The 72,089-nt window shown below is 37.9% G+C and overlaps 4 protein-coding genes across 8 annotated transcripts; 2 read left to right on the top strand and 2 right to left on the bottom strand.

Moving 5' to 3' along the window:
- Positions 1-245: 245 nt before the first annotated feature.
- On the top strand, positions 246-10,885 carry LOC104587384 (protein DETOXIFICATION 33). Of its 5 annotated transcripts, XM_088892609.1 has the most exons (9): positions 886-1,019; positions 6,501-6,864; positions 8,471-9,012; positions 9,123-9,209; positions 9,353-9,409; positions 9,542-9,780; positions 9,893-10,011; positions 10,124-10,210; positions 10,571-10,885. In XM_088892609.1, the coding sequence occupies exons 2-9, from the start codon at positions 6,610-6,612 to the stop codon at positions 10,703-10,705; spliced, it is 1,521 nt and encodes a 506-aa protein (XP_088748735.1). In that variant the 5' UTR covers positions 886-1,019; positions 6,501-6,609; the 3' UTR covers positions 10,706-10,885. The 5 variants fall into 5 exon arrangements, with proteins under 5 accessions (XP_010243275.1, XP_010243274.1, XP_088748735.1 ...); XM_010244973.3 differs by lacking the exon at positions 6,501-6,864 and having other exon boundaries at positions 246-1,019; positions 8,630-9,012; XM_010244972.3 differs by lacking the exon at positions 6,501-6,864 and having other exon boundaries at positions 250-1,019.
- An 18,122-nt stretch (positions 10,886-29,007) lies between these two features.
- LOC104587385 (putative calcium-binding protein CML41) lies at positions 29,008-30,235 on the top strand. Its single transcript, XM_010244974.3, has one exon. The coding sequence runs from the start codon at positions 29,309-29,311 to the stop codon at positions 29,882-29,884; it is 576 nt and encodes a 191-aa protein (XP_010243276.1). The 5' UTR covers positions 29,008-29,308; the 3' UTR covers positions 29,885-30,235.
- A 4,828-nt stretch (positions 30,236-35,063) lies between these two features.
- LOC104587388 (protein DA1-related 1-like) lies at positions 35,064-61,844 on the bottom strand. The gene is made up of 12 exons (XM_010244979.3): positions 60,634-61,844; positions 59,749-59,873; positions 59,146-59,236; positions 58,168-58,303; positions 45,439-45,559; positions 45,191-45,274; positions 36,698-36,817; positions 36,362-36,574; positions 36,193-36,255; positions 35,970-36,088; positions 35,800-35,858; positions 35,064-35,714 (listed from the first exon to the last, which is right to left on the bottom strand). The coding sequence occupies exons 1-12, from the start codon at positions 60,638-60,640 to the stop codon at positions 35,398-35,400; spliced, it is 1,455 nt and encodes a 484-aa protein (XP_010243281.2). The 5' UTR covers positions 60,641-61,844; the 3' UTR covers positions 35,064-35,397.
- On the bottom strand, positions 50,236-56,923 carry LOC104587386 (uncharacterized). The gene is made up of 2 exons (XM_088892604.1): positions 55,941-56,923; positions 50,236-55,676 (listed from the first exon to the last, which is right to left on the bottom strand). Exons 1-2 carry the CDS (start codon positions 56,554-56,556, stop codon positions 55,639-55,641), a joined length of 654 nt encoding a protein of 217 aa, XP_088748730.1. The 5' UTR covers positions 56,557-56,923; the 3' UTR covers positions 50,236-55,638.
- Positions 61,845-72,089: the final 10,245 nt, after the last annotated feature.

Below are 72,089 nucleotides of genomic sequence, written 5' to 3'. Positions count from 1 at the left end.
CTTGTATATCGATTTTCCTCGGTTGTCGTGTTCCCTCTATACCTTATCTTTATTCTTACCTACCTCCTTCCTGCTCTCATCATGTCAGTGACCCCAGTTTAATACTGATTCAATCAAATGCCGCCACCCGTGAACTACCACCTCCCTTTCTATGATCAAGATAGGGTACACCTGACGTTTATGTACCCTCTCTTGTATGTGAGATTTGGACATGGACAAGGACACCCATTGGCCATGGGAGATTCGGAATAGGACGCAGGTAGGCACCAGAGTTACTCTGTATAAACTCGTACCTTTCTCGGCCTGTTTGGCTAAGATCAAAGCATATACTCGCGTTCTGCTGTTCCTCTTCATTACCCTTCTTTGTAAATTGTAATCCCTCAAAAAATTCAAGTAGTCTATACGCAATTTCATGCAAAATGTCCTTTTCCCTGCTTAACCAACCTCTTTTCCATCAACCCTCCCCCATGTCATGTCATCCTGTACACCAACCCTTCCTAAAACCACCTAGAACCTCAAGCTACAGGAGGCCAGGCCTTCAGCATGTTCTGATGTGCCCCCACCAATATTTTGTTTTTTCACAAACATCCACTACTCTACTACACCTGACCTTATAGATTCTTTGATATTTTGACATTTACTACGTCCCCTCACTGTATTATATTGGACTTATTTTGACTTGGTTGCTCTATAAACTCTTCCAATATCTCTTGAGTCACAGAGGTTCTGGGCTGGAGAAGTGGAGAGGGAGAGAGAGAGAGGCCTTTGGAATGGAGGGACAGAGGTGCTGGACTGGAAAATTGGCGTTTGAAGTTATGGGTAAGGAAAGGTTGGCTAATAAAAGCTGGGATGAATCGAAGAAGATGTGGCATATTGCAGCGCCGGCAATACTTACTGCAGTTGCTCAATTCTCTATTGGACTTGTTACTGTTGCCTTCGTTGGACATCTGGGAGAGGTTGAGCTTGCTGCTGTCTCTGTTGTTGAAAATGTTATTGAAGGTTTCGTCTACGGAATCATGGTGAGTGCTAATACCAACGTTTTTGCATTAAATTTAAGACTGTTAGTTTCAGCTTCCACTTTCTCTTATATTGCTCTGTTTTTTCATTAATATTTGGTTATCGGCCTCTATTGGGAATACGATCTTTGAAGAACAGAAAGCCGAAATAAAATAAAAAAAGAAAGTTCTCCAAGAGCTTGCTCTTCCCATATATTTGCTTCTCCATGCCCCCTCCCCTCCCCTCCCCTCCCCTGGAAGTGGTTTAGTATTGCTTCTTGTTTGCTTTTTCAAATTAATCTCACTGGCTGAGCTAGGGTCAGGCAGTAATAGGAATAGGAATTCGGTAGTATGGGGTTACTACTACATCTCCATTAGCTCGTTATGGGATCTCAGAGACTTTGGCTCTGGTTTCTCTTACCGAAAGGAAGGAAACTTCTTACGAAGCAAAGGTAATTTGCACCTGCACCTGCTGAAGTTCATACTATGGCTTATTATTAGTGTTGGTGGTGGGGGTGTCGTTAGGGTACATATCAGGTAAAAGGAAGGGTTATGATTATTGTTTGTAATCAATTATGTGCAAATTGAAAATAGGCACAGAATTTAAAGAGGCTATAATTTTCAGGTGGATAAGGTAAGGTGAGGTATGAGACCATACTGTCGGGGTTCGGGGGTTAGTTAATGAGGCCCGTGTGGCACTTGATTGGGTTGAGTAAGTCTACAATGCAATTAACAATATATAAAACGTAATAAGAAGGCAGGTATCACTCAACTATTTATTTACCTTTAAAAAGTAAATTAAGCTTTTGGGAAAATGATATAGAAAGCATTAAAATAATAAAAAATCATATTATAATTATAATATTATCATTGACATTTCCCCAAACAAGATGCATGCATTGCCCCGGCGAAATAGACACTTGTAGCAATAAGGATAGGGCAGGTGAGTTTGCAACCTGGAAAAAGCAAGAAGCCAAGAACACGGCTTTAAACAATAGGCACGGAATTTCAAAATAGCAAACTTTGTGGAGATTTTTAAGGGTTAAAGTGGGTATGCGTTTGGCAATTCATATTGATATGGGTGATGGCAGTAGCCCAGTCCAACAACCATATAAGACATATCAGTTGAAATGATTTTAGTAAAGTTGGTGAGAATGATTGACTTTGGGTTGGCCGTTGGCATTGGACTTAAAAAGGGTGAGGTTGTGGTGATTGGTGAACAACTTTATACATAAATAAATTTGGTGGGGGGTGGGAGGGGAAGAGGATACATCATACATGCTTTCAAGTTTCACATTGACATAACCCATTTCACATTCATATGGTATTCTATTTTCATGATGTTGAATTTTATAAAATGTACTTTTGTAAAAATTTTTTATAAAAGTATTTTTATACAGTGTTTTCATGAAAGTATTTTTATTAAAGTATTTTTATGAAAATATTTTTGTGAAAGTATTTTTATAAAAATATTTTTATAAAAGCATTTTTAAGAAAGTATTTGTATAAAATTACTTTTATAAAAATGTTTTCATAAAAATACTTTCATAAAAGTGCTTTTTTAAAAGAATTTTTATAAAAGTAATTAATTTAATAAAAATGCTTTTAAAGGGTATGTTTTAAAAATTTAAAAGAAAATAAAAGACAAAATAGTCACAATTACATATTATTTAAGTGTGTATTAGAGAAAAAAAAAACTACCAAACGCTTACTATAAAATAAGTACTTATTTTAAAAAACAAGCACTTGAAAAAATTAGGTGCCAAATATAAATAAATACTTATTCAAATAAGCATTTATTTTTAAGTACTTATTTAATAAATACTTATTTTTAACTTAAGTAATCCTAAATATGGCCTACTTTAAATACAAGCTGCTTATATATATATATATATATATATATATATATATATATATATATATATATATAGGATGTTATGATCCGTGCCACCATCCCAATCAGCTCCTTGATAACCTAAAAACTCGATGCCTTGGATTTCTATGCGGTGTCCTGACCAAGCCATGTCGAGCCACCATTGATGCCCTACCATATCTTCACATGACTCCGGATCACCTGCCCACAAGAACTCTGCCCACGTCTACTCACAACACACTACCCTAGTAAATTGGGAATATCTCCCCTTTTGGCTACCATTTTGGTCAATTTCTACTCTAAATAATTACCATTTGGGGGCACTTGTTGTACAATTTCAATGTCACATATTCATTTTTTATAGAGTTTGGAATATTGTTTGATTAAATCATTTATTAAATAAATATTTATTTCTATTTATGTAATAATTATCTCGATAATGCTTCTTGTCAATGTTTCTCTCAACACCAAATATCTTTTTATGTTTTACTATTCAGCTTTATGTGACCTCTAATGACATTAAATTGTCAGAAGATAAAATATCAAAAAATATTGTTCAACCATTTTTTTGGTTTTTTCAAAATAAATGACAGACTATAATATATAATATATAGATAGAGCTATTATAAATAGATAAGATTAATTTTGAGTGAAAAGTTATTCATCTTTTACACTAAAATTTTGAACCAAAAAAGACTGGGGATTGAAGATCATTGCCACCACAGTACAGCAGTAGTCCCATCTGCCTTCTTGTCACGGTCTGATACATGCTTAGCCTTGTCTATGCTTGGTGGGCTTACGTTAAGGGACACCACCGTCACTTTCGCCTGTAAGATTTTTGGGAAAAGTGATGTTATCTTCAAGCAGACCTCCAAAAGCTAAACGTACTCTTTGAGGAGGGGTGGTCGACCTCCTTGGGTGCCTAACCTTGGCACTCCCAAACCATCATCCCTTGCGAGGCGGCCCTAGTTAATGGCTAAAATGGCTACTAGGGTTCCTCATGGGCGCACACATGCTCATGGGAGCAGTGCATGGACTGGCACTACGCTGCCAACACTTAAGGGAGGCTTGGCATGCGGGCCTAGCTCAAGCATGACCCTTCACCACGCCAGCCCCTTGCCCAAGCTGAGTGAGCTACCCCGTTGCCCATAGCGCACGGGTGTGTTTTGGCCCAACGGTTGCCTTTCATCATGGCACATAAGTGCCCATCATCATCGGCATACAGGAGTCCCTTCACATCGGCGCCAAGTCGCCTCTCATCATGGCCTTCCCCCTTTAACACGTAAGAGGCGCCTCCCATGGATTGGCAAGAGCCACCTAAGAGCCCCAACCATGCGACTTGAGGTCATGATCTAGTGCTACTGACCTTGGTGGAGCCATCTCATCGGGTAACTCCTAGCCTCGCATCACACAAAAGCTTGTCTTGGCTTGCCTTGGCTTGGACGTCACACGGGTTTCTTCCTCTGCAAAATTACCCCCGTGACAGTTGGTATCAGAGCAAGCTAGCTAACTACTGCCACAGTTGGTATCAAAGTAAATTAGTACAGAGCCAGTTGAAGCGGTCATGTCGACAAGCAACACATTGTAGGGTGCGGTCCCTAGGCACTTCCACCTTGGTTTAAGCAAGCAATGCACATTAAGCCTGGCAAGTAGCCATTCATTCGTGTCCCCATTCCAATGACCCCAAAAACAGCACCCTTGTGGGGGCAGACGCATTGATTGCTGTGCTCATGCGGGGGCAGATACATGAGCCTTTTCATGGAAGGCATTTTGTGACGGTTTGAGTGGGGGAGTGCCATGCTTCCTCATAGACATTAGTTGTTGTTCATTTTGGTGAGGTGTTGGGCAGTGCGCCTACATCTTGGTTTCATGACGGATTAGCCATTGTTCTGTAGCTTTGTTTGAGACACTACTAAGGTAGGGGCAATAGTCCGAAATTGGTTGGTGTTGACGGTTGGTCAAGGAATATTACTAAAGTGGTAGTTTTGTATAAAATGGGTCCTTGGTTGAAGCCACAATATTGGAATGATAGGAATGTGGGTACACTGGCCGTTGGAGCATGGCGGCCCTGCATCGGCAAGGTATCAGGAGGACATGCTCAGCTCAACAGGCGAAACATTTGCATCAACAACTCACGTCACAAGGCGAGTGCATGTTTGACAACATCATGGGAAAAAGTTGCCACACTCGCACACACATTGCGGTCAGATCTCATTGAGGCAACATATTGGAGCCCCCTTGGAGCGAAGATGTAGCTCGAACCGGCGAGGTGAAGTGTAGTTTCGATGGCCAAAAGAGCATCAGCCATGGCTAGGTTTGAGTAACCCGAACACAGTGAGGTGAAATTTGTAGGCCAGCATGGTGAAAGGGTACACCCAGGACACACGCCAACAACAGGAGTAGACCCATTACATCGTGTTCGGTAGCAACACCGAAAAGCTACCAAGAAGACGGTCAAGCCTTGAGGTAAAGATGATACATGGGGTGCACCTCCGCGAAGCATCACATCCAATTTCTTCGAGGGCCCTTCTTTGACACTTTCAACGACATAACCATTATGCGGTTTGAGTAACCTCAACACAGGGGGTGAAGTCCAGGCAGATCGACATGGTGAAATGGTTCCGTCCCCATAAATGGACACCAACATAGGCAAGACCCGGGTTGGCCAGGTGAGCCCAGGAACTGGCAGACAAGTGGATGGTGCGAGACATAGACGCCTATTCACAAGAAGAGCCATTGTCGATGACGACAATGGATTGAGTGGAGAGACTGTCACGATCTGACACAGGCTTAGTCTTGTCTACGCTTGACGGGCTTACGTTAAGGGACACCACTGTCATTTCGCCTATAAGATTTTTGAAAAAAGTAATATTAACCTTGGTAAAACCATCTCATCAAGCAACTTTTAGCCTTGTATCATACGTACGTCGCACGGATTTCTTCCATTGCATAACTACCCTCGTGACATTCTAAGGCTGCCATCGATCCGGCGGAAATAGAAGTTCACATGACTCATCAGCGCCCGCAGCACATCCCGACCTTGTATTGGGAGGCGCTGATGATGTTAACTCGGCGGAGATCACATTTCGCCCCTGCTAAAACACAAAAGAAAACATCATCACATCAACTGGTTCGGGTGATAGGACACTGGCGTGTTGGCATATATGGCAGGAAATCTACGAGGTCATCCGTCGGCGGAACGCTCTCATCTCATCTTTTGAGGAAAACAAAACCAGAGAAACCCTTCTTAATTTAACTGCAATAGAATGCTCGGTTTTTAATTACCAAGGCAGCAAGATTAGATTAGGGTCGCTTCAGTCTGAACTGGTGAAGTAAGTTACAGGGAAAACAACATCGAATATGCCATCGAGTAACGAGTTAAAATGCGCATCACACCAACCCACTGTGTTTTTGTTCTTTTCATAGCTAACTTCGAAAATCAGAAGCAATTAGAAGTTGTATTTATTTATCCCAATTGAGCCTTTGCGATGGTGACTCCATGGTTTGACAAACCAGCTGTAACGACCCTGCAGAGTTGTTTATTCAATTCTGAAAACCAAAGATGCTTCCGAACCGGGTTTTCTTTGACTTGGATTTACCTCTCTGAGGCTTTCTGCACATTTCTTGATCAGGGAAACAAAGGCTTTGTCGGGTGGTTGGTAAAGCTAAGTGGTGATATAGAGTGTAAGGGTCAAAGCGTGAGTGTAGAGATCTGGACAGAAAACAAAGAAAGCTTCGTCAATGGAGGGACAAAGATTTGGGATGATAGGAAGGTTGGCGTTGGAGATCATACAGAGTAGGAGAAAGCTGGGAGATAAAAGCTGGGTTGAATCGAAGAAGATGTGGCATATAGCAGGACCTGCAATATTGAGTACAGTCGCTCAATTCTCCATTGGATTTGTGACGGTTGCATTCGTGGGGCATTTGGGAGATATGGAGCTAGCTGCCGTCTCTATCGTTCAAAATGTTATTGAAGGTTTTGTGTATGGGATCATGGTGAGTACTACTGATACCTGCCCTTCACATTGCTCTCCTTTTCTTGTTTGTAATTGGTCTTTCTTAGGAATTAATGATCCCTCCATTAACAAAATTGAAGGAAAAACAAGGATTTTATTCCATTCAATGTATATGTATCCTCCCATGCTTTGGCTCTCTGTGAACAAGTTTCTTCTTCTTCATCATCATCATCCTCGTTTCTTGCTGGTTTGGACATGCTTTCACTCATCTTTTTATTTACTTGATTTAGAACAGGCTTATTCTGAATGAGTTAGCTCTAGGATTTTCTCATCATGGAAGTTGGAACATGCCATTAGATTACTGTATGGTTGTATTATTTTATTTTATATAATAAAAATGCTAACCGTAGAGGTTGGAAAGATATATATCTAGATGTTTTAATACATTTGATGCTACCAAACTCAAGGTAGGTGTGTTAAGAACCAAAAATGGGTCCGTGTTGGGAGGGAACTTTTCAAAACAATGGATCAGATGGATGATATGGTCCATGTACATGGCAACAAAAAAAAAAACAATCATTCCTAGTTTGATGATGTGCATCTTCATCTTCTTTGTTATTTGTTAGCCCTTCCACTCCCACATCGCAGCAAGTCCAAAATCTCCTTGACCACCCATAGTGATTAGAGTTTTGAATTTAAAAGAAATGGGACGTGCTTATTTATTGTTTTAATGAAATAAAATCGTGTCTAACGACTCTAACATGATCAATATATATAGATGTGAAACTCAGGTTCGCACGGAGAGGAATCTTTAATTAGGCAATAGTGATTAGATAGGATTTCACCAAATTATCATATTGCAAATTGAGTAATATCTAAGTTTCTTAGATTGAGATCTAGAGTGTTGATTAGTGATTGGGTTTCGACTGCTTGACCAAGTCTGGAGGAGGAGGGTCTTCCCCTTTTTCTTGTGATCTGTCCATTCTACCTGGTTGGTTGGAGGACATATGTTTTACTTTTACCAAATGCATGTTACATAGGGTTTTAGGGATTAGGGGTTTAGGGTTTAAATGTGAAAATCAAGAGATGACCGGACAAAGCGTAATGTCTGTTGATTCAATGGTCTCAACTCAAATTATTAACCATTTCATTCTTGCATGTATACAAGCCTGAAGCACCAAACATTGTTGAGCAAGAAAATATACTTAACTCAATTCAGGCCTTAATCATCCTAAACTATCTGGGGTGGTCTGCATTAATTCTGTCCCCTCAACTATGCTCTATCAAGTGTATGTGTGTGTGTGGAAAGAACCAAGAGTGCTTTTCAGGGGTCCAAACAAACAACAAGTCAAGACTATTTCTGGACTACTCCATAAATTATAATAAAGGGAAACGCTAGATCATCTTCAGCCGAACAAACAAAAGTATATCATACTAAGAATTGCCCAGCGTCTCCCATTTAATCTGGCGTCTATCAATTGATCGAATCTTTTTTCTTTCCTGCTCAAGCTTTGATATCAGTGTAACTTTATCCACCCAATAATCAAAACACATGACTGACTCTCATCTTCCTACTTACAAGTTTTGAGCTGCAAAAACTTTCATTTGCTTATAATAATTCCTGTTTAATATATAAATATATATAGCTAGGGATGGGAAGTGCCCTAGAAACACTATGTGGACAAGCAGTCGGTGCGGGGCAAATGAACATGCTGGGTATCTATATGCAAAGATCATGGATCATAACCGGAGTCACAGCACTAATTCTGACGCCTGTCTATGTGTTTGCATCACCAATGTTGAAGCTGCTTCATCAGAGCGATGACATATCAGAGCTTGCAGGAAAGTACTCAATATGGGTGATCCCTCAATTGTTTGCTTATGCTCTCAACTTCCCCACACAGAAGTTCCTTCAATCTCAGAGCAAAGTCTGGGTCATGACTATAATTTCTGGGGCTGTCTTGGCATTCCATGCATTGTTGAATTGGATACTTGTCACCAAGCTTGGACATGGCTTGGCCGGGGCTGCCATAGCAGGGAACATCTCATGGTGGTTAGTGGTTTTGGCTCAACTAGTTTATGTGGTTTCTGGGTACTTTCCAGATGCATGGACCGGATTTTCCTTGTCAGCATTCGAAAAATTGGCTGCCTTTGTGAAGCTCTCACTCGCCTCGGCCATTATGCTGTGGTTAGTACTTGGATTTCAGACTTTCAGTTCAGATGCAATGCAAGCAATTCGATTTTTGCCAAATCTTTCCTGTTGCTAATTACTCATAAAACGCAATTGATAACATGCAGCTTGGAGCTCTGGTATTACACCATAGTTATTCTCCTGGTTGGCCGCTTGAAAAATCCAGAAATAGCAGTAGATGCCATTTCAATCTGGTAAGTTGCTACCAATTCATTTTTAATTTCCCATCTTTTATTTAAGGCATGAAACATGGATTTCCCTACATTTTCTTTTATGTTATATTCCCTTCTTTAATTAATTGCCTCTCTTCTCCCTTTTTCCTGCATGGATGTTGCAGCATGAATTTGCAGCAATGGACATTGATGATTGCTCTGGGTTTCAATGCTGCTGTCAGGTAAGCACTTCCTCAAGAGGGCATATGTCAAGATGCATGGCTCCTCTGTTAATTAACTTAACTGTTCATGTGGAGGCTTAGATCTTCATTCAATGATATATATTATTGATCGATCTTCTCTCATGTACACAGCGTGAGGATTTCTAATGAACTTGGAGCAAAGCAACCGAAAGCTGCAAAGTTCTCGGTAGTGGTGGCTGTTACCACATCAGTCCTGTTTGGGACATTTTTCACTGTTGCAATTCTAGCCACCAGGAGCCATTATCCCAAAATTTTCACGGCAAAACCGGTGGTTATAAGGGAGACATCCAAACTCGGGTACCTTTTGGCAGCCACCATTTTTCTCAACAGCATCCAACCAGTTCTCCACGGTATATATGTTCTTCTCTTTTAATGAATTTTGTCACTCAACTCTCAACATAGAAAACTAAGCATTAAAAACTACTTCAATTCATTTACAAGCACGAGTTCCTCAAATTTCAGGGGTAGCAGTAGGTGCAGGTTGGCAATTCTTAGTAGCCTTTATAAACATTGTGTCCTACTACATTTTTGGGCTCCCAATCGGTGCCTTACTTGGTTACAAGTTCAATCTTGGCATTCAGGTAAAGCAATTTACCCTATTTACTCACAGCTACAGACGTGAAACTACTAGTAATTAAGAAATAAGAAATATTGAAGCAGTAGCTCATCACTTGGCCATCATTCTTCATGCAGGGCATCTGGACAGGGATGTTGGCGGGATGTCTACTTCAGACTGTTGTTTTGTTGTTTATCATGCTCCGAGCTAACTGGCATAAAGAGGTAAGTGGATTCTTATTTTAAGCAAGAAAGTGGTAGAAATGGTATTCAAGGTTCAAAATATCGATAATGGCATATTGGGCGAATCGATATACATTTTTTTATTTTTTTGCAACCAGCTCAGGGGGCCGGTTTAGGTCTCCTCTACCCCTTGAACCGATCAGACAGGGGTGTATCGGAGGGGTCCAGAATGATATGTATCGGCCGACACAGGCCACCTGTCAATACTTTGAACCTTGCTTGCAGTACTCTACATATATTTGTATGCGTACTACTTCCAAGATCACGATAACTGTCATTGGTTCTTACTGAGGCATTAGTCCCGTTGATGACAACGAGTACCGGATTTTCCTGATGCAACAGGCATTGCAAGCTGAGGAGCGGGTCAGAACATGGGGTGGTCAATCGGAGCCTCAACAAACACCAAAAGAGACGGCAAATGAAAATGGAGTACAAGAGTTGATACAGCGAGAATCTATATCGATCATGAGCCATTGAATATATTGAGAAGGGGTTAGGAAAAGGGAAAACAAAAAGATTATTAAAACAAAATAGGAAGAAAGAAAGCAAAGGGAAAAGGAAACCGTATTAAATTTCTCACTGTAACGAGGAAATTTGTAATTCTATGGTTCTACCTTCTTGATAAGTAATAACAAGTGAAGTGGTTATCTTCCATAATGTCTCTGTTTCGGTATCTCTGTTTATGGATTTAAATAGGAACAGGAGAAAAGAAAGTGAGTAAGAAAGAAAAAATCAAACATGCATTCTTGTTTTTTCATTGCAACATAAAGATCAAAATACAACTAGAAACACACAAACGTACATAGGACTCAGGGATAGGGTGTCAATCGACCAGTTTTGGTTTGGGTCTAATCCGTTTCAAATCTTGTCAAATCAGATTTGGACGGTCTATTATAATTATTGGATTGTGTCAATCCAAAATAAATTGGTTCATATTCTCATTAGTTTGAGTTAGACCTAAACCAAATTTTCAATAATTTAATCATAAGGCCAAACCCTTGTACAATTTGAAATCATTCAAAATTAAAAACAATATAGAATCACTTTTATGAAAGTACTTTTATAAAAGCACTTTTATAAAAGTAATTTTATGAAAAATATTTTTACAAAAGAACTTTTATAAAAATACTTTTATGAAAGTATTTTTACAAAATTACTTTTATGAAAGCACTTTTACGGAAGTAGTTTTGTAAAAGCACTTTTACAAAATCACTTTAATAAAAGCACTTCTATAAAAGTACTTTAAAAAAAGTACTTTTATGAAAGCACTTTTATAAAAGTACTTTTACATGAAAATATTTTTATGAAATCACTTTTGCAAAAAACTTATGGAAGTACTTTTACGAAAGCACTTTTATACAAAACACATTTATGAAAGCACTTTTAGAAAATCACTTTATGAAAGAAATTTTACGAAAGCACTTTTATAAAAACACTTCTACAGAAGTACTATGAAAGTACTATGCAAAAGCACTTCTACAAAAATACTTTTCAAAAAGTGCTTTTAGAAAAACACTTTATTGAAAGTACTTCAGAAAAGTGTTTTTGTAAAAGCACTTTTATGAAAATATTTTTATCAAAGTACTTTTATATAATTTTTTATATTTCATTTGATTTGGATTGGATCCAATCCAATCCATTTACATTTTAATGGATTGGATTGGATTTGGTTTGTACTGGATTTGGACTGAATTGGGTCCAGTCCATTTATAAATGGACTTGCAATGGACTGAGTCGAGTTGGACCAAATCTGTCCAATTGACATCTCTAGTTAGGCATAAACAACCACTTTTCCTACCAATGCCTTGATAAAAAAAAAAAAAAGAAAAAAAAAATAGAAGCATTTTCAATGTAAAACTATTAAAGAACCGTTCAACCTCGAATAGGTTCTTATCTCATGTTTCACCCATTGGGCTTGAAGCATGGATAAGTGCAGGCCCACCCATATCGTGTCGTAAACTTAATTAGTTATAATAGGCCCGATGAAGACCAAACACTAGAACAGTTGGTCAAATAATCATACAATCTAAAAGTTTAAGCTGTTAATTGACGTTTTACAATTTTATATAGAATAATCACTAAAACTAAGCAACGAAACAAGACTTAGGAATAGATTCATCCATGGATTCTACGCTAACAACAGAATGAGGTGCATACACAAAAAGACAATAAAGATACAGATTAACGCTTATAATAGCAAAACAAGCAGCAACAAAAGTGCCAAACCATCATTTTGTCTTCGATCAATTAGTCTGATAAAAGGATGTGCTCATCACATTACTTGAAGCCTCTACATTTAATGAGTTGCTATTGGCACATTGCTGATCACGAGTTCACATCTCCGCCACACAAGGGCTGCCCCACAACTCTCCACAATACGTCCCCGCCATCTTTTGAAAACATATCTGATGATGATGATATCACCGGAACTGATACTATCATGGGTGATGTTCCCAATACAAGGCGGAGATGCTGCGAGGCGTTGTGGGGCGGAGATGTGATCTCGCTGATCACCACTTCACCTTTATGCCAAATGATCTGAAAATTAAAATTAAAGCAGTATTGATTTGTAGATGTCCCACTCCTACCATGTGAATGCCTTCTGCTTCACGGCATTGATGGAAGCGTATTTGCATTATGCAACGTTGAGGGGACGCCTGGTCATAAGTATGAGTGTGTGTATGGGTATTTTGTATGGTTTTTTAATTGCTGTTGATCTAGACAGTTGGACTGTTCAACTCGGGAATCATCCAGGCAACTAGTTCTGTTTTACCTCAAATCCTATTTCTGATAAAAAATTATTGAATCAGTTAACAAATTGTTAATGCGGGCGATCAAACCATTAATCCATTCAACGGTTTTTAGCTGTTTTTTAATTTTAATTATTTTTTTTAATTTGTTTTGTCAGAACAAACTGTCCATTCAAACCAAACGGTTAAGCTATCAATCCGGAAACCGGTAGCCACAACGGTTCTGATTCCAAATCATTTTTTAAATCATTAATTTTTATATTATTATGTTTTGACAGAGGAAAACCATTACTTGGGCCCAAATTGTGATGTTAGATGGTTTTAAATTAATAATCCAAAGGAGAACCTTTCATTTTCACGATTAATGGTCAAATGATTGACTTTTTAATTCAAATCCGACAGTGGGTTTTTCTCTTGAAGCCCATGGTTGATTGGACTCAAGTTTGATGGGATCACATTATCAATTGGCCCGATAAGATTGTAGGCTGAATATTTCGACTTGGAGATTTGGTAACCTAGCAAAAATTGGGTACAACTGTACTGTTCAGCTAATACAACTTATTTGTAAGGATTGCGAAATCCATAAGCTTCTCCATTTGACATTTCTTTCACATAGACAAAAGTGCTTCAGTAGAAGCTGAAACTATTTTTCGTCCCTAAATTAGAAGCCTTGATTAGGTACCCATGCTTGAATAGTGGAGTTACGATCCCTTTTAAATATCTCATGAGTTATCATTCGACAAGAACAGAAAAATCAAAACTTGCTTTGTATTTTTGATATCTTTTGAAGGGACACATAACAGGGGTAGCCCATCCCCCAATTCATAATCCATCCAATCTAGGTGCAGGCGAGATTTGATCCCAAGTTTCTGCTACTACTAGGAGACTTTACCAACCAGCTGATTGGCACCTTACAAAATCAAAACTTGCTTTACAAATAAAAAGAATCCACTAAAGACTCCTATAATGGAGAAGCATTATGTATCCATGGCTATACCAATTACCAGGATTAGATAGTTTCATTGGTAATTTACGCTGCTTTGGAATATCAAATTATTAATTAAAGGATATTTTATTATTAATGCTTTATATCCAATAGTATTTTAAATGGAAAACTAGCAGGGACTTAATAATTTTATTTTTCATTTAATGTTAATTTATAAAAAATAATTATTGTTAATTGAATATGAACAAATATTTTTTAATAAATTTAGTTTTATTAATAATTTGTAGTAATTTTAATAATTTTTAAATGAAATTTTGATTAACTTTAAATAAATAAAAATAATTATAAAAGCTAACAATTTTATCAATTCCACTAATAATTAACAATTATATAGGAATAACAACGGGGTGGGTTCAGGGCAGGGCACCCCATCCCTTTCCCTACCCCCATAGTCAAGACACTTTACCCCATCCCCACCCCGTCCCCAGTGTCACGCGGATTCAGGGCAAGGTAATCACTCCTCGATGTCGGACGAGTTCAGGGGCAAGGCACCCCACTCCTCATCAATGATGGAGAATCCTCAAACTTCCCTACCCCATCTCTAGTATTGGGCGGGCTCAAGTAGAGGTGTAAATTGGGTAGTCGTGCTGGGTTGGTACGACACGACCCGCATGTGGTCCGTACAAAGTGCGAGTCGTGCCGTACTAGCCCATGAGGTGTCCTAGGTCGTACCTCCCTCCTCTAGGATAATTTGGGGGGTTAGTTTGGCTTGAGCCTGCATGGGCCCATGCTGTGCCTTGGGCCGGGCTGGTCCATGGGTCAGGCCATATCACACACCAAGCCAAGCTCAAAGCAACACACCCACTCCCTATCCAAGGTTTTTAAAATTGGACCGGATAGGGAACCGTTCTAGGGTTGAACGGTAGTCCGACTGTTCGGTCCGAATGGATGACCCGCTATGACAAAAAATAAATAAAAAGTTAGAAAAACAAAAAAGGCCAAAAATTGTTGTCTGGGTTGATTGTTTAACCACCCAGGTCAATAGATCGCTAGCCAAATAAACAGTTTTTGGACAAAAAGCGGTTTTGAGGTGAAATAGTGTCTGATTCCCAATTTTTCTGGTCTAACCATCTGGTTTGATCCAATTTTGAAAACACAATCCACGTCAACCCAATATGATGATAGAAATTATCAAAAGGATATATTGGGTATCAACCACATGGTAAATTTCTAAAAGTACACTAAATTGTCTTTAATATTCAAAAATGTAATTTTATGAAAAATTTGGAAAATTTATTATACGTGTGTAATTTTGAAAATTTATTCAAATTTATTTAAATATTCATTAAATAATTATTTTCATTTTAAATGGTTTATTTACGCAATTATACTAATTTATCTTATAATTTCTAATATAAACTAACCAATAATTTCCTTTTTCCAATATTATACTATTTTATCATAATAATTTATGTAATTATTTTTTCAAATTATAGTTTTCCATTTCCCATAGTCATTTATCTTTAGTAAATTTCAATAATTTGCAATGAAAATTACATAATTTTTCAATGGTTTTCCAAAATCTATCAAATGTAATAAATTTTCCTAAAATTTACAAAATATTCTAATAATTTTTAATATTTATTTAATGCATTTTAAATAAACTTTCAAATACTTTATATCTTTTAATTTCAAAAATGTTATTTTAAGAAAATGTAGTTTTATGAAAATTTTTGAAAAATTTATTACATTTGTATAACTATGGAGATTTATTGAAAGTTTTTTTAAATTGTTATTAAATATATATTTTTATTGGGTATTTACTAACAAAATTATACTAATTTATCTTTTATTTTTCAATATAAATTAATTAATAATTTCATTTTCTATCATCATAATATTTTGTTCCCCCATTTGTATTTGGTTATTAATTATAATAATAACAATAACTAAAATTTTATATTTTTTTTATAATTGTTAAATATAATTCTCAATTTTATAGAAATTAGTTAAAGAGTTTTCAATTTCTATAAAATGTTGTTAATGAGTTAATTAATAACAATATTTATTAATATTTGGTAATTTACTAACCGTACTAATAAGAATATTTAATTTTTGGTAATTTACTAATCGTATTTATTAACTTTTGGTAATAACACTATTTAATACTTATTGAATATGCATGGAATTAAATATTAACCATATTTAACAATTTATTAATTAATATGAATATTTTAAATGAGGGAGAGTGGATATAGATTGGTGGGATGCATTTGAGGAATTGATTAGGGAGTGGGGCAACATGATATTTTCCTATTGGTTTAAGTGAGATACCGTAGGAGTGATTATACAAATATTTTTAGGTAGTTGGGTGACATGGCTTAATGGGAGTGGTGGGAAGGGGAGATGAGAGAAAATCAAAGAGAATGTAGGGTGGGGATAATGGAGCAAGGAGAGGCATGATGACGGGGACCCATGCGATGCACAGGATTTGTTAAGTGAAAAGTTAAACAATAGAAATACATAAGAGTATATAATTGTTTTATATTTTAACATTTTAATAAACAATCCTATCACTCAACCTGAGTTGGTCGGTTTTTTAGTATTTCAGATCGACTTTGGTTTAATAAATATATATTAATATTTTATATTTTAAATTTAATTTTTTAATAATGGAAAGTAGGAAAATTCCCATATTTCTTAGTCTAAAATATTTTAAATCATAGATTTAATGTAATTTAATTTTTAATAATATCATTGTAATTTATGTGATTTAAAGTTAATTTTTAAGTTTAAATCTTTTGAACAAATAGACTAAACCAAAAATAGACACAAATCGGAAGTGTCTTGACTATCAGGGAAAGGGATGGGGTGCCCTGTCTTGAACCCAACCCCGTTGTCATTCCTATATAATTGTTAATTATAAGTGGAATTAATAAAAATGTTAGATTTTATAATTATTTTTATTTATTTAAAATTAATCAAAATTTCATTTTAAAATAATAGAAAGAATAAAAATTATTAAAATTACTACAAATTATTAATAAAAATAAATTTATTAAAAAACATTTGTTCATATTCAATAAAAAAGGGATCTAAACCCATGTGCTGATAATATGCAGTGTTAATTAATGTTAGCACTAATTAGGTATATAGATTCCTATGAGCTAATGAGCTAATCCAATAAGAATAATAGAAAAAGAAAATTTAATTACAATTTAAATATTGTCTTTATTAAAAAACTTATTTAACAATTAACATTATTTTATTAATTAGTAGTAATCTATATAGATTACTACTAATTAATAAAATAATTTTAATTATTAAATATTATGAAAATACTGTAATTGTTAAAATACTATAAATAATAAATACTGCGATTATCTACATTTATCAAAATATTGTAATTATTGATTAAATAAAATACTGTAATTATTAATTAACAAATATAGTAATTTTTAAAATACTACAATTATTAAAAATTATGAAAAATACTGTATTTATTAATTAAAAAATACTATATTAATGAATACTATAAATACTGTTAATTTGTAAATACAATATTTTTAAAATACTATTAATACTATTAATACCGTTAATACTATTAATACTATCAATACTATAAATACTGTTAATACTGTATTTTTTTAAAATACTGTGTTTTTCTAATACTGTTAATTATTATTATTATTATTATTATTATTATATTAATTAATTAATACTATATTGGTATTTCTTTGCTAAAACTAATTAAATGTAATTTTCTGGTAATTAATTATAATTTTATGCTACAAATAACATAAAATTATAATTACTGTTAATTACACGGCTTGTGTAAACCGTGCATCACACGGTATGCTCAAACTGTGTGGTGCACAGCTTGTGTAAACCCGTGAGCCACACGGATTGTATTCGGGTAAACCTGAACACGTATCGAAATCGGGCCACGCAGGACCTATTTTGATCGTCTTCTTCGCCCGATCATTAATACGGGTCCTGCATCAACTCGAATACATTTTTTTTTCCTTTTTAATACACTTTTTTCTTAGTTGATAATCATTTTTGCATATTTCTGCAACATTTTTCGTAGAAAAATCTAGAAAGGAAGGATATTCATGTGAAAAATCAATCTGTTATAAGTGACACTTGCATAAGTGTTTCAGCGTTTTTTTTCCCATGTTAATGTGTTGTTTTTTTCCACTCATATATAGTCATCACCAATACGTTTTAAACGCAAAAAAGGAAAAAAAAAAGTAATACATACCTAGACTGAGCAAAACAAACGAGAAGGTGCAAGTTGAGATGAATGATCTTATGCTGCGGGTTAAGTCTGAAGAACGGTAGATACAGTCATCACCAAATAGAAGAAAAACCAATTTAAGAGAGTATTTGAACAAGCATACCTAGATGAACCAATGAGAGTCCAGTTTCATATAACAGGAGCTTGAAGAACAATGGATCGAAGAGAAAGCAATTGCAGTAGAACGGGAAGAGAGTCTAATTTAAGAGATGAACCAATGAGACTAGTACAGGAAGAGAGAGCAAGAGAGTCCAATTTAAGAGATGAACCAATGAGAGCAATACGAGAAGAGAGAGCAATTGCAGTACAACTAGAAGAGAGTCCAGTTTGAGTAAGGTTTGGCACGTCTCTGCCCACTTCATCTAATTGGTTCTTGTGGTAATTAGGTGGATTAAAAAAATAAGAAAAAAAAACAGAAAATTAGAATGGGTGGTTTCCTACAAGGAGAGTTATGTTGATGTGGATAAACCAATTTTAATATATATATAGAGAGAGAGAGAGAGAGAGAGATTGCATATTAGTATCTTGTACTTTGGGCCTAGTCTCAGTTTGGTCTTCGAATTTTAAAATGTGCCAATCTAGTGTCTAAACTTTCAAAATATGCCAATTTAATACCTACTGTTAACCAGCAGTCAATTATGTGTATCACGTGACATCATGTGTGATTTAAATATTTACAAAATGGCAAAATTTTCCTTCATCTCTCTCTTCTTCCCCTCCTTTTCTCCTCTTCATCTATTCCGGATTTGTCCCCCTTTGTCACGAATGAACCAACAATAGTGACTTCATCCTTTCACTTGTTATGTCCCTCTCTCATTATCCTAGCCCCCTAATCCCATTCCCTATTAGAGGATACACAACAGTTAGATCATTAGAACCAAACCAACTGACCTAGCAAGACAGCTATAAAAGATCCAAGATCCCAACCGACTTACACCAACTATCACCTTTATAAATATGTAAATCTGTTTCATATTTAATACAGAAAAAATAGTTTCTTTGCACATTGCTTTTGCGCAGCCATATTTGTCATGGTATTAGAGCCTTGATAACGATCAAGACTCACTTTGTTCCTTCCCGTTGTGTGAGTTTCCTTTCCCTATTGACAAGTAGTCATCACTATAGAATGTCGGCGGTTGCAACTTCCGGCGATCAAGTTTCTTCATCATACTCTGTTTCTCTTCATCAACGACTGATCACCAAAGATGACTACAGATCTAGATCCAAGTTCTCCATATTATTTGCATCCCTCTGGTAATCCTTAAGCTATTCTAGTTTCTTGCCCACTCATTGGAGACAACTACTTCACTTGGGAATGTGTGATGCATATTGCTTTGAGGGCAAAAAACAAATACGGATTTGTGGATGGTTCGTTGTAGCAACCAAGTTTGTCCATGGTGGAAGAACATGCATGGATCAAGGTTAATTCCATGGTGATAACATGGATCTTCAACTCCCTAGCTCGTGAACTCCACGAGAGTGTTGCCTACACGAAAATTGCAGTGTGATCATTCCTAATTGTGACCGTGGGATATTGCAGTTCAATCAAAGAAATAATAGCAGATCATGAAAGAGACAGACTCTACCAATTCTTGGTGGGTCTAAGTGATGCTTTCAACAATGTCAGATCCACCATTATGGCCTTAGATCTGCTTCCTACCCTTAATCAAGCTTATGCACTCATAGTTCAAGATGAGAAACATCAAACTATGATGTCTCATAAGACCACCTATCCTTCAGATGTTGCTGCCCTAACTGTCTCTAGATCTGTTGATCGTGCTTCCAACCCTCGGCTCAAAATATGGTGTAAACATTGTAAGCGTCAAGGTCACTCTAAGGATAGGTGCTATGAATTGATTGGACATCCTAAAGGTTGGGGAAAGTGGAAGCCAGGCCGTGGAGCCAAGAAAAATGCTGACTCTACCAGTGGCTCACAGATCTATGCTACTACAACTAGTTGCCCTTCCCAAGCCTCACCAATATACACCCGACTAGGGGTGGATTCGAGCCAAATATCTGGCTATTCGAGCTCAGCTCGCTCATAAACTATCAGGCTCGAGCACAAGTTCGATTTGAATTAGAGACTTGAGCTCGAGCTCAGCTTAAGTCAAAAGCTCAAAAGTTCGAGCTCGGCACTTGGCTCGAGCTCAGCTACCTTTGATTACAGGTCTCCCTCAACTGTTGAAGTGCTGAGCCGAGGTCTATCCGGGCCCATGCAATCCTATTTCATGAATAATAGAATTATGCATCAATGATCATGTGTTGATTACCCTCAACAGAATGCCACTTCATGTGTTGATTACCCTCAACAGAATGGCACTTCATGTGTTGATTACCCTCGAGGTGGTCAGATCATTGAGATTCCAAGCTTCCCTACCACTATTATTTTGGGGAGAGTGCATTCTAACTCCAGCTTACATCATCAATCACTTACCTGTAGTTCCCTTGCAAGGAAAACACCTTACGAAAATCTTGCGGAATAAGGTGGGCAAATTTCAAAAAAATTTCTCTCCCTTCAACTGGGAATCGCATTCCCTATTTTAGAAAATCATATTTTCAATGATCAATCTTGAACCATAAACTGAACCAGATCTTAATAAAAGCAGTAGGAGAGGATTATACCTGATACAGAGAAATATTATATCTCAATGGAGGTGTTCACGCCCAAGGAAGAATCCAAAGACTGCTCCCACTGAAGATGGCGCAGTGTAGGATGGAGCAGAATCAACAGTGTTCTCTCCAAGAACCTAATCATTCGCAAGAAGTAGTAGGATGGCACGTGAGCACAACTTCCTATCAGTCCCTTCACAAGGAACTGATGTCAAGATCAAATCTTGATTTCTCTTACTGAATTGGAGATCGAACTGGCAGGGTAGGCAACAAGAAAGAATTTCACAAGGATGCTTAATTCTTCCTTCTGTGATTTCAGCTCTCAAGAGGATGTGAATGTATGTATTCTAAAGGTTGCCGCCCCCTCCTTTTGTAACCTTAAAGGGATCAGCTCCTAATCCCATTAGGAGTTGCTGATCCAAATCATATTTGGATCAAACATCCATTTTGGTGATAAGGGTAAACCCTTATCTTATCTGCAGATTAGGAGGTTTACAGATCTGACTCACATTTAGATCTGCACTATCTGAGTGGATAGGGTTAAGACCCTATCCTATCTGCTAATCCATTCCCAGAATTCACCCCATAATTAACTAATTAAATTAGCCCAGTTCGAAATGGGCTTTAAGCCCATTAAGGTTATGTGCTCACTTAGCCTTCCTAACTGCTGCCCAGTTAGGCTTCCTTATATGGCGTGGGACCCAAACGTTGATCTACACATCAGCCACATGGGTTCAGCCCAGCCTTTGTTACAAGTCTTGACCGAATACACTGTTATGGGCAGTGCACCCCCTGAAACCCATCACATGGGCTCTATGGGCCCAACACTTACCCTAAGTGGTCCCTGGGCCAAGCCACCTTGTAACACGCAGGGACTATGAGCAGATGCAAGATTAGCCCATCAGGTATTACCCTCTATGGTCTTACACTTAACCTCTCAGTCCATAATGATCAAACATTGCCCGACAAGAAAAGACCTCTCCCTCGGCTGTAAGGAACAATGTTGCACTCTCTTCTTATATGGATCCCGGGAATTAAAACATTTTGCAAACATTTCGAAACCATAACATATATACTTTTATATATCATATAAAATATATTTTGCAAAAACAAATCTCAACGATTGAAATCGGTTGCCAGCAGTCTTGGTTTTCATCAATGAGAATGCATCCCCGATCATTACCTTTGTCCGGCAAAGGGGCTGATCCTATCACTATGATCACCCACTCAGATGAATTCTCAGACTGCCCCAACATACCCAGGTTTTGACCCCCGCTAAGGAGCTCACTGATTGGTACATCAAAGACAACCCAATCCGACACGTAGTGTAGTATCATAATCGAGTCTAGGGGTCGGGTGTAACTTTCCAGTTTTTCCCATTAATCTCCAAGGTCCAGGGCAATGTTGAAAATCTGGTTCGGTTCAAAGATTCAATTAATCCTACATTGCATGTGCCTTGGGTCTCACCCTGGCAGCTGAGATAGGCCACCCCAACCGACTTGGTGGCACATCAGTGTCAGCCTTATCAGGATAGGTCTCCCCAGACCGACCCACTGGTTGTGAACATTCTAAACTAACACGAGTCTCATTATGTGTCCAGTTTAAGGGTATTGCACAGAAACACACCACAGGAACATGAATCAAATATGTACTTTATTCATTTACAATAAATTCATAATGTACATCATTCTGATTGGAGCTAAGGGCATACAACTGTCTAACAGCTCCCACTTGCACTTAGGTCCAATCTAGTACGAGCCGAAGTCCCATGCTTTCCACGTGTTTCTCAAACACTTTCTGTGATAGTGGCTTCGTCATTGGGTCTACTACATTTTCCGCTGACGCTACCTTCTGAATCAGGACGTCCCCTCTACCAACAATCTCCCGCAATATGTGGTACTTCCTCTCAATGCGCTTTGACTTCGAGTGGGCTCGTGGCTCCTTAGCCTGAGCAATGGCTCCATTGTTGTCACACAACAACGGGATGAGTGATGTGCTGGACGGAACTGCTCACAACTCGTGAACGAACTTCTTCATCCACATGGCTTCTTTGGCAGCCTCACTTGCGACAATGTATTCGTCTTCGGTCGTGGAGTCTGCAGTGGACCCCTGTTTGTTGCTTTTCCAGCAAACAACACATGATCCTATCGTGAAAACATATCCAGATGTAGATTTTCTATCATCTGGATCCGACTAAAAGTCGGCATCAGTATACCCCTGGATCTGTAGTGAGCTACCATCGAATACCAAACAAAACTCTTTTGTCCTTTGAAGGTACTTAAGTATGTTTTTCACAGCAGTCCAGTGCTCCTGCCCTAGGTTGGCCTGAAATCTGCTTACCACACTCACTGCCTGAGCAATGTCGGGCCGAGTGAACAGCATGGCATACATGATGCTCCCTACGGCAGAGGCATAGGGAACATTCTTCATGCCCTCAATCTCCTCAGAGGTCTTGGGAGACATCTTCTTGGAGAGAGTGACTCCGTGCCAAAAAGGAACATTTCCTTTCTTGGAGTTTTCCATACTGTATCTTTTGACTATTTTGTCAATGTAAGCAGATTAGGATAATCATATTATCCGCTTCGATCTATCTCTATAGAGTCAAAGACCTAGTATATAGGAGGCTTTTCTAAGATCTTTCATGGAGAATTGCTGTGAAAGCCATACTTTCACCGTAGTTAGCATTCCTACATCATTCCCAATGAGTAGAATGTCATCTACATACAGAACCAAGAAGGTAACCTTATCCCCACTAGATTTCCTGTAAACACATGGCTCATCCGGATTCTGCTTGAAGTCAAACGATTTGACAGCATAGTCAAAATGGATGTTTCAACTCCTAGAAGCTTGCTTAAGTCCATAAATGGATCTATTGAGTTTACAAACCATGTGTTCCTGACCAACAGCAATGAAGCCTTGCTGCTGCTGCATATAGATATCTTCAGTAAGATCTTCATTCAGGAATGCAGTTTTGACATCCATTTGCCAAATTTCATAATCATGGTATGCTGCTACAGCTAGCAAGATCCTAATGGATTTAAGCATGGCCACAGGCGAAAAGGTTTCCTCGTAATCGATGCCCTCTTTTTGAGTGTACCATTTCGCCACTAGACGAGCTTTGAAGGTCTCAACCCTACCATCGGGGCCCTTCTTCCTCTTTTAAATCTATTTGCAACCAATTGCTTTTACCCCGAAGGGCGGATCTACTAGAGTGCAAACTCCATTGGTCTCCATTGAGTTCATCTCAGCTCTCATAGCCTCCACCCACTTCTAGGAATCTATGTCCAACATAACTTCCGCATAAGTCACAGGATCCTCCTCACTAGTCAAGGTTTCTACTAGGTAACTATCCTAGTCCTAACCATAACGGACTGGTGGCCTGGATACCCGAGTGGATCTTCTAGGTTGGTCACTACCTGGAACTTGTGGGGCATCTCCCACTGCTCCTGAGCTCTCTTCATCAAGAACTAGTTCCTGACGATGGGTGTCCAGGATGTAATCGGTTTCCAAGAATTGTGCATTTCGATTGCAGAACACCTTCTGCTCACTTGGGTCATAAAATAGGTAACCCATAGAGCCTTTTGAGTAGCCTACGAATAGGAAATGGCTGGTCTTGGATTCCAGCTTGTCTTCACTCGTTCTTTTAATGTGTGCTGCACAATCCCAAATCTTCAAGTGTCTGACACTTGGTTTCTTTCCGGTCCAAATTTCATATGGAGTGTTCGGAACCGATTTGGTTGGAACCCGATTCAGCACATAAATCGCAGTCTCTAATGCGTAACCCCAAAAGGATGCGGGTAAAGCGACCGGACCATATCTAATAAGGTCCTATTCCTCTTCTCTGAAACACCGTTAAGTTGTGGTGTAGCAGGAGGAGCCAATTGTAATACTATCCCATTGTCCTTTAAGTAGTCCCTGAATTCGTCAGAGAGATACTCGCCACCTCGATCTGATCGAAGGGCTTTAATTTCTCTCCCTAACTGTTTCTCGACCTCTTATCTGTACTCTTTGAACTTTTCAAAGGATTCAGACTTGTGTCTCATTAGGTACACGTAACCATATCGTGAGAAATCATCTGGAAAGGTGGTGAAATATACGTGTTGATTCCGTGTCCTAACACTCAGGGGACCACATACATTACTATGTATAAGGTCAAGTGTGCTTGTACATCTTTCAGGCTTACCGTTAAATGGCCATTTTGTCATCTTACCTTGTAGGCAAGGCTCACAAGTGGGAAGATCTTCTACAGTTAGAAAATCCAAAGGACCATCATTTACCAACCTTGTGATTCGGTCAACACCGATATGGCCAAGTCGATAATGCCACAGGCACGTGGGATTAACTGTTTCACAGACTCTTTTCTTGGGGATTCAGCCAATGTAGTTTCGGTTATGTTATTTTCTAGAGAAGGATGTAGAACATAGAGACTGGTCTCAAGTTCCATCCGCACACAGTTTTGAGACAGAAATCAAATTTCTTCTTAAATTTTGTACATAAAGACAATCTTTCAATACAATAGTTCCTTCTCTAAAAATTAACTCCACAGTTACTATGGCCGTGGCTACAACACTTGCAGAAGTCCCCAAGTAGAGCGTAACTTCTCCTTCACTCAGCCTTCAGCTTACCTTGAACCCCTGCAGTGAGTTACACACATGAGTTGAAGCCCCGGAGTCAATACACCAGGACGCAGAAGCTACCAATAAATTGGTTTCTATAACACTAGTTTCGAAATTACCTTTCTTGGATTCCAGGTAGGCAGGACAGTTCCTTTTCCAGTGGTCGGTCTTCTTGCAGAAGTGACAGGCATCCGATGCTTTGTCTTTTCTTCTGCTTCTTACCCTTAGTGGCTTTCTTCTGAGGCTTCTTTGCTTTCCTCTTTCTCTTGCCTGTCTTGCTAGCTTCAACAAGCAGAGCTACAGGCTCATCCTTTTTAATAAGTTCTTCTGCTCGTTACATATTGCTGAGTTCTTGCAAGCTGACATTCAGCTTGTTCATGTTATAGTTCATGATGAACAGATTAAAGAAAAGAAGCAAAGAATTAAGGATAGCGTCTATCTGAGTCGCAAGGTCCAGCTCGGATCCAAGAGCTTCAAGCTCATTGATGTAGCCCATCATCCGAAGACAATGGTCATGAACTTGTTGCCCTTTGGACATTTATGCGGTCATGAACTGTTTCAAAACCTTTTGTCGAGTAGAACGATTCTGCTCTTCATACATCATCTTGAGACTGTCCAATATGTCCTTGGCAAGTTCGATCTGATCGAACTGCCTCTGTATTGGTGTAAAGCAATTGATGATGAAATTGCTTGTCTAGAATGCAATCATACTTAGACAATTGTTGATCTTTCTCTTGGCAAGAAGCCCATCATGTCTAAATGGGTTTACAAATTAAAACTTCAGGCAAATAGAACAATTGAGTGATACAAAGCTCATCTTGTAGCCAAGGGTTATACCCTAATTGAAGGTCAGGATTATCATGACACATACGCACCTGTTGCAAAATTGACAACACTTTGTTACTTGTTGGCTCATGCTACTATTAAACGATGGGCATTACATCAATTAGATGTCAATAATGCCTTTTTACATGGCGACTTGATAGAAGAAGTATATATGTCCATTCCTTTGGTGTTTCCTAAACATGCATAGAACAAAGTATGTAAACTTAAAAAATCTTTGTATAGCCTTAAGCAAGCATCTCGCTGCTGTTTTGAGAAGCTTGTTGATGCTTTTCGTAAATTTGGAATCACTTAGTTTGTGGCAGATTACTCTCTTTACTTTTGCACAATCTGACTCTTTTGTGGCCGTTCTTGTTTATGTTGATGATTTGGTCATTATGGGATATGGCCCAATTTGAATTGATGCTCTTAAAGCCCATCTTAATAAATGCTTTCATCTCAAGGATTTGGGCCCACTTCGGTATTTTTTAGTCCTCAAAATCACTAGGACAGATTCAAGCATTTCCTTTTGCTAGCATAAATATGCCTTAGACATCATTACTAAGACTGAAATGCTTAAGGCAAACACAATATTTCATCCCATGGAACAACAATGACAATTTATGGACATTGAGAGCCCATTACTAATAGATCCTTTGCGATACAGAAGATTGGTAGGTCGCTTTATGTACTTGACCATTAAACGACCTGAGCTCAGCTTTTTAATCCATGAGAGGAACACATGCAAGTTGATAAAAGGATAGTTCGATCCATCAAAGCTAATCCAGCACTAGCAAAATGGGCCATGTGTCCTTTAACACATCGCTCCACAACTTGATATGTGACTATGTTGGGATCGTCTATTCTCTCATGGAAGACTGAGAAACAATCATTAGTCTCCCATTCATCTGTTGAAGCCAAATATCAGGCAATAGAAATGGTTACAAGGAAGGTTCAAAATATCAATACAACTGATACATTGGTAGAGGCGTATTGGACAATATCAATAGCTTTTTTAATTTTTTTTAGATACACCCAATATAGGGGTGTATTGGGAAGCTTCCGATACAATACATATCAGCTGATACGGCTCAATACATATCGATACTTTGAACCTTGATTATAAGTTGATATGGCTATTGCATGTTCTCTATGACCTCACACTCTTTATTTTGTTATTATCTTTTGCTTTTTTTAATTTCTCTAGAGATTACCCAAGCACCGGCCACCAAAGCGGCAATCTTTTTTTTTTTTTTTTTGTATGCCTATACACAATTGCGATTATAGATGATGAAGGTTGACTCAATTGCGATTGAAAGTCGACTTACCTACTACTAAGATTCGGGAATTACTATGCAAATACCCACGATAGTTTGAATCAAATCTTCGAATTAGCAAAACGGTTGTCAAATGATTTTAATGAGTGGAAAAACAATGCTTACATGGTGCAACTAATAACGCCCAATTAAAGATGGAGACGCTTCTGCGACTATTCAACTTCAAGGGAATAACTTGGTTCAGTGGGATGGTTGACATGAGAACTTGGGAGCTCTGTTCACGACTTCAGTTGGAGCCAGTGATGCGGACGGGGCCATCCCCCATTTTGGTAGCAACTGACTACCGATTAGAAATGGGATATGATCCAAGGGAGAAGTTGCAGATGTTGCCGCTGCTACAGGCTCTCCTCTACCAAAGGCAAACAAGTTGTGTTATTAGACAGAGGACATGTTTTAAAGTTGGGGAACAAAAATGAGACTAGGCCCAAAATATAGGTTATTAATTTGCAAATTTCCCTTTTTTAAAACTTGAATACCCATGTAATCAGACGGTAAGAACGGAAAAGGCGTCTCATCCTTTATTGCTTTTATATCATTTTTTGTCACAGCTGCACAGTTCACAGTCAATATAATAGGGTGAACAGATATTTTTATTGTTCAGTACATCTCAGAAATTTTAATCTTACTGTACAGTGGGATGAATCTTGACCGTCAATTGATGTAAAGAAGGTTTTTAAAATTGATCTGGACAACGAATCGGTCTGGTGTCTAATTCTCGGGTTGAATGGCTGGCCCGTTCTGACAAAAAAATAAAAGAAATTAAAATACGATCAAAACATTGAATGGTTCAAACGTTTCGAACGATTCAACTGCCCGGATCAACAGTTTATTGATTAAATCAGCGTTTTTGACAAAAATCCAATTTTGAAAAAAAACGGAATTAATCACCTGACCGATTCCCAATTTTTCCAGTCCGTCCATATGATCAAATCCGATTTTAAAAAACATGACGCCAAATCCACGTGCAACGGTTTATAGGGATATAAGAGGCTATATATAAGAGGCTATATAGTTTCTGATTTTTGAGGTGAAATGCAGTCTATTTATCCTTTTAATTTAATTTATTGGAGTTTCATCACACCCTGTGTTACAAGTGGAGGGACGGATTGGACGGACGGCTGGTGGTATGGTTGGCTCCACAAAAAGTAGCTCAATGCGTCGTTAGCTATATATAATTATATATTGGATTAAGTTAGGACACGAAGAATATCTGTGGATAGTGTGGAGGAAATCACCTCCACGCTCCACCTTTCAAGTTATCCTGAGCCCTGAATGGACTTTAATTGAATCGTCCGTACTTGATAGAGATGGACAGAAGGTTGTATTTGTTAATGCGAGGTTACTTTACAGAAAGAGAGACTAGAGAGCAAAGAAATTTGCTGGTACGCCAGGAAGTTGCGATGCAGCTTCCTCTCTCTCTCTCTCTCTCTGCAGTCTCGACTCCATGTTTTTACGTGACCTACCCATCTCCTCTATCTAATAACGCAACTTCTTTGCAAGTTTCTTTGGTAAGTTGCCCTGAACCCAGTCATAGTTCTGGGAACCTGCTGTCTCTCAGTCTCTGCACTGCAAACTAACAGCTCAACTTGCTCCCCTCACAGCCTAGCTAGTTATTAGCTATTTATAAGTAGTCTGCCAGATTCGTCACTATCTATCTTTACATTGTTGTACGTGGAAACCAGTCCTCTAAAAGTCTCTAATGGCAACATTAGGCATCCCGAAGCCATCCAAATGGTTTTCCAGCAAGAGCTTCAAGTTAAACCTCCCTCGCCTTCATCCTCCTAAAACTGACAGGGACAACAGCTCAAGGAGCACCCCTCCTCCTCCTCTGGCTCAGCTTACGCCAAAGGGCAGCACAAGAGAAGACCAATTCCAGAAGGTTTTCCGTTACTTGGACAGTGATGGAGATGGAAAGATCTCAAGTTACGAGATTAGAGCCTACTTCGGGTCCATAGGCGAAAACATGTCACGGCACAGGGCTGAAGAGGTGATAAGTGATCTTGACTCCGATGGAGACAATTTGTTGGATTTTGCAGATTTTGTACGTTTGATGGAACGTGATGGGGAAGACGACCTGAAACAGGCTTTCGACATGTTTCAAGTGGAAGAGGGTGCAGGCTGCATCACACCCTTAGGCTTGCAGCGGATGTTTACCCGCCTTGGACTTGGAGACTCCAAATCATACGATGACTGTGTGGCCATGATCAAGATATTCGATCTCGACGGCAATGGCGTCCTCGATTTTCAGGAGTTCCAACGGATGATGACACCATAACTATCTCCTCCAAATGTCATATATATGTTTAATATATATATATATAGGTTCTGTTCTAGAACAGATCTGTGGGTTATTACGACTTAGCATGCATGCTTTTTCCAACTTATTATGCTGTAACTAATACATGTTTGAGTAGTAGAACCAGAAGATATAGAAGATGTAGACCATGGTCCATGAATGCTATCTAATGTATACAAGTATTAAAGTACGTAGTTATATTAATTAGTTTTTTTGCCAACGAAAAGTATTTATTGTTTTTTTGGTGAAAAGAAGATACAATTTTGATGTTTTCAGGCTATAAAAATATATAGAGGTGTAAAGTGGACTGTGTTATTTTCTTTGGTGAAAAATTTGGGGTTGGCCTGGTATAGTCCACGGTTCAGATCTATGCAGGCTCTCATTGTGTGTGTTGTACCGTAGGCTGGTCTGGCCCATGGTCGAGCCTTGGACCAGGTCTGATCGTACATCAAGTCAAAGTTATTTATTTAAAAAAATTAATAAAAACTTAAAATTTTAATTTTATATGAATGTTGTGTATACAACTGCTTATATATACAATAATTAAATAAATTAGTATAATAAAATTAAAAAAATTATTTATTTGTGTATACAACTATTTATATATATAATATTATAAATATATATAAAATGTATATAAATATAAATAATATATATGGGCCATACCAACGTCGTAGGTAAAAAAAAAAAAAAACGATTGCTTGTGTTGTGACATTAATTAATCATGGAACAAGTATGGCTGCTTCACCTACTTTTTTAACACTTTCCTTCAAAGGCTTCAATATGAGTTTGCATCTCCGCCCCACCTCCTGTCGCCCCACAAACGCCTCACACGATAAGCAACTGCCACATGTTCAATCGCACGCGATAAGCGTTCCCACGTGCGGGTTAATAAAACGGCCGTTTGTTCGTTCTGTAAGTCCCGAAACGATTTCAAACCTCTTTTTTCTCATATTTCCGCTCCCTCAACCTTAAATCAACATTTTAAAAAATGACCCCTTCTCCATTGTAGTTGATTCATTGGTGAAAGGTGATTCCATCATTAATGTTCGGTGAGCAGAGTGGTTGGTAAACGGTGGTTCAGTGATGTTCTAGTGTAACTGCAGTGGTGAATAGCAGCGGTGGTGGTTGCGGTGAGAAATAACACCGCGCGGTGGGAGAGAGGTTGGCAAGTACGGTAACAAGAAGAGTCGGGGAGAGAGATCAGTTGATGGCAGTGATGGATGATGAGGTGAAGATGGTTTTACGAAGATAGCGGTTCGGTGTGCGAAAAGAGGTTGAAGCGGCGATGGACTGACTTGCAGAGGGTGGAAATGACGAAGTTGCAAGGGACGACAACTCTGTGTTTGCATGGTTGTAGATTGAAAAAATGGTGGGTTACGGTAAGGATAGGAGGTGATGGACAATGGAGACAGTTGCAGCGAGCAGTTCGATAGAGAGAGAGAGAGTAAGAATTGTCGAGATGGTAACGGGACCAATTTGGTCGGTGGAGATGAACGGAGCAGAAAAAAGAAGGCGTGGAGTGACTATGAACGAAAGACAGAAGAGAGAGAATAGGAAAATAGAGAGAAAGATAATGGGAGAGGTAGCGGCAGGAGGAAAAGATGGGTGGAGCTGCGTCCGGTGACCGTGGCTGGAGAAGGTGATGACGTCGGCAATGAAAGGAATAAAGTGAGGACGAAGTAGGGATAGAGAGGAGATAACACCGGAGGGTGCTTGCTGCTGAAGGTGATGAAGAAAGAAAGAAGTTGGAAAATGGGAAGAGGAAGGGACGACGAATGCACCTGTTCAGATAAGCTTTCTCGTTACACAAAGGAAAACTTGGCGTTCGCACGCGGGAACGTTTTGAAGCTAACGGAACGAACAAAGGCTGTTTTATTAACCCGCACGCGGGAACACTCTATCGCGGGAGATTGAACATGTGGCAATTGCTTATCGTGTGGGGCGTTTGTGGGGCGGCAGGCGGTGGGGCGGAGATGCGAACTCCTTCAATATATAGGGGCGGTTAATAATTGTATATGTAATGTGAGTCCGGATCTGCTCCTCACAGATATACAAGGGTGGGATGTAGTGTAAGATCGGTATGAGGTGCGCTCTGTGAGGAGCACATCCGAAACAATGACGTATTAAAGCTGGAGTACAGGATGTACGTCATCACACCAAGAAATCATCAAAATATTCTTATTGAAGCAAACTACACTGGCATTTTATTTTAACTAAGTTTCAATTGCAATCTGCGGGGACCCATGATGCTAACAAAAATTAATATCCAATACAAAAAGTATCAAAAGGATGTCAATCACATGGTAAACTTATGTAAAAAATTCCAGAAATTATTTTCCAGATACTTTTCAAATAATTTCAGATATTTATTGGAATTTTTAACATTAATGAAATCTTTACACATTTATCGTGATTTTCAAATGTTAAGGAAATTTTCAACATTTATTGTAATTTATATTTTAAAAAATTATTGAAAATTAATTATTATCTGAAAATACTAAAATATTCAGAAATCCATTTTCAGATATTAAAATAATTTCATATACTTTTTTTGTAATTTTCAGTATTAATTGATTTTTCAGATATTTATTGGAAAACTCAATATTTTAGTGAAAAATAATATTTATCAATTTTATATAATTAAATTATTCATTAATAATATTTAAATGTCCACTGAATTTTTTTTTGAAAATAATAATTATCACAAATTTTTGAAAAAAATAGGTAATTCTAAAATTTAAGTAATTGAAATTTTTCTTTTCATAAAAAATTAATTTCATGTGAAAATTCAGTAGTAAATTAATGTCATATAAAAACTCATTAATTCTGACGCAATTTTAAGATATTTATTAAATTTTAATAAAAATCATTAAAGGAAAATTTTGTTAAATACTTTTTTCAGATATGTTCAAAAAATTTTAGATATTTATTGGAATTTTAAACATTAATGGAATTTTTGGATATTTACTTGGATTTTCAAATGTAAAGATAATTTTCAATATTTTCAAGAAATAGTAAAAATTATTTATTATCTGAAAATACTAAAATTTCAGGAAACCTTTTTCACATAATTTTCATATAATTTCAGATTTTTTTGGAATTTTAAATAATTTATAATATTTGGTGAAAATAATTAATAATATTTTCAAATAATAGTGAATTCGTCAATAATTTTTGAAAATTCAACCAAGAAGTAATAATATTAGTGAATAGTCGAACCATTCGAACTATGACTCAGTGACCAAAGAGTATTGTCTCCAATCCAGTTCGAGTGGACTGAGACTGATAATATCGACATCAAGTTGTATGGCATGAATAGTCATGGCTTTCTCTACCCAAAAAAAAAAGGTCCTCAAAATAAAAGCCATGAACTTTGGGCCCAGATTTGTTAATAATGGGTTTGCAACTCAAACAGATTGGATCAAAGGTGTAAACTTGAAGCTTGGACCTGACCCAACCCAAAGTTAAGCTTGAGTTTATCAACCCAAGCCTAATCAAGTCTCTGGCTAAGGTCAAGCTAAGGTTGGGTAGGGCTAGTTTAGTTGAACTTGGGCAGATTGGTCGGGTTTGAGAGAATTTAAGAATATATTTTTTATATAACCAAACTTCAAATTTTATTGGCCTTTATAGTTCAATTTAGGAATAGAATTAATTGAAAATATGTACAAATTTTATTTATAAATGTACATATGCATATTTTGTGCGTGCGTACACGCACACACACACACACACATATGGGGTAAGGCATAGCTATCTGAGGCCTCAAGCCAAGCCCAAACCAAGTTTATGTCAGGCTCAAGTTTTCTAATTAAGCCCAAAATCTCAGGTTCAGCTTGTGTAGAAACTTGGGTTGAGCTTGAGTTGAGCTAGTCCAAGTTCCCATGTTGCAACCTTGGCTGATAGCAAAAGGTTGGTCAGCAGGAAAGTGGTTCCCATTGACCAATTTTACTGTGTTCTCTCTTCTGTAAGTTGCAAGCCGCCGAGCCCCATGGTAAAGTTATTTTCCCTATAGTTTAATTTGGAAAGAGTACAAATACAAATATGTATAATGCAAATGCATATAAAATAATACAAAATACATGGATTTGCACCTGGGATAAATGATTCCCATCTCTCAAATGGATAACTTTTCCACTTGGGGTGAAAATTTAAAAAACATAACGAGACCAATTTGCACATTCTATTTATAACTAATCCAGTTTCTGAAAAAAGAATTCATTATCACACTCATCAGCTTTACAAAAGTTACATGGTTTACTCTGTAATATGTTTAATTCCTCCTACCGTCTTCTTTCCTCATCTTTACAGCAAATATAACATTACTGATCATTGCCCTATAAATTGATCCCCAATCATGTAAACATGAATTGTGACATCAGATCACATTAATTTGCCTCATACGTACGTGAATGGATTGCTTAAATAATTAGAAACTCTAGGGAACAATTTATCTTGGGTTTTGTCTTCAATTTAGCCAGGTTGATTCTCTCCAAATACAGTATCTAGATCATTTCTTTTGTAATTGTAGGCTGTAGCAGAGAAAGTGAAGTAAATAAAGTTGTACAAGAATATCAAAATCAGAAGAGAGCAGTTCCAACACACAAAACAACGAGAAGGATCCAACCATGAGCCATTATATAGCTAGAAGATCGACTGCAGGCTTAAGTTGTGGTTGTTACCACGCATGGTTATCAGCAAGGGTTTTTTTATTTTTTTTGGTAGAAGATTGTCAGTAATAAGATTGAAACGATGTAAAAACCGTCACCTTTCAGAATCTGACAAGAGATGGCAAAGTATCAGATTTTTTTTTGGTACAAACCAAATTTCACAAGGAAAGCACCAAAACCGTGGGAAATCCAGAGGGTCAACGTACTTGATGTATCTGGATTCTGGACGCATCAGATTTCGCATGTGGAAGATTTCACCAGTCAAAGACAGACACAGACGCCCAAGATTCAACCTAGCTGGGAAAACATCTTGCTCGTCTTTTGTTTAACGCCACTTGTTTCTCTTTACATTTTTCTCTACTTCAGCAGTCGTGCCGTGCCGTCCGCCATCAAAAGGGTAAAAACTATATATACACGATGTGTTGAATGTCGATGCAACAATGTCATATTTGATTGAGCTACCTAAAACTGAGCAGTGGGGAAGGATAAAACGGAAATATCTAATTCATTAAATATTTTCTTGTGGTTTTTTGTTTTCTTTTGGTGGACAAATATCATCAAATGGCAATAATAAGCCAATAAGAGGTACTCTCAATTTCTCATTGACGGGAGCCTCGTGCACTGGGCAATAAATAGGTATTCATGAATATTTTTGCTAATCTCTGGGTGATTGTGAGTGGAATGTTTGGAACCAGAATTTTTGCTAACCTCTTTAGACTTTCGAGTCGTTATGTGGATTGGCCCTGGGCTCTAATATGACAGGGCCAAAGCTTAATCTCGTGGAATGAAATAGCAAAGAAAGATAGAATCAGGTTCAAAACTTCAGTATGGAAAGCCCCCCGTCATTCGAATATGGTCAAGGGTTCTTCTAAGCCCATACTTAAGCACTGCCTTGTTACCAGCTCGGAAACCATCTCCGTATGCAGGTGATGTATCAGATTCAATTTGGCGTTTGAAATACTCCCCAAGCTTCATCTCAAATTGAGAACGTCTACCCTTTTTTGATGATGTTGAAGCGGAAGATGATGAAGTTGAAGCAATGCTGCTACCACTGCCTGACATGATCTCTGAATCCAGCCACATATGTGCCAGAACCTGGCAGATGCCTTCTTCAACATCTTGACTAAGAGTGCGGTAGCCTGCCAAACAAAAAAAGGGCTCCGACTTCAGCATTTCAAGAAATCACCAGAATCCAATTCATTGTGGTGGGTACGAGGAAAAAACCATTAAGCCGCAGCCACGCATGCATCATCTCATGTGCCAAGATAGACCCAGTCAACAATCTGCATGCAAATATATTCTTTATCAAACAATAAACATCTTTGCCATGGTATAACTGCCACTTAAATTAATTGTGACCAAGAAACTGAAGAAGATAAGATGAGAAGTAATACCTAGGCAGGCCATACAAGACAAGAATGGCTGTTACTTCACACCGACGGGTCAGTCTATACGGCTCAGTTGTCATTTCAATGATTTGGTTCCCTTCCCCAATTCTTGGCTTCCTTAAAATCTAGTATATCCATGTAAAAGCAGAAGAATTAGTCCTGCTCTCACGAAACATGTTGTCTATACATCCTCAACCTTTATTAGTAATAATGCTAAGAGAGTCCTTACAGTGCTGACAGTTTGTTCTTCTGATAGGCAAAGCCCTCTAGTCTCAGGCATATGATGATGACCCTGCTTACAACAGAGAGCCCAAAAGGTAAAACCTATGAGCAATAAAATAACCAAATGACTTTCTCTATAAAAAGAAACTTGAGAGCTGAAATGCATATATGTTTACATTCTTTTCTCCTTCCATGGCCTCATTTAGTGCTTGTCTTTCAACAAGGAGTAATGGAACTTGCTGTTTCACTTGCATATTTAAACCTTCATAAAATTCTTGTATATCCAGGTAAAGTGGTTGACATTCACTAGTGTCCATTATTGCTGAATCCAGACACTCTAGACAGAGTTTCCGTCCATCATCCAAGGAGACATATCCTGTGTCTCTTGGCTGCAGAAAATGACAGGTTTTCTGTTATCAAAATTGCTGAGCAAAACAGCCATAAAAATACAAGGCACGTTTGCAAGTGTAGAACTGCTGCCTTTTTAACATAAAATATTTAAAAAGTACAACCTCCATCCGTTCACAGCTGCAACAGCGTGGAGTCCCATCATATTCATGTGAGGGGCAATACTTTTGAAACCAGAAAGGATGTGCCCTATATTCAATAAGACCAAGAGAATTTGTTGGAATCTGTAAGAAAGATGCAGAAACTGAGTAAGTATAAAATAAAAAAGAGATAAACCAAATACATATTCCGTTTCCTATTTCTTTTTTACCATTTGGATACAAAGGAAGACTTGAGGATGACTATCATTGTTAGCAATCACAAAAAAATTTCAAATCATAGAATCTTAAAGACTCCTACCTCGAAGAAACACAGGGACCATAGAGGCAATTATTGAGATCATTATGGTTAGAATGGTTCATTGGGTGAAACCTTTGGAACTTTTTTTCCGATTTATCTTATAACAACTTGTTGAAAAATTGGAAAGAAGTGGCTAGCTCAGAGTTATCACAAGGCCATTGCAAGTTCACTTGGGTTTCCTCCAGCGAATGACTATATTAAACTAAATTTTGATGGGAGTAGTGTAGGAAACCCAGGCCCTTTTGTTATTAGAGGTATGTCCAGAAATGGTGAGGGAAAAGTAATTGGCCTGTACTCAGGAATCAGGTCCAATTGGAGTAAGCAACTCAATAAGGGCTAAGATTTTGGCTGTTATGAAGGGAGTGCAGAAGGCAAAAGAATTGAATTTAAGTAAACTGGTAATAGGTGATTCAAAGTTGGTAGTGGATTGGTTGCAAAAGGAAGGAAATGGCTTCTGGATCTTTAATGGTGAAAGGAAGAAGTTCACATGGTTAACACAGTATCTGGACGTGAAAGTTAATTGGGTTAAATGAACTGTTAATGCCTTTGTTGATGTTTTTTCAAAACAAGGGGTGGAAAGAAGTCAATTATTTTGGGCTCAGATGTAATTGTTTTTGTTTCTTGAGCAGAGTTGAGAAAAATTACCTCTCATCTTGTATTCCTGCTGTTTAATTAATAATTATTTTTTCTGTTATCGATTAAAAAAACATAAGGACCATAGCAGTGAGGATTAGTAAAGAAGAGATGTCAAATCCAACAGGCCAAGCTGAGAGGTGACACTTCAGTACTAGATAAGATGTGTTGGAGAAAAAATTGTGTGACTTCTTATGGAGGGGTTGGGAGGAAGAGTCCAAATGTCACTTGGTAAATTGGAATAGGACATGCATGGCTAAGAAAAATGGGGGACTAGGGATCAAAAAGTCAAAGGAGGTTAACACTGCCCTATTGGGCAAGTGGTTTTGGAGGTTAAATGAACAGGCAGACAATTTATGGAGGGTCATTTTGGCAAAAAGCAACTTGAGGAATGTAGAGTGGGAATGTGGGATACAGCCATACAGGTGAAGTCTTGTCTTCCTATGGATGCTCAGTTTGGAAGAGTGCAAAAATCATACTATCAGTTCATTAAAGGTATAAAATGAGGTTGGAAATGGTGAAAAAGTGATGTTTGTATTGGAGCAAGGTGCCAACCAGCTGGTTGGTAAGGTCTCCTGCTGGTCATAGCGGAGACTTGGGATCGAATCCCGCCTGCACCTGGGTTTGTGGGGGGGATGGGCTACCCCCCATTGTGTAGCCCCTTCAGAAGATATCAAAAAAAATAAAAAACTGATGTTTTGGAAAGATGTTTCGTGTGATGGCAAGCATATCATGGAGTCTTTCCCATTACTGTCTGCAATAACTTGAAACAGGAAGCAAGGGTGGCTAAAAACTTTGTACAACACAACAATGAAGTGGTGTGGAATCTTCAATTTTGAAGAAACTTAAACAATTGGGAGGTAGCTGCTCTGTTGGACCTTCTACAAAAATTACAATGTAAGGATAAACAGTGAGAATAGGGATAGGAGGCCTTGAGCTTGAGAGAAAAGTAATTTCTTGGTGATCTTTTTACAACTCTCAACGAAGAATTCAGAATTTCTTTGAAAATTCAAGACCACCACAATTCAAGTCAAGATCAAAGAATTTGGTTATGAAATCTTGACTCCTAATTGGGACATCACATTCTAATAAGAGCTGAACTTCATAACTGTGAGGATCTGGATATCAAACCTATTTAATTGCTTGTTATCTTTTTATTTTTGATGAACATTTAATTGCTTGTTGTCAATAAATGATATCATACTCTTGACAGTATGGCTGGCCAGAAATAAGAGGAAGAGAAGAGAAGAGAAGAGGAGAAGAAGAGAAGAGAAGAGAAGAGAAGAGAGGAGAGAAGAAAGAAGGATTTTGCAATGTAATAGTGCAGGCGGCGCCAGCCTTTATTTTAATATATATAGGGCGGCAGAAATAACAAGGAAAAAGACCCTTGTGCCCCTGAGTACAATAACAGACATAACAGAATGAAAAAACGAAATAAAAAACACTTTAATTAGCCAAACAGACCCTAACATCAGCAACTAAATTATTTTAACACTCCCCCTCAAGTTGGAGCATAGATGTCAATCATGCCCAACTTGTCACACAAATCTTTGTGCCGCACATGATGAAGACCTTTGGTGAAGATATCTGCAAGTTGTTCTTCTGAGCTGACATATGGTGTACACACTTCTCCACTTTCAAGTTTCTCTCTAATAAAATGCTTGTCCACTTCAATGTGTTTCGTCCTATCATGCAGAACTGGATTAGCAGCAATATTGATGGCAGCTTTATTGTCACAGTAGAGTGACTTAGGATTGCTCACTGTGAAACCCAGTTCACCTAACAGATTTTGTATCCACATGATTTCCGCAACCCCATGAGCCATCGCTCTATACTCTGCTTCAGCACTGGATCTAGCCACCACACTTTGTTTTTTACTTCTCCATGTGACAAGGTTTTCTCCTACAAAGGCACAATACCCACTGGTAGACTTTCGATCATTGACTGCTCCTGCCCAATCTGCATCAGTATATACTTCCACTTTTAAGTGACTGTGTTTCTAGAACAACAAACCAACTCCAGGAAACTTCTTTTGATATCTCAAGATCCTCTCTGTAGCCTCAAAGTGACTTGTCCTAGGGCTGTGCATGAATTGACTAAGGACACCCACTACATAGGCAATATCAGGCCTGGTCATAGACAAATACAAAAGTCTCCCCACGAGTCTCTGGAACATCTTTACATCTTTCAAAAACTCTCCCTGACTGTCTCCCAGTTGGTGATTAGGTTCAATAGGTGAATCAAATGGTTTTACCCCCAACTTGCCTGTATCTTCTAGTAGATCTAGTACATATTTCCGTTGGGAAATAAAGATGCCCTTGTGAGAGCGGGCAACTTCAATTCCAAGGAAGTATCGTAAGGGGCCTAGATCCTTCACCTCAAATTTAGTGGCTAAGAATTTTTTCAGTTTCCGGATTTCAGCCTCCCAATCTCCTGTGATCACTATGTCATCCACATACACAATAAGAGTTGCAATTTTACCTTCACCTCTTTTCACAAATAGAGTATGATCTGACTGGCATTGTTTGAACCCCATTTGTTGAACTGCTAAATGAAACTTACTGAACCAAGCCCGAGGTGATTGTTTCAACCCATATAGAGATTTTTTTAACCTACACACCTTTTGTTCACTGCCTTTGGCACAGAACCCTGGGGGTTGGGTCATGTACACTTGGTCACCATTCAATAAAGCATTTTTGATGTCCAATTGGTGAAGATCCCAGTCAAGATTTGCTGCCAAGGAAAGAAGAATCCTGATAGAGCTCATCTTGGCTACTGGAGCAAAAGTCTTTGCATAGTCCACTCCATATACCTATGTAAAGCCTCTTGCTACCAGTCTAGCCTTGTACCTTTCAACAGTTCCATCAGCCTTGTGTTTCACTGTGAACACCCACTTGCACCCCACTGGTTCCTTCCCTTCAGGAAGGTCCACCAACTCCTAAGTGTCATTTTTGTGTAAAGCATCAAATTCTTCCTGCATTGCATCTGTCCATTCAGGTTTAGACAAAGCTTCTGCCACAGTCTTAGGAACGGGAACACTGTCCACAGAAGAGAGAAAGGCACGGTATGAAGACAAAACATGCTCATAGGACACAAAATTAGAGATAGGATGATTAGTGGTACAAGACCTAACACCCTTCCTCTTAGCAATAGGAATATTAAGATCATTGGTGACAGGTGAATCAACATTTAGAGGAATAGATATATCAATGGGAGCAAGTTTACCTGGCTGATGAGACGGATCTGCCTCGGGTGAATCCAATGATGTTGGTTGCATAGTGTCAGGCTCCACGGCTCTTGAACTCTGCTGGCTCTTATGGTGACGATGAAAGACCTGGAATGGAGGAGGATCGGGTAAAGGAGGTAGTTGAATTTGAGTCGTCGCTTGTTTCTCCTCAACCCTACTCTCCCCCTGAGGAGAAACCAAGAAAAAAGGTTGAGTCTCAAAGAATGAGACATCAATGGAAACATAGTACTTGCGAGCAATGGGATCATAGCAGCGACACCCCTTTTGAGATAAAGGGTAACCAAGAAAAACACAAGGAATAGCCCGAGGATCAAGCTTACCACGAGTAGGGGACAGGTTATGGACAAAACAACGACACCCAAAAACACGCATCGGAATGGTGGACAGCGGGGCTGTAGGGAACAAGAGCTGATGTGGGGCCTTATACTCTAGTAGCCGAGAGGGCATGCGATTGATGATATATGTCGCACACAAGACTGCATCCATCCAAAACTGTTTTGGCACATTCATATGAATCAATAAGCCACGAGTGACTTCAAGAAGGTGACGGTTCTTCCGTTCAGCCACACCATTTTGTTAGGGTGTCCTAGCACAAGAGCTTCGCTGAAGTGACCCACTCGAAGCAAAAAACGTCGTGAGATCACTATGGAAATATTCCTTCGCATTGTCCAACTGGAAGATATGGATTTCCGTTTGGAACTGAGTGAACACCATGCGTTGAAAATCTTTCACAATTTGTGGCACTTCATCTCGAGATCACATAGGGTAAACCCAAGTGTATCTAGAATAATCATCAATCATGGTAATGAAGTACTTATAGCCAGCCGTAGTAGGTAGAGTAACAGGGCCCCAAACATCAGAATAAACAATATGAAATGGAAATTTAGATCTTTTATTTCGTAAAGGTAAACTTCTACAATACTTACTCAACTGACAAGTTTGACACTGTAACTGACTCATTGACAAGGACTCAAACAACTTTGGAAACATAACTTTTAACAACTCAAAAGAAAGATGACCTAAACGACTATGCCATAAATAGGCTTGACTCTAACTTGACGAATTCATGGACTCTATCGCCACTAGACCAACAATATTCTCCAACACGTAGAGACCATCCACCATGCTTCCTCTACCAATCGTCTTCCCCGAGGTCAAATCCTGAAACACACATGAAGACGAAAAAAAAATGACTGAGCAGTTCAAGGAGTGAATCAGACTACTAATAGACAGCAAATTAATAGGTAATTTCAAAACATGCAGTACATTAGGAAGAGTAAGGCCAAGTGGGAGAGGTATGGTGCCTCGGCCAGCTATGGTAGAAAAAGAACCATCAACCAGTCTTACCTTATCTCTCCCAGAGAGAAGGTTATATGTCTGAAACAAATTTGACTTACCGGTCATGTGATTTGAGACTCCGAAGTCAATAATCCAAGGAGAATCAGTAGTATGAGATGACACATGGAAGGTTGTGGCATTACCTGATGTAGACGCAAACGAGGTAAAGGGAGTAGGACCAAAATCCATCTGGCGGAGAGTCCTACCATACAATTCCAAACGTTCACGAAAGGAGTTGATAATATCTTCCTTAGGGTCAGAACTAGGATGCCTCTCCTGAGTTACCAAAGGACTAGTCTCTATCGATGCCATATTAGCTGAGTTATACCTTTTTTGATTCTGCTGGCCTGGTTTCTTGCCCTGATCAGGTGCTGACTTCTTACCCAAATCCTGTGCCCATTTAGGTTTTCCATGGAAATCCCAACATGTATCTTTCGTGTGTCGTGTCTTCTGGCAGTGAGTGCACCAAAGTTTGCTCTTATCATTTGATTTTTTCTGAGTGTCACCCTTTTTAAAACCACCTCCGACATTTGTATTTGAATTTCCCCGGACAGCTAGGGCAACTAACTCCCCTTCTACACCATTCATCACACTTCTTCTGCTTTCTTCTGACTGCACCAAGGCATACACCTCCTGAACTGATGACAAGTCTTTACTACCCAAGATCTGCACCTTGATGGACTCATACGAAGGATTCAGCCCTAGGAGGAAGGCAAACACTCGTTGCTGAGATACAAGTGACTTATAGGCCTTTGCATCTTCATCACACTTCCAATTCACATTCTGATAGTGACCAAGTTCTTTCCATATTGATGTCAAATGAGAATAGTACATCGAGAGACTCCTCTCCCCCTGCTTGCAAGTAGAGGATTCAGCTTGCAGTTGATATATCTTGGCATAGTGTCTCTGCTCTGAATAGGTGGACTTCGCTTGTTCACATATCTCACAAGCAGTTTCAGCCCACATAAAAGTCTTCCTTACTTGTGGCAGCATTGAAACCAAGAGCCAAGACATCACCATACTGTTCTCTTGGTTCCACCTATCATGTTCAGCACTTCCATACTTTGGTTCCTTCACTCTCCCATTGATGTATCCTATTTTTCCCCTAGCAGTGATGTAGAGTTTTATTCCCCTAGACCACTCAAGGTAATTCAGATCATCAAAGGGAATAACAGCCATAGGAAAGCTCATATCCATTCCCTCACTCACTCCATTGTGGCTCCATGAAATCTCTGAAGTAGTAGAATTCTTAGTCGACATGGTCAAACAGATAATCAGTCCCAAACACCGGACTTAGGACCCCTCCTTACTCCACAAAGCAATGCTCCACTCAGTCCACACCCACACACTTGGGTTTAACAACCAGGTTGAGCACACACAGTACCAAATTCAGGACAAAACAAAGGTAGTATTCAGCAGATTTCAGACCTGTATAGTTTTAACAGTCCCAACCTACCAGAATTCCAGAATGTCTAACAGCCACTAATCAGCAGGAGAGATCCTTATTACTTATAGTCAAATCAAATCATTGAGAAGACAGGTCATCCTTGACCTACAGTTGTCTTAACACATGAACAGGATCACACGATCCAAGAAAAACCAGGGGTATACAGGTTCGACAGCATTCAGCCGCCCAGACTCATAGGGTTTTCACTCGGCACATGACCAAGGAGGGTAAAGAAGAGAAAACAGGGAGAACTATACCAGTTGTAGAGCTGTTTTTTCAGTCCAGAATCAGATTTCTGTTCCACCCAGGTTCAGCAAGTCTGTTCGATCTGTTCTCTCAGTAAGGTTGTTCGATCTGCTCTCTTTAATCAGTATTCCCGCTCTGATACCATCTTGACAGTATGGCCGGCCAGAAATAAGAGGAAGAGAAGGGAAGAGAAGAGGAGAAGAAGAGAAGAGAAGAGAAGAGAGGAGAGAAGAAAGAAGGGTTTTGCAATGTAACAGTGCAGGCAGCGCCAGCCTTTATTTTAATATATATAGGGCGGTAGAAATAACAAGGGAAAAGACCCTTGTGCCCCTGAGTACAATAACAGACATAACAGAAAAAAAACGAAATAAAAAACACTTTAATTAGCCAAACAGACCCTAACATCAGCAACTAAATTATTTTAACACATACCTTTCGTTGCATATGCTATTTCAATTTTAAGGGACTGGTATAGGTTTTCATTTATTGTTTGTTCTTAAGATTAAGTTGTGAACCCCATCAGAAAAAACAGATGAAAGGGTGTTGGAACAGAATGGTGACATTGCTAAGAGTCTGTCAAAGGAGGATTAAAGTACAAGTCATCCCTCATTAATATAAATGAAAGGTCAAAAACTACTAGGGTATCCCTATAATATGTCACAGCTTCATACATGAATTGATTGCAAATTCACACATAACGTCCACTGCATGGCAGCAACCATGTCATAGCAGAAAAAAGAAATGGTACTGTAAAAGAATACAAAATCAACTAAAAGGCAGAAATACAGAACCTCATACAGCAATTGATCATTGCTTATCAAAAAAAGTTTGTTCTTAGAGATCCTCATATGCACAATACTTCTAATCATTTTCTGAACTAGGAGTTCGTTGTACGATTGCATCCAAGCTTTGCTCAGTTTTTTTTCAAATTGTTAAGCTTTACCCAGATTCATTTGCATCAAAATAAGCTCTTAGGAATTAATTATCAAAAAAGCAATACAAGGGACTGTTCCCTTCAGCTCTTTTTATTTTTGACAAAAAAAAGGATCTCATTCTCAAATATTTCTTTCATCTATATTTTACCGTTTTTATAGTGACATCTTATTTTTCTCCCCTTTTACAGCAAAACAAGCACTACCTCAAAAAAATCTTATACAGCATATATTAATAACTGTATAAAATATATAAATTCATATAGGACATTGAAGGACATATGAAAAAAAAAATTGCTCGTCATTAGATAGGAACTCAAACAGGACATCACCTTGACACAGAATTGATACTTACAAAGTGCTTGCAGACATCACATTTTGGGTGATAGTTTTCCTTGTAGCAAGATTTGTGATAAGGATAATTACCATGCATGGAAAACTACAGAAGAATATCAGAAACAAAAAATTAGCCAATGCTCTACAATAATCCCATGATACTTCTATTACTGTAAAAGAGACACCATAATCATAGAGAATAAATTCATAATATGGGCTTAACCAAGTATGATATAGGAAGGCAATAAATACGAACTGGTTTCTCACCTCATAATCAGAAATTGGAAGATTACAAGCATGACAGCGGAAACACTCGGGGTGCCAAACTGCACCCATGCAACTCAAAAACCGCCCATGACCAATCTCAGTATTGCATCCAGCACAAATCCTACACATGTTCAACAACCAGATAAACTTACAAATGGAGCATGTAAAATCCCTTAAAGGAATATCATCATCACCATCTAAGCATTATGTGAACTGTATGGGGTCGGCTACATGAATCTTGTTTTGCCATTTGGTCTATTTAGTGCCATATCCATTGCTAAATTATGAGAGCTTAAATCATTTCTTACTACTTCAACTCATGTCCTTTTTCTCTGCTCCAAGCCCTTCTAGCCCCTTCAACTTGGCAACTTGCAATAGATAGCTTGATGGCTTTTGCCTTGGGAACCCCAAAATTTCAGGTATTGGGGGTGTAATCAGGGATCATAATGGAAGCATTTACTTGGATATTCCAGGCCTCTAGGTATCGGGAATTCTTTAAGAGCTGAACTGAAGGCACTGATTCAGGGATTGGAACTGTTGCAAGTGAAAGAACAGAAGAATGTAATTGATCCAAAAAAACTGAAGAATGTAGAGGTTGAAGGTAACTGTCAAACTATAATCTCTTGGATGGGAAAACAAGATTTAATTCCATGGAAGGTTAGGTCACTGGTATGACAAGCACAATATTTGGGCTTCTTATTGAATAGTTCATTCAATAAGTTTGTCTTTTGTTTTTCCTTATATTTCTGTGTTTAGAGCTTCTTGTGGCAGGAGCTAGCTTGCAGTTTTGATAGCCTATTTGTACCCATGGTTTAAAGTATCGATATGCACTAACAGGTGTATCGGGTGTTTCGGTACTTCATAACTTTTTTTTTTGTTTTTTTCTCAAAATTGTTTCAGGGGGTAGGTTTTAGGCATGCCTACCCCCTGAAAGTGGCCAAATTCCGAAATACCCCTTATTTGCAGTTTCGGAGAGCTACTGATACAATACGATACGCCTGATACGGAGGTGTATTGTATCGAAATTTTGAACCTTGTTTGTACCTATTTACGCCTGCTGTTTTTTTAGTAATGTGGCTGTTTTTGTTAAGAAAATCTTACTGTTGCTTATCAAGAAAAAAAAAAAAAAAAAAAAAGCTTGCAAAAGATTGCTTCTTACAGGTGCTGAAGATGGTCTTCTATGTATGTGACCAAACCATCTTACTCTACTTTCTCTCATTTTATCACCTATTGGAGATGCTCCTAGGTTCCTTCAAATGGTTTCATTTCTTTGCAACAAGCATAAAATAAGAAATCCAAACTAATAAAAAATGCAAGGGTTAATTACTTAATAAACCCTGTGATTTCATTAAACTACTTACATATACCCTATGGTTTTTATAATTACTTCAATATGCTTTATGAAATGGTCCCATTCACACAAATAGGTCCTGTTAGTGAAACGTTTTAAGCCGTTTGGACCGAGTCTAATTAGACTAATATTTTGTTTATATTCCAATTTTGCCCCCATTATCTTGTTTCCTTGAGCTCTTATCGTCTTCCACCTCTAGCTATGGTGAGTTGTTCAAGATCTAGAGTTTCATACACTTGACTTCTTCCAAGTGTTTTTTTAAGCTAAAAAGTCAAAGTCCACCATGGCTTCTTGCTGTATCCCTGATATACGCTCCTGGATTCTTAACATCCCACCACCCCTGTTTTTACAAAAATAATGAGAAAAGATAGTAGCAGATCCCGTGTTTTGTCACTTAAAAATAAAGAGAACAGAAAGGAGAGGAGTCCTTAGCATCAAAACAGCAGTAGGCAAAGAAGAAAGGAGACAAACTTACCTGTGCTTCCTCTGAAAGCTCCTCCTTTTTCGGAGGTAAAATATAATTATAAGTGGCTTGAAACTAGAATCTATTGGATAGGTGGAAGTAGAAGCTTCCACTTCAAACTAGAATCTATGGTGGATGTGTCAATCAACCACATCATCTGATAAACTTCAAATGAGCCCATTTTTGTGAGCTACAGGAGACTTTCACCCAGTTGTATTGTGTAGGATATGCCCAATGGGTACTCCAAGGTGACTTGGGTGGAACATGTAGTGTATGGCGAGAGTGCAATTCACCAGATTTACCACCCCTTGCTGAGAACTGGCATGGGCTTTGGTGCCCAGAGGTGGGTGTCCACCCTACAGTGACATGCGAGTGCTCAGCCATCAGCCCATCCTTATATCCTCTACTCTCCCGACAAGATATCATACTGCAATAATTCCAATTGGTCGAAGAAGCATGCTGAAGACAATAAATGATAACTTCTGTGTTGGGGTGTGCGCATCTATGGTTTTTTTTATGGATGATCAAGAATTTTATTAATAATAATATAAGCAGACAAATTCTTACAAAGCTGATATCTCTCAGGAGGAGGGAGTTGCTGCCTCGAAAACAAAGTAAAATTACAAATGAGCCCAGAATAAATGATCCTTGTTCACCCCTTGCTTAGCTAGTAGGTCAGCCATCCCGTTTGCTGACCTCCTCTCCCACTGAACTCTAACTGTGAGATTAGAGTTAAGCCATTTGAATCTTTTCATTTCTCCCCTAAAAGACCATGCTACTCTCTGTTCTTTCAGCCACCCAGTTACCACTCTAGAGTCACCTTCAATGATCAATTTCCTAAAGTTCAGTTCTTTAGCAATCTGTGCTCCCTGTAGAGCAGCTTGCACCTCTGCACTAACTGCATCCCCCACAACAATTGGGCCCGAAAATAAGGCCGCAATCTGTCCCTCTTCATTCCTAAAGACACCCCCAATGCCACAGGGTCCAGGATTGCCAATGCTGCTGCCATCAAAATTGAACTTTATGAAACCTTCTTCTGGTTGCTTCCAATGTACAACAGGTTTATCCTTAACCGAAGAAGAATTTGCAACAGATACCCAGTTTCTCTCTATGTCATCAAAGGAGTAAAGTGAGAATAAATCTAAAGATTTGGCCCAGCTTATAGCCCTTATTAGCAGACATTCCCAAACAGTATCTACATCCCTTTCTTTATCATTAAAAATTCTGTTATTTCTTTCCTCCCAAACTGTCCATGCTAGAGAAGCCCTAACACATCATTGTAAAATTGTACCTCTTCTCTTAGGCCACCTAAAAGTTGTAGGGTCGAAAAGCCCCTCGGTTTGTGGAGGCATCACCCACCTACCCCCAAGAACAAAAAAAAAAAAAAATTGGGGGGGTAGGTGTGTGCATCTATGGTTCACAAATAGAAGAAGCTCTATGCTGGGAATGTGAACAAGGACATGAGGATGATGACCAAGAAGAGAATAGGCAATTGTGGTTTGGTGTTTAGTGCTGCAACATCGATTTGACTGCCAAGTTTTGCCTCAACTACTCTCCAACGGCCATTGTTTCTTCATTCTGTATAATAAAAAGGCAAGAAAGCCTTGGGAGGGGTTCATGGAGGAACCCAAAATGATGACTAAAATGAGAGTGAGGTTTTAGCAGGTGTGACTATGGTAATTGTTTCGAACATTTAATGAATAGTTCAGGGCATTTTTGTCTTTTTATTTATTTTCCGTCAATCTTAACCTCGAATGCTTTAATAAGGCACATTTGAGTAGTTTTGAAACCTCGAATGCTTTAAGTAGTTCTGAAAAGTACAAGACATATTTGAGTAGTTTTGTCAAATTCTAGGGTATTATTTAAGTAATTAACCCAAAATGCAAATTATAAATAGGAAATCTGGCAGGGATTTCAATGATTTTGCATTAGGTGGCACCCTGAGTGTGAGAAATGATTTAATAGCCCATAATTTAACAATACATATGGCACTAATGACTCAACAGAGAGGAATGGAAGAACAGGATTCATGTAGCCAACACCATATAGTTGGTAATAAGACTTGGTTGAGTTAAGTTGAATTGGCTTTAGATGCCTTGATGAACTTATAAAAATATCCAAACTTATGAAAGATCCAAATTATTTCTCTTGAACATGGACTGTGAAGCATCAAAATGTGGCTCTAGAACCTCGATGTAGAGGTTTGATATCATGGATAAAATATGAGTCCTGAACCAAAGCTTCATTGAAGGGAGCATAGATTCCTTCAGAAGATGTTGACAATTAATTATCATCATCATCTTCATTATTTACCATTTCATGATTGAAAAACAAGACAAGATGTCAAGATCATTGTTTCACCAACAACAGCTACATACATCACATCTTCAAATAATCAAACTAGTGGCATTTGTGGTGTTTCTACCATGTACAACAACTAATATTGAAAGAGGTTAAATTGAAGTTGCTGAAAATTCGAAGTTCCATAATCCACAGGGTAACTGCTCCAGTTTCCATGTGACCAAATAGAGTGCCTAGCCTCACCTAGGCATCCCCAAATGATATGGATGGGTGCAGGTCAAATTCAGTGGGTCATCTGTTCAGAATTTCACTTCAAATAACCTAAGCCATCAGTGTGACTTAGGGTCATCTGTTCAAAATTTTACTTAAAATAACCTAAGCCAAAGAACATTCTACCCCTTGACAAGCATAAATCCCTTCCTGGTCTACCCCAGCTCAGCAAAGAACATAGACAATGGCTAAGAAGCCAATAACAAGCTGATGAGAAGTCATCAAAACATCAGATTAAATCCTCTAGCTTGAAAGGGTAGCATTTAATCAGACCAACCTCTTGGCCTAGCCATTTTCTTTTTCTATCTTCACCCCAAATCAAAAACATTTCCAGAACTGATTTGAACTCATTGCTCCATGGCATTCCTCCCCCCCCCCCCCCACCCTCATTGATCATTTTACCAGAAATTTAACAGTGCACCATCACTTCTTTCCTGTTGCTGATACATGGTTCAAAGTACTGATACACTCAATACATAAAAATTGCATACTGTGTGTTTCAAACGAACAACATACTTGGACCAAAAAATAATTAGGGTTCAAGAAATGAATAGGACATCTCTAGGAATGGCATTATCAATATTTTGAACCTAGTACAGATGTAACCAGCTGCCAGATCTACAATGTTTCATATCAGAACCAGTTATTAAAGCAGATATGGACCCAACCTAACCCAGTTCTTACTTGTATCAAGCCTGCCCCCCAAAGGCCAAGGAGGATTCCATTTAGGCCAAAAAAATTAACTCCCTACACAGATGGAATATCATTTTTTTACAAAAATTGTAAAAATTTCTCTTTTATTGTGAATAAAAATAAAAATAACAATATTGTACTGGATTTCTGCATACAAAAGTTTCAATATTAGAAATTCCTTTACGTTTGGATTGATGTTAATTGGAAAAGGAGAGATAATTGGCTTTGAAAAAGTTTTAAAAGAAGATTATGGTATGGTATTAAGATCTTCTATAGAATTTTTTTTTTTTATCAGCAACGAGAAACTTTATTAATGATATGAAACTATGTGAAACTTTAGGTACAAAGGGGGGAGGTAAAATGTCTTAACTCCCCCACCAATAAAATACATTGGAAGAAAGTCAAAAGTTAGCCCAAAATATAGATTCCCTATTCACCCCCTGCTTGGCTAACCCATCAGCAAATGAGTTAGCAGTCCTCTTCACCCAGCTGTAGTGCAACACAATATCCCTACTCAGCCATTTGAATTTTTTCTTCTCATTATTATAACTCCACAACCCGCTGTTTTCTTACTTTAGCCACCTAATCACCACCTCCGAGTCACCTTCAAGGACCAAACATCTGATGTTCAAATCTCTTGCTCTTTGGATACCTTCCAGGGCTGCAGAAATCTCCAATTGGGCCTGAGAACATGAGAGTGATAACCCCATCCTCATTCCTGAACACTCCCCCAGGATTCCTTAAACAACTACCATCAAAAGTCAGTCTTACATAGGGCAAAGGAAGCTATCTCTTTCCAATTTCTTACCAAATCAGCCACAGAATACCCGGAGAACAGCTCCATAGTTTTCAGCCAGTGGGCTACCCTTACAAGTATTAGATCTAACAAGTTTTCCAGGGTTCTTTCCTTGTCTGAAAATATTCGTGAGTTTCTGTCTTCCCATAGGACCAACACACTGCTGCCCTAATGCTTATCCACATAATCTTCCCTCTCTTCTTCGGCCATCTGAAAAATGAAGAAGAGAACAAGCTTTGGACACTCCCAGGGGGAGTCCAAATACACCCAAAGAGGGAGAAAACCCACTCCCGTACTGTTTTAGCGACCGAGCAAGTGACCATAAGGTGATAACCAGTTTCCCCATCAGCTTTACAAAGAGAACACCTATTAGGAAGTAAACAAGAATCGGGTCTCTTTTTCTGAAGTAGGTCAATTGTGTTAATTCTTTCTAAGAAAGTTTCCCAACAAAAACTACCAACCCGAGGAGGAATGGGCTTGCTCCAAATTTCTTTAACTGGGAAGGACAACCCAATAGGATCAGAAGGCCGAGTTAAGATCTTCTATAGGATACCCCTACCCAAATCCATGTATCTTGTGTCCTATAAAAATCTACATTTCTTGCAGAAATCTGCAACCTTGTGCATGCAATATAGCCTCTTGCTCCTTAATAGTTTACTTGGTTACCTAATGTTAATTGATTTTCATGCTAGTATATTCCATAGGCATTTGTTTCTCCATGTAATCTCTCACATGATGTTATGTGTGTGTGTCAAACATCAGTTAGTAGATGGTCCAAGTCTAAGAAATGCTCCCAGCCTGTGAACCAACTAGAAGACCAAAATATTCTTCAGTAACCTATTCATTAGCCTTTTTGAACTATATATATATATATAGATGACACAGACCTCTTTTGTCCCTAATCATTCCTATTGCAACAAGCTTCTACAGGTTGGAATCACCTAAAGCATTCTAACAAGAGTATGCAAGAAAGTCCACATTATTTATATCCAAGAATAACTTAGGAATAGAGAAGGGTCCAAACTTCAAAAGCTTCACTTCTACAAGTTAGAATCACCTAAAGCATTCTAAAAAGAGTACACAAGAAAGTCCACATTATTTCCATCCAAGAATGACCTAGGAATAAAGCAAGATTTGCATTTTTACCAGAATTTAATTTATGTTAGTTAAAGTACTTGAGATTCGAGAATAAGAAGAGGAGGAGGAGAAGAAGAAGAAGAAGAAGAAGAGAGGAAGAAGAGGAGTTTGTCGAAGAAAACTGATGTATTACTGTTCACTCCTGAAGAGCCTTCTTAACATTTTTAAGAAAATTACAAATGGGCCCTTGAATAGGCACCCAAATACAAAAAAGGACGAAAGGACATAAATGTCGTTACATTCTCAACACTCCCCCTCAAGCTGAGCATAGATATTTGTCATGCCCAACTTGTCCAAATTGTTGTCAAGCTTTGATTTTGAGATACCTTTAGTAAGACAATCGGCCAATTGATCTTCAGACCTCACAAAAGGTAAACAAATCTCTCCACTAGCAACTCTTTCTCTAATGAAATGTCGATCGACTTCTATATGCTTTGTATGGTCATGTTGAACAGGATTGTGGGCTATGTTTATGGCTGCTTGATTATCACAATATAATATCATTGGAGTATCAATCTGCACTCCCATTTCTGTCAACAAGTTCTTCAACCATAACAATTTGAAAACTCCATGAGCCATAGCTCTGTACTCTGCCTCTGCACTAGATCAAGCCACAACTGATTGTTTCTTATTTCTCCAAGATACAACATTACCACCCACCAAGGTACAATAGCTAGAAGTAGACCGCCTATCATCAATAGAACCTACCCAGTCAACATCAGAATAAGCCTCTACCTTGAGATGCCCATGATTAGAATACAACATCCCTTTTCTTGGACATCCTTTTAAATAGGCTAGTATTCTATTCACTGCTTGCATATGAGATGATCTAGGCTTGTGCATATATTGGCTAACTACACTCACAGCATATGATATATCTGGGCTAGTCAAACACAAGTAGAGAAGGCGACCGACAAGTCTTTGATACACAACTTTGTCAGGAAGGACATCTCCATCATCAACTCCCAATTTATGATTGGGATCAATTGGAATTTCAACTGTTTACAATCCAATTTCCCTATTTCCTGAAGCAAATCAAGGACATATTTCCTTTGAGAAATATAAATGCCCCTCTTTGACCTTGCGACCTCAATCCCTAGAAAACACCGAAGATTTCCAAGATCTTTAATTTCAAATTCAATAGCAAGAAAAGACTTTAGTTCAGCAATTCCAGAGATATCATCCCTTGTAATAACAATGTCATCAACATATACTATCAACATAGTCACTTTTCCATTCGCTCTCCTGATAAACAAGGTATGGTCAGCTTGAGATTGAGAAAAACCAATTTTTAAGATAGCTTTTCTGAATCTGTCAAACCAAGCTCTAGGGGACCGTTTAAGGCCATAAAGGGATTTCTTCAAACGACAAACCTTTCCTTCACTCCCAGGGATGTTCACTCCAGGAGGAAGTTCCATGTAAACTTCTTCCTGAGGGTCGCCATTAAGGAATGCATTCTTAACATCCATTTGATACAAGGGCCAAGAATAATGGACAGCAAGAGATATTATAGCTCGAATTGAGTTCATCTTGGCTGCTGGAGCAAAGGTTTCCTAATAATCAATGCCGTAAGATTGAGTGTAGCCTTTTGGCACAAGTCAAGCTTTATACCTTTCAACTGAGCCATCAGCTTTATGCTTCACTGTGTAAACCCACTTGCAGCCAACAGGAACTTTGCCCACTGGAAGAGAAACAATTTCTCATGTCTAATTTTTCTCAAGCGCCTCCATTTCCTGGTTCATAGCATCCTTCCAATGAGGGAACTGCATTGCCTCAGTAACATTGTAAGGGATAAAAACAGAAGCAATGGAAGAGATATAGGCACAATAAGAGGGAGACAAGGTATTATAACAGACATAATTTGAGATAGGATATTTAGCACATATCCTTTTTGCTTTACAAACCGCAATAGGAAGGTTAAGGTTAGAAACCATAGGCTCAGTAACAAGTTCACCGCAAGTATCAGAAACAAGAAGAGGTTCAAAATCCAGATTACCTGAGTCCGGGAAGTTAGATTGTAATGGACATTCAATCTCTGGAGTCATCCTCTTTTTTCGTCTAACGAACCACTGGTGCCAAGACCGAGGAAGAGGAGGAGGCACAGGAGGAGTATTACTACCACCACAAGGAGGAAGAGGAGAAGGAGAATGATCGACTATACCAGTTACAGCTAGAGCAAGAATCAGCGTACAGAAAGGAGTCCGATCTTCACTAGCATTCTCCCCCTAAAGAGAAGGACAAGAAAAGGAAAAGAAGGGAGTAAACTCAAAGAATGTAACATCTTTGGACACATACCGTTTTCCAGAGTGAGGGTCATAACAACGGTACCCTTTTTGGACTGAAGAATATCCCAAGAAGAAACACTTAATAGACTTTGGATCAAATTTCAACCTAGAAGGACTCATGTCATGGACCTTAGGAGGAAGATGGAAGGTATCCTCATCGAGAAAAAGGAGCTGATGAGGAGACTGGAGATGAAGGGTCCACGAAGGAAGTCTGTTAATAAGATATACAGCTGTTTGTACAGCATCCCCCCAAAACCGAGTTGGGACATGCGTTTGGAATAACAATCCCCTTGCAACTTCAATTACATGTCTGTTTTTCCTCTCTGATACCCCATTTTGTTGGGGGGTATGAGGACATGAACTTTGGTGAATTGCTCCTCTCTCTTCAAGGAAAGTTTGTAAATGCTTCTCAAAGTATTCCTTGGCATTGTCAGATCTAATAATCTTAATCTTCTTTTCAAATTGTGTTTCCACCATATTAAAAAAGCCTTTTATAATTGATCAAAAGAAGGAACTTCATCTCGGCTCTTCATCAAATATAGCCAGGTATATCGTGAGTAGTCATCAACAAAGAGAATAAAATATTTATAACCACCCATACATGGAATAGAATAAGGTCCCCAAACATCAGTATGTATTAAATGGAAAGCAACATTACTTCTTTTGTTACTTGCAAAATATGTGGTTCTACATTGCTTTGATAGTTGACAGACTTCACATTGTAAACCAGAACTAGACAAGGACTCAAATAGACTAGGAAACAAAAACTTCAATGAACCAAAAGACATGCCCAAGACGGTGATGCCACAATTTCAATTGACTTAGTTTTTCATCATGATAGGACTCAGACTGACACATTAACCCAAACTTTGGACACTGATCAAGAAGATAAACTCCATCGGCTTCATGTCCATTGCCAATCGTCTTCCCCGTACTCAGATCCTGGAAGACACAATAAGATGGAAATAATGTTACAGAACAATTATGAGACTTTGTAAGAGAGCTAACAGATAAGAGATTTCTATGTAGTTGTGGGACATGGAGAAATGATTTCAGAGAAAGGTTGTTGGTAAGTTTAACTTCACCAAAACCCGAAAAAAAATTTATACATGGTAAAGTAGGAAGGCATACCAATCATATGATCACTGGCTCCTGTGTCAATTATCTAAGAGCCAAAGGATGAAGCATGACACGCAAGTGCAGTACCTGATTTTGCAAAGGCACTGGAAGGTGTATGTGAGCCAACAGATGTAGGCAACCCACTCTTTTCAAGATGGAGCAAGATGCCTCTCACTTTTTCCATCACATCAGAGGTGTCATGAGTAGATGCCTGAGCAGAAGAACTTCCCTCAAGCATGTGAGTCTGAGAATCATGACTAACTATAGCAACATGAGCATTTACCTTCTTTCCAGATTTAAACTTCTCAGGCTTTAGGTGGGGGTTTAGTTTCCAACACCTATCCTTGGTGTGCCTTGGCTTCTTGCAAAATTCACAAACTACATCTTCAGGTTTACCAGAACTCTGTTTGGGTTTTATAGACATAAGAGTTGTGTTCTCACTAACAGGAACTTGCATCATGGCAATCCTCCTACTCTCTTCATTCTGCACCAAAGAATATGCCATGGAGAGTGACAAAATATCAGCACTAAGGATGTGTTGCCTAGTGAAATCATAATAGGCATTTAGTCTAGCAAGAAAATCAAAGACTCGGTTTTTCTCAATGCACTTCCTATATTGTCCAGCATCAATAGGATCCTTCCACTCCAAAGCTTCTAAATGGTTCATTTCTTCCCAAACTGATTGTAAGGAAGATAAATACATGGCCACCGATTTCTCCCCCTAACGCATATTACATGCTTCTCTCCGCAACTGATAGATTTTAGCCGTGTTCTTCGCTTGAGAATAAGTTGAACTTAACCTATCCCAGATGTCCTTAGTTGTTAGAAGGAACATATAGTTGCGGGCAATGTGAGGCTGCATAGAGCATACTAGCCATGACATAACCAGCAAATTATCCTGCTCCCATTTGGAATAATTTGGATCTTCAGGCTTCGGCTTAGCTTCCTTGCCGGTAATAAACCCAAGCTTACCTCTTCCTCCGATTGTGAGCTTAGCTGATTGAGACCATTCAAGAAAATTTGTTCCATCAAGTTTTACAGTAGTAATTTGCCCTCCAGCACTGTCATTACTTCCCGGGAGGACATAGGTAGGTACGTACACATCCTTGTGTGAATCCATTGATCACCACCCCTCTAAAAACACTTTTCTCGCCAACGCCACAATCTCCCAACACTAGTTGAACACCCAAACACCTTTTCTTGAAGGTTAAACACGAGCTACAACAATAAACAAAGGAAAAGAAGGTGTTGGCGGCAAAATAAGGGAAGAAAAAATTTCCCAAAAATAATTTTAGGGCTCCAAAAAATCTGAGACTGCTTCCTGTAATCTCAGAAAATCACCACACTTCAAACGCATGTGGCTTTAACAGCAACCAGCCCACCATGCGAGCATGCGAGCATGCAAACCCTAAACTCCAAATCTGTAATTTTTGCCAATTTCATCTAAAAAATCCAAGAAAAATGTAAAAGAGCTTCAAACCTCCATGATATGTATATCAAAATTCCTCTAAAAATGAGATGCATCAAGTCAAAACCGCAAATGAACACCGCCAACTGTACGGACTGCTGACACCAACCAGCGGCATGCTGACGCCAACAGGTTCGTCTGTTAGTCACGACCAGCGGCGGATGCTCTCCTTGATCTCCTGATGCTCTGATACCAAGTTAAAGTATTTGAGATTCGAGAATAAGAAGAGGAGGAGAAGAAGAAGAAGAGAGGAAGAACAGGAGTTTGTCGAAGAAAACTGATGTATTACTATTCACTCCTGAAGAGCCTTCTTAACATTTTTAAGAAAATTACAAATGGGCCCTTAAATAGGTAACCAAATACAAAAAAGGACAAAAGGACATAAATGCCCTTACATTCTCAACAATGTTATATTACCAAGTTATGAGTTTCATACATATAGGTGGCAGAATATTTTTTTAAAGTTGAAACAGAAATAAAAAGAAAAATGTAATGCTAAATTGAGCAGTATATTCATATGTCATTGAAGCAAACCAATTGTTTCTTCTTTTTCTCAGAAAACTTATATAGAAGCAGTTATAGGGATCAATGTAAAGCCAAGAAGAGGTTTGGAAATGAAAGGGATAATTATTGGAAGCTGAAACTTTGGGCAGGGAGAGTGGTTAGAAACCCAGCTCTTCATCACCCATGTGGATTGCACACCATTTCTCCCAATTGTTTCAAAAGATAGGTCATCAAGACATGATTTTAAACATATGATGAGTGACAAGTATTCTGAGGAGTGGGGACAGAAAAAAACAAAGAATGGAGGAATTAATGTAAAGTTGACATGAAGAATACATGTACCTGAATCCTGTTGAAAAAGGGAATGGTATAGGATAATACATATTTCCATTATCATAATGAGGAGGAGACTCAACATTCAGACTTTCTTGTATTGCTCTAGCAAGTTGTTCATCTTCCTCCAAATGAGATCCACTATCTGAAGAGAAACACAATAAAATAAAATTCTATAGTATATAATCCAGAACCCATTGAACTAAGAAATTATTAATGTAAACCATTGCGAAATGTGAAGTAGAACATAAAAATGCATGGTAACTTCAGAATAGAGTGCGAAAAATGCTTAGTTACGTCATTGGTCAACTCCTTGTTTTTCCACTGCTTTTACTTGGCAGATGTAGAGATAGCCTCAATAATCAAAGAAAGGGAGCAGGAGATGGGGGAATGATGGGGAAGAAGAGAATCCCCAGATATCAAGCAGTTTCCAAGTCTGCACACAAGCCTGTACCTGGGTAGTTTTGTGCACTATAGTTGATGATACTGCAAAATCATACAGTTGGTTTTTTTGGACCCTGCCATATGCACTGTTTCAGTGAATCCAGCAGGATCAAGAACAAAGTAAGCATACACCCATTCAAATCCAATCAGTGGTTACACATGCACAGGTTATTGGGGGCTTAGTGCTCTTACTTTGTAGTATTGCTACAGAAAAAGATTTAAATGCTATAAATAAAATTAACATTAGTAAATGGAGATCAACACTTAACAGTTATTCTCTGGATCACAAAATATCATTGTATTTTTTTTATATATATTTAGTATGCTGGATCAGAAACCATGCTAAACCTGTGGCCTGTGCTGATGAATGTAAACCTACAATATCACTAATTACTAAAGACATCACTTCAGCATCACATTTCATCACCTTTTATATTTAATTCAATGTACTTATACATGCAGAATCATGGATTATAGGTTTGGGAGTTACAGCATCATACAATGTCAAGAGCATTAATATCACAACTAAGGCATACTACTCACCAATCACATTTTTCCCTTTCTGATCTTCTTCTGAAAGGGAAAGTGCAATAGCACAATCTATATCTTCATTCTCATAATCTGACCAGGCATCCTACATTAAAATTCTCCAAATTGACAAGGTTAGCAAAGTAATAAAATAATACAGAAAATGGCATCAAAGGAAAGGTAGGGGCAATAAAAGATAAAGGGAAACACATAAATTTCACAATATAATCAGGGCTATATGAGACCATGGCACCAAGGGGCAAGGGTATAATTTCTAACATAAGTCTATTTATGTCATATCCCTTCCTTGTCAACAAATGTAAAGAATTTCCAACTCTGACATTTTTTTTTTTTGAGAAGTGGTAAAGTAGAAACAGAAACAAAATTTGACAAGAAGTTGGTCTTATGAGTCAAGCAGAAACAGCAAAGAAGGATATCAATAAAATACATCAACTATGTTACCCAGATATAGCAAGGATGTAGCTGGACATGGTGTCAGATACTGAAATTACATTAAAAATTGAAGTATCTGACACAATATGGCACCCTTTTAGAGATACCCAGGAATAATAAAGCAGCAAAAGTAATTAGAAATGAATTAGAAAGTTCATTCCAAACCTTGTCATTTTCATATTTTCCATGGTATTGCCCTTCTGAGATTTTATGGTTGGAACCTTTGAAAATTTTGCTCAGCCAACCCATAATGCAAGATGTTATTGGCACATTTTCCAGAAAAAATTTGCCTGCATAGAAAACTCACTCATTAAGGAAGAGAAACATTAAAAAAAGCACAAGTAACCAGGATCATAGCTCCCCAGTCCCCAGACATCAAAGTTCCATTTGCTAAATCCTTTTGGCTTCAAAGTAATAAGAGAAAGGTAAGTGAATTCATTATATTCTTCATAATTGTCAAAATTCGAAGAGAGGAATGAACATGAGAGGAAAAGAAACTACGATTGACAATTAAAATTCTTACAGCACCAGAATAGTAAAGAAGAAAATTTTGAAGATTTCTTCTACTTATTAAAAGTTCTTGAATAAATTTTTTCCCAACTAAACCCCATTAAGGTGAAAAGAAAAAAAATATATACCAACAAAACCTATAATAGATGAGAAGCACCACAATTAAGTTACATGATTGAGAACGTTTACCATTCATACCACTTGAAAAAAAACAATTAATTTATCACAAAAAAAGGTTTTGACACAGTAAGGCTCAAAGTGAAAATTAATTATTTGTTGGACCCATCACATCCATGAACTGAAGTCCATGAAAACAAGAAACTTCACATAATTCAGTTCAACCTAATGAAATAAGAGGTAGCATGTGTATGAAACAGTATGTGCACCAACTCAGTAAAATATCTCCCTATGATTAAACTAGTCCGCTTTTGGAATGTATTACATGCAGAGCCTCCATTACAAAAAGAAACTACATACAACCCAATCCAAACAGATCATCCCTACAAATAATCAGATAAAAATAGCAAATAAAACACCCACCAGACATGTGAGTTCTGGAGATTTTTAACACCCTTGAACTCCAACTAGATGTGAGTCATAAAACTTCTTGGACAACAAGGGGAAAAACCAAGTGAAAACTTCCCGTCTTCGTATTGATACAAGAAAAACCCTCTGAAAAGCGAGATATTCTTCCAGCTCGACATCTCCAATAAATAAATGGATTGGGAAATAAATAATTCTCAATAAAAAAGGATGCATGATTCGAAACATGCAACCGCAACTCACCTGAAACAGAATCTGCACAAATGGTGGAAGGAGGGGAGACCCGGATCAAAAAATGGTCCCAATATGCTTGAAAGCATAGTCACCAGGGTCATTTACAATCACAAAGAGATTCCTTATCAAGTTATCATGCCATTCATTGTTCTTTTAATCCAGAGAAGAATCTATCAGAGCGAAGACGTTCAGAAAAAGAAAAAAAAAAGGGCGAATAAAAGAAATAAACAAAAAAATTCTTTTCTTGTTTACATTTATACATAGAGGAAGATTCCAGGAAGTAATATCGATTAAAGAAATGGAAGAGTACTTGATATCTACGCGACTCTTCTGGCTTATTTCCTTCTTCACTAATTTCCAATAGAAAATCAAAACAAATGGCGCCAAACCCATTAGAGCATTTTTCTTTTAATTTCTTCAGGCTATTTTGCACGTGGGTCCTATACCTTTCTCACCACAAAAGAACCCCAAAACCCTTCACTATAAAAGTGTAGAGACAGAAAGAGAGATCTCAAAACGCCATCTTTATGTTTTCTGCTCTTTTGCGCTTTTCTTCGTTTGCAGCATGGTTGATACGAATATCCATGAATAAAGGGAGCGACAAAAGAGAAAATCTCTCAAGTCTCAATAAAAGAAAAAGGGCTACCAGAAAAAAAAAAAAAAAGAAAAAGGAAAGTAGAAAGGAAAAACTTTAATCTCTCAAGAACCCAATAAGGAAATCAACCTTCCAACACGTAAAGGAAATAACAAAGTCAAAATAATCAAAGAAGTACTGTTCAGTAAGATTCCCCATAACATTCAAACAAATGAAAAGAAATCTCATCAAATTATGGTTTCTTCATACACCCTTAAATGTTGGCTTTTAGAAAAAAACTACCAAAATTATCTTAAAAGTTAAAAATTGCCATCAAGATTTGACATCTCTCACTCTGTTTTATCTCCCGGCAAAGAAATCTACTTTTATAATGAGTCGTGTAAAGTCAAGAATGGATTTTTCTTTGTTTTTTAAATTTTGAAAGCAAAAAATGGAGATTATGGAGTTACCCACTTCTGAAAAGAGGTGATCATCTGATTTTCCTTTTTTTGTTCTTTTTGCGTCATAGCATGCGTAACATATTCTCATCTCATGATTCGCGGTTGCCATTTGCTTGCTTGAAGTCAAATTAAAAAAGCTGAACTATATATCCTATTTGTCCGACAAAGATTGGAATTGTCAAAAATTTCTTCTTTTCTCTAAGCATAGAACAAGAGCTATCTATGGGCCGCCTGGTTCCATTCAAGTGATTGTAAGCATGTTTTTAATGGGTCCCTCGAAATATTGTTCAATTAAGCAAATCAAACCTATCACGATTGCATGATTTACGGTTCCGTTCTCCACTGGCATTTGGGTGAATAGTCTAGGGAAGTTCCTAACATGAATGATTGTGAATTTGTGATAATGTATCTAATCAGGCTTATTCATGGCAGTCGGCAGATGTTCCCGACGAGTCCCATTCAATGATAAGCGTCGGCTGTTGGTTGGCATTCTAGACAAATCCATTTACGACACTCTGGTGGTCTGAGAAACTCTCAAAGACCCAACGATTCCTAAAAACAGAAGTCGATCAATTGATTCAACCGTTAAAGTGAAAATCCTAAAAAGATGGAAAAAAACAAAATAGAAACAAACTAAGTTCTTTATTTATTTTTTTTTTTCTATTTACTTGCACTCTTTCTATTACAACATGATATAAACAAGGATAGATGATAAAAGAAAAGAAAAAAGCAGCTTACAACTCCTTAGCTTATTTGAAATTTTGTATAAAAGCTGTAAACAAGAACATATAGAAATAGAAGAAGAAAGAGTCCTAAATATTAATATTATTATTATTTCACATTATGGCCACTATTAGGAGACATCGAAATAAAATAGTGAGAGTTAGAAATGAGGCCGGAGCATGGCTGAGTGAAATCACTGACATTAGAAATCATTCGCCAAAACTTTTGAGCAAAGATTCAAATCTGAGGGTACTAGTGGAGTTAAGGAATTTATAATTGATTTAAATGAAACTTAGTAATGAGCAGAACTTCTTGTCAAAGAGGTTTGTAACACTAAAATCAAAGAAGTACTTGAGTCTATCAAGGATCTCAAGGCACCGGGCCCCGATGGGTTAAACGCTTTATTCTTCAAGAAATTCTAGCCCATAATTGGAGAGTCGGTTTCCAATGTAGTTAATCCTTTTTCCATAATGGGAAGCTTTGTGGGATTTTAAATCAAACTTTCATCACCTTGATCCCCAAAAAGAAAAACCCGGAATCTATAAATGATTATAGGCCAATTAGCTTTTGTAATGTCATTTATAAAATTATATCAAAAATCCTTGCAACTAGAATTAAAAAAATTTCTTGATAAAATCATCTCTCCTTATCAAAGTGCTTTTGTGCCCAATAGGCAAATAACAAACAGTATTCTTATTGCTCACGAAATGATTCATTCTATAAAGAAGAAAAATGGATCATTAAGACTCATGGCTTGCAAAATTGACATGGAGAAAGCCTATGATAAATTAGAATGGGTTTCATAGAAAAGATTCTCAGAAAATCTGGGTTCCATGAAAAATGGATATCATGGGTCATGGAATGCATAAGAACAATTTCTTATCAAAATTTAATTAATGGGAACCCAACAAATGAGTTCAAACTGAACAGAGGGATTAGACAAGGAGATCCTCTCTCCCCTTATATTTACGTTCTTTGTGTTGAAGTTCTTTCAAAGAAGTTAGAAAAAGAAAAAGTTGAAAATACATACCAAATTAGTTGCAGGCTTTCCAGAGGAGGGCCAAAGATTCCCATTTTGCAATTTGCAAATGATTGCATTATATTTGCAAAAACCACAATTCCTGTTTGCTTGAGAATTAAAGAAATCTTGATCAATTTCACTAAAGCCTCTAGCCAATGCCCAAATTTCTTGAAATCTTCAGTGCTATTTTCCAAAAATGTTCCTTTTCAAAAAAAAAAAACTTCTCTCTAAAATGCTTAGGATACCTTTGGATGCCAATCCAAAGAGTTATTTGGGTGCACCCTTAATTACAACAAGAGTAACTAAAAGTACTTTTGCCAGTATAAAGGAGAAAATGGCTCAAAGACTTGTAAACTGGAAAAATAACACATTATCCTTAGTAAGAAGGCTAACTTTGATTAACTCTACTACAAATATGATGCCAAATTTTATTATGAGATCATTTAGAATTCCAAGAAATACCATTGAGGATCTTAACAAAATTCAGAGGGATTTTTTGTGGTCAAACTCGAATGGGAGAAAACCCATACACCTTTTAAAATGGGTAAAGGCTTGTATACCCAAAAGTTTGCGGGGGTCTTGGTTTAAGGAACCATCTTTGGGTGAATGAGGCAAATCTTGCAAAGCTTGGATGGAAAATTTTAAGTGAGGAAGAAAACCTTTGGGTTAAGGTCACCAAGGATAAATACTTGAGGAGGGAAGATTTTTTGAATGTCAAGATTAGAAAGAATGTCTCTTGGGCATGGAGAGGCATTCTTCTTTCTCGAGATCTTATTAAAAAAGGATCGCGCTAGTTAGTTGGGATTGGAAAATCAATCAAATTCTGGCATGATAATTGGGTGTTAAGGAATCCTCTAACCGAAGAAATTAGTAATGAAAATAATGAGAACAATAATACATACGTCTCAGAAATGATCGATCATGAAAGAAAATGTTGGATTGAAGATAAAGTTAAGAGGATAATTCCTAACCAAATTTAGAAAAAAGTGAAACCGATCTTCATCTCTTCAAACTTGGACGATAAATTAATTTGGGGATGCAATCCTAAAGGTGAATTTACTATCAAATCGGCAATTCGGCATATTCTTTGAAATGTTCTTGCGTGGCTGAGCAAAATCATTAAAGAATTGGGTTACTAATGTCTAGAAAATGAATTGCCCTTCAAAAATAAAAACTTTTTTGTATCTACTTCTGTAGAAAAGACTTCCTACAAAAAATCATCTTAAGAAGAGAGGTTTTGATTTAATGCTTCTTGTTATTTCTATGGAGAAGTTGAGAACACTGACCATATCTTTAATCACTGCAATTTCTCTAAACAAACTTGGGCTACAATTAACCCCTCTATTGAGGGTCCCAACGAGAATGATCAATCTATTGAAGAGTGGTGGCTTCAAATTGGAAAAAACAAGGGGGATGGGAGTACTTATTTAAGAGAGAAACTAGTGTTTATCCTTTGAGAAATTTGGAGAAATAGGAATCAAGAAAAATTTAGAAGCCATAAAAGAATCCATTGGTAAATGTAATGTTAAGAACTGGAAGCCTGTAGTTTGGAAAACCCCAAACCTTAACTATATAAAGATAAATTTTGATGCATCCCATAATAGTGATGGAAATTGCTCAATTGCAAGCATTGCTCGAGACCACCTTGGAAAAGTCTTAAATCTTAAAGCGATTAAGTTGGGGGTTTCCACCATCAACCAGGCTGAAAGCCTGGGCGGCTTGGGAAGCCCACAATATGGCTTGGAACTTCAGACAATCTCCTATCATTATCAAAGATGACTCCAAGCTTGTTATTTCATGCCTAATCTAGAAAACTACCCATCTTTGAAGCATAACTAACATTATCAGAGAGTGCATTCAGATGAAGAATATGTTTGACAAAGGATTGAAGTATAGGCACATGTATCAGGAGGCTAATCAGGTTGCAGATTAGTTGGCTCATGAAGCACCGTCTTCTTCATTGACTTTTTTGTTTTTAATCCTTCTCCCCCCTCCTCTTTCTCTCATTTGTTTTGTTGATTTTTGGGGATGTGCTACCCCCCCCCCCCCCCCATCTTGTGCAGCCCTTCTGTTATCATAAAAAAAAGTTGAAAAAAAAAATTTGTGTAACCCCAACATTTCTTAGTGATATACATATCGATTAACACAAAAAAGCAAATGATAGCATGAATACTAAACCGATTTTGTTTTTTTGCGTAAAACTTTCAAGCGTTGCACAATGTTTTTAACCCATCGTTGAACCAATTGGTTGAACCGTTTGAACCATTACCTAGTCATGATCAGGGTCTAGTTCTAATAAAACCTGGAATTTGTTCAAAAATCGTTGACTAGGTCAAAAATCATTTTATATGGCCGACCGAATCATTGATCCATTCAACCTAGTAACTGGGTCACAAGCTGCACATTAAGTATGCATGCAAAATTCAAGAGGCCATAACATTGTGCTTTGATATCTAATTGGGGTGATACTTTTTTTTATTCTAAGTAACTTTTTGAGATCTATGTGTCCCAAGGTGTTGTATTGCACTATTTTCGTAGAAAACCTTTTTTGACCTCAAATCAGAATTTTTAATATTTTTAACAAATATACAAAAATTAAAAACTGCATTAAAATATAAGTTAAATAAAAATTATCCTTAAAGTTTAGTTATTATATCACATAATGACATGTGCAACTTAAAACTTTTTAAAATATCAAAATTATCCTTTGAAATAAGACATTATTCATCATCCTCTTCCTTGAGAATCAAGATTGAACCAAAGCAATGGTGAATAACTCAAAGGACATTTGAATTTGGGCATTTGGATGGTTGATAAAGAAAATTAGATGACACTCGAAAGACATTTGCATCTTTTCACATGCCACTTAATGGTGGTTAACGATTTTGGACTAAATTGAGACGTTTTGGTAGTTTACGTATTAGATTGGAACGTTTTAAAATTTGGGTACCAAACTGAGACTATGCCCAAAGTACATGGTACTAATCTACAATTTACCCTTTGCTTTAATTTAGATTGGTTCTAACCCAAACCCGGTCCATTGACACATGTATTTTTATCTTCTATCAATGAACTAGATATTGACTTAACCAATCCAATATAAAGTCATTAAAAATGGATCAGGTCCAATCCAATAAACACTTTGGACCATTAATTCTAGACTAGTCCAATTCAATATGTCTTGTGGGTTTGTCCAATCCATCCCAATTGATTTTGGTTTTGGATGGGGTCAAATCCACAACCAGTCCATTAGCATCCTTATCTGGGTATATGAGTGTATGCATGTGGTAAGAGAAAGAGAAAGCAATGATGAAATTTAATTGTGTAGAAAGTTGTTTAGATGCTCAAATCCCAATTAAAGTAAGTTTCACGAGGCTTTATTAATGACCGAAAGCATATGTAGAGTTTTGAAGCTTATGAGCATGAAAAGGAAAGTTCTTCCTCCAGAAGACCAAGCTATCATAATAGTTATGCTAGCAGGCATATATATCTGAGAAATATTTTCTACAAGAAAGAAACGATTGTAGAGAGAACAAAGAAGTGGCTAAAGTCAAAGGAGAAGATAAAGAAGAAATCAAATGACCATTCCAATACTAATTCGTATGCTTTGTTTTTTATGTTGTTTCTAAACTTATGTTTTCAAGTGTAATTAAAGTAGATGTCTATGACTTTTGACTTCTCAAAGAAGCAGTATCACCAACTAAAGTTGGCCTTATAGCTAAAATTGAGGAAACCCTACCTACAAAACTATTGCTATAGATGTTTACTAGTGGACTACCATGGAAACTCACCTTGATAGACGTTGATTGTCAACCATCCACTTATAAAACTTTTATGCCCATAGTTTCAAAGACCTAGGCTAGCGGTTTATAAATACCAACACTTTTTTTTTGAAGAATGAAAATGAGTAACATAGGACACTTGTCGGTCCGAAAAGAATTCATTTTTAGGGAAAATTTGTTTGGTTTATAGCAATATTTTCTCATTCTGCCTATTTTTATCCATGCTTATCCATTTTAGAGTTTCATCTTGGGTAAGAATGAGAATTGAACCAAACATGGCTTTAGGTGCCTAGAGAAGTTGGAAACTGTTACAAGGAATTCTAATAAGTATTTTTTTTTTTTTTATTTCAGAAAGTAACATGAGAATCAAATTTGATTTCAAAGGAATCTTCTTATCTTCTCTCCACCCTACAAAGAACAATTATGAATGCTCAATAAAATCTGGTCTTATGAGAGCTTTGACTAATCAAACCCCTGAATATCGCCTTAACTTAATTGAGTTAAGGATCTCCTCCTCGTTGAGTAGTAGAGGCACATGCGATATGTATCAAACTTTGAACCGTGTCAATCAAGTTTTTCAAGTTTATTAATTACTGTGCGATTGAAAATAAACAATGTGAGTTGAAAAAGTAAACAATATGACCCGGCTCATCCATAACCCTCCCAAGCCTTTTACCTATAACTATCTCATCAAGTAAACAATATGACCTGGCCCATCCATAACCCTCCCAAGCCTTCTACCTATAACTATCTCATCAAGTAAACAATATGACCTGGCCTCTGGACCGAAAGATCACATTGACCATTAAAAGGTTAGTTCACTAGCTGAGCATATGACTCCAACATATCATTAAAATATTAAAAAGATTGTGCTCTAATACCTGGTCTTCTTATGAACATAGAGCATCAATGACTGACTCGTAATATGCCCAAACAGACTTGTGGGTTGAAAGATCCCAAGGCTTTAACAAAGCCCATCTACACCTCTCACTTTCATGTTTCCATCCCCTCCTATGGGTGTCAAATTGTCAATGTAAGTGGTTTGGGCCTGGACCGACCTTGTATATATACTCAAGAGTTAGGCCCATTACATACCTCTTGTTTTTGAGTATTCAAAATGTGGGGGTGGATCCAGGATTGTTTAGAACCATTGGTTCCATTCAATGGATATCCCTTTTTTCATTAAACTACAACTACTCAACTAGTTAAGTTGTTTATAAATTATTTATTTATAATAAATATGAATCATTAAATCTAATACTCTATATTATTAACTAAGAAAGCAACATTCTTACTTTATTGTTTCGCGTAGCCTACCTAACCAGATATTCTGAAATTTTTGCGAAATTCAAAACCATGCCTATACTTGCAGTTTGTAAGGTGATCATCTATCTGCAAACAAGCTGGGTTTTTCATGTTATTGTTAATTTAAGGGCCATTTTGATGGCTGTATGGAATTCACCAGATGAGACCAGCTTCAGTCAGTGCAAGGCCCATTCGAACAGTCTTTACAGAGCCTTGCATTGGAAATATCTCCATATTTATGTATTTCATAAGAAGATATTCCCAATATAAGACTGCAAGAGACGGTTGGAATGGTGTGAGCATGGACTTGCACTGACTGAAGCCCAACTCTCACCACATCTTGTCAACTTAATTTGTTTTCCTATGGGTTTGAAATCAAAGTTCCTTAAAAGCTACAAACAGGTAAGTTAACTTTGATAGATGGAAGATTTCATTTTACGCCAGCCCCCTTTTGCAGACAAACAAAGAGAGGGTGAATGAATGCTGCCAACAACATGGGCTCGGAATCCTGTCACATTTGCATAAATGGTTGTGCTTGTCTTATATTTTTTCTCCACTATAAATATGTTAAATTTTGGCCCTATTTGGTGGCCCACTTAGTTTTTTGGTATTCCAAATAGCTTTTTGACCATCCTAAGGATATTATTCATTTAGGCTATGTTTGGTTTGAAGGAAAAAATAGGGAAAGAAAAGAAAAGGTAAGGAAAATTTTATAAATCTTATATAGGTTCTGATACCTTTCCTTTCTTTTCCCTGCCTTTTCCTTCAAACCAAACATAACCTTAATGAGCACAACGCAATGGAAGCACAAGTATTACCTGTGACCCAATCGGAGCACAAGTATTACCTGTAACCGAGATTGCAGAACAATCTAGAGACCTCCAATGAAATGCAAACACGCCATGTTTGCAATTAATCCAAGGTTGGCGTATTTGGATTTCACTGGGGAGTTTCTGGATCGTCCTGCAACGATGGTCGCATGTAATGTTTTCTGAGCACAGCCTCCGTATTAGACTTCATTGTATTAAATCCGATATGAGTTCAAATTGGCGCCCCACATGCATATTTCCCAATACATGATTGGGAGGTTCGATAGGATGCGGTCTTTGGATATTGTTAAATTTGCCTAGCTTATATTCTTAAAATTTTAAATAGGGCTGCTCATAAGTTAGCTCAGATATCTAAATTCTCAGACAGGGAGTTTATAATTTGGAGCTGCCCTCCATCTCTTGTGTCGAACAGTTTGTTTCTTCTTTCTGTCAATAGGAAGATAATTCATCTATCAAAAAAAAGTTTAGCTCAATAGTCAAATTACAAATATAGAATATTAGTACCAAATAGAAGGTATTGTTGCCCTAAAAAATGTTCTATCTGACAATAATGTTTTCAAATAAAAATAGGCATCATTCTTCTTAAAAAATGGTGCTATGTATATAACATCGATGCCAAATATATACTTAATTTTTCATTATTTAGGGTTACATTATGGCCAGTGACTGTTTGGTTGATCAGAGTAGCTAGTACGATGAGATCCCTACCAATCTTTTACAACTTTGGATTTTTAACAAAGAGGAGCCATTTATATATTAGTTCAATATCTCCATTCCATCTGCTTGGGAGAAATGGAGCTACACAGTCCTCGTGCCGGATCATGAGATGGGTCATGTGCTACATCTGGATTTGAGTGCGAGTAGGAGGATACTGGGTCAACAATGATATAATACGTCAGTATGAAACATGGGACCCATGTGTAAAGAGATGACGTGGTGTATTATGATTGGTCCAATTTTACGAGTAGAACTGTAGACGTGGCGTATCGATGCTTGCTAGGCACTATTATTACATGTACGTATTCTCACCTTTTCTGTACCATCTTTAGTCATTATTTACATGCTCTCTGTCTGACTGACTCTAATCTATCTATCTATGTGAATTGTTGTGATACGGAGATCATGAGGATTATAGTCCAGGAGGGGTTTGGTCGTTTGGGTGTGGCTGGCAGGCTGGGCCTGGGCCTAGGGGAGGTGAACTGAACCAAGAGGAAGGGCCAGCCGAGCCAAGCCCGATATGGATTGAAGCCAAAGATGATAAACAAATTGGAGGACAGGCCCAACCGAAAAAGAAAAGGCCCATTCCCAAGTTCCATCCACTATGAACAATGCAACCGATAAATCTCGCGTTGCAAGGCTGGCAAAACCCTCTCGGCCTCTCCGCGTTTCCTTTCGATGGGCATGGGTGGGACCCCATCCTCCCTCCCCCATGAGGCCATGATTTTTATGAGTAAAGATAAAATTCATAAAATCTGACCGTACTCCCGACCAACAGCCTGGCATCTATCTTTGCGACACGTTTGTGGTGGTCCCATTTGGACCACAACTCCCACGTGGCTATGGCCATCCTCTGCCGGTCCCTGCCACGTGTGTTCTCAAATTAGAACGGAGGACCACATCAAATATATAGTCCACGTCAGCACCATTGTTCAAAAGAGCCCTACTTTAATAATTTCAATGTCGTTATCTACGACTACGAGGGACATTGCTAAAAAGGTATGGGCCTTAAAAGTTAAAACTGCCCAAGTTTTCAACCCCCCCTCCAAACCCTCCGTTATTGCATATAACTGACTTGACCATATATGAGAAGAGAGAAAAATATCATCCTTTTATATCTATATAGATAGCATCTGCGCTTTATATATCATTCAATGTGGAAAAATAAATAAAAGAGGAAGGGAGGGAGGGAGAAGGCTGATATGAACAGAAATTATATGGGAGGGTTAAGAGAAGAGGAGCCATACCATGAGAATGTTGGTCCGATTTTAAGGTACCCTCTGAGCTGGGGAAAGCGACCCAGTCCAGAAGGATGTGGTCGTCTGGTTCTCAACTAAATAAAACCCAAGATACAATTTACTCACCCGAGTCAAACTACCCCACGAGAGAGAGAGAGAGAATCTCATTATTAGGTGGATTTGTGTCGGTAACTTGGCACGGTGGGTAGATGTGTAATTGACAATTGTGGTTGTACCATTGAAAGAGCGGGGCCCATTAATTTATTAATTTCTATATATACATGCATAGACATATCATTGATGTCAAGATATGGTTCATGCCTTGATGGCTTTGTGCATCAATTTCCATTTTCATACCCAAGGCAGCTGATACAGTTGAGTACACGTGGCTAATTAATTTCAGAATTCAGAGTTTGGTTTGTTACCAAATACCGACCTCTCTCTGCCCGGACCCCTTTTTTAGCTTTGGAGCAATTATCTTGGAATTAGTCTTTTTTTTTTTTTTTAATAATCCGACCTCTCTCTCTCAACAATTAGAAATTAAATAGTGGTCTAAAATTTGATGTCC

The sequence above is a fragment of the Nelumbo nucifera genome, chromosome 1 (assembly GCF_055504915.1).
Source record: "Nelumbo nucifera cultivar China Antique chromosome 1, China Antique-T2T, whole genome shotgun sequence".
Taxonomy (NCBI): Eukaryota; Viridiplantae; Streptophyta; class Magnoliopsida; order Proteales; family Nelumbonaceae; genus Nelumbo; species Nelumbo nucifera.
This window is presented reverse-complemented; position numbering and strand designations above follow the sequence as displayed.

Bases quoted from the DNA above. Each gene is read 5' to 3' on its own strand.
- LOC104587384 (XM_088892609.1), top strand. From the start codon at position 6,610: ATGGAGGGACAAAGATTTGGGATGATAGGAAGGTTGGCGTTGGAGATC. The intron at 9,210-9,352 runs GTAAGTTGCTAC...TGGATGTTGCAG, and splicing joins GTAGATGCCATTTCAATCTG to CATGAATTTGCAGCAATGGA. The intron at 10,211-10,570 runs GTAAGTGGATTC...CTGATGCAACAG, and splicing joins GAGCTAACTGGCATAAAGAG to GCATTGCAAGCTGAGGAGCG.
- LOC104587385 (XM_010244974.3), top strand. From the start codon at position 29,309: ATGGCAACATTAGGCATCCCGAAGCCATCCAAATGGTTTTCCAGCAAG.
- LOC104587386 (XM_088892604.1), bottom strand. From the start codon at position 56,556: ATGTATTTATCTTCCTTACAATCAGTTTGGGAAGAAATGAACCATTTA. The intron at 55,677-55,940 runs GTACTGCACTTG...TGTGTCTTCCAG, and splicing joins CAGTGCCTTTGCAAAATCAG to GATCTGAGTACGGGGAAGAC.
- LOC104587388 (XM_010244979.3), bottom strand. The intron at 36,089-36,192 runs GTAAGGACTCTC...TGGATATACTAG, and splicing joins AAGAACAAACTGTCAGCACT to ATTTTAAGGAAGCCAAGAAT. The intron at 35,859-35,969 runs GTATTACTTCTC...ATTTGCATGCAG, and splicing joins GTCTTGTATGGCCTGCCTAG to ATTGTTGACTGGGTCTATCT.